A 71883-nucleotide genomic window follows, 5' to 3' on the forward strand; every position below is an offset into this window, starting at 1 on the left:
AGCACCAAGGGGACTGATACGGCGGGGCGGTTGAAGGAGGAGAGCAGGAGAAGGTCCGGTCATCGGACATGGCGGCGCTGGGATACAAGGTCCGATCATCGGACATGGCGGACGTCGCGCAAAAGCTGGAGCAGGCGGAGATGGCCATGGGAACCGACATCGTGGCCAGCGACTACGCTCTGCTTTCCCACCTTGCAGTTGACACCGTTCACTACAATCCTTCGGATATCTCGACTTGGGTGGACAACATCCTCTCCGAGCTTAACGCACCTCCTCCCCCACTCTCGCTGCCGCCGCGTTTCGACGATTCCTCTTCCCTCGACCGGCGGAATCGCTTCCTCGAGCTTCCCCTTGTCACGCGGTGCGCATCGGCGGAAGTTTATGAGCAGATGCCAGTCCCTGCTCCCCCCGCCGAGTGTGCAACAGGGTGATTCGCCTTTGGCTCTGATTCCCAATTGGATGTCGCGTCGTCGCCGAGGGATTCGAAAAGGATCAAGTTCTGCAGCTCGCCTCCCTCATCGTCGTCCTCGACGACGGATGCGGCGACCTCAGTTGCGCCCCCTCTGCCGGTGGTAGTAGTCGACACGCAGGAGGTTGGGATCCGCCTTGTCCACGCGTTGTTAGCCTGCGCGGAGGCGGTGCAGCAGGAAAATCGGAGAGGATATTGTCTAAACAGTAGATTGAAATTTGATAGATCTTTAGGGTTATTTTTGTCTCAAACAGTAAATAATGAAGGATAATTTTGTCTTAAAATTTTTATTAACCCCGGAATCAAGGAAAACCCCACTTTTCTTAGGTTTTGTGATTCCGGGTTATATGCCCAAATTGCTGATGTGTCAGGCATGCATCATGACTTAGGAATCATCAATTACTTAAACCAAACAAGGTTATCCTTGATAACCTTGGATGGATAACCAAGGTTATCAAGAATAACCCTGAACCAAACGCGCCCTCAAAGTTAAATTTCATGATGGTTGATGAGCTACAAATTAACTTATCCTCGCGACCCCTTCCTCACTACTATGCACCATGATAAAGATGGATAAAACTCTATGTTTGGTTAAAGGTAATTATTGATAATTAATAATTATCTATCTAAGATTATATTATTTAATTCCATTTGATTCAAATAATGAATGATTTTAAATAATAGAGTATGTCCGTCACATCAGTAAATAAGGATATAATCCAAAATATGATTATCTTAGAAGTATGAGATTTTATGTGATTTTAGGGTTAAAAATTTTTAAAAAAAATTGTTTCTCCAAAATAAGTATTCTACAAATAACATTAAATTTTATTTTATTCTTTGTAATTAAAGTGATGCATGATAATTTAAACCAAATTCATCTTCGGAGATGTTTGTTGATGTTGAGAGAAGTTAAAGCTTGAAATTTCGATGAAGTTCAAGGGCAAGGTTCTTCTGGTGTACAGAGCTACAAAAGGTAGAAGTGGAAGTCCAAGCCTAAATGTAAGGGACTGTTTGTTCGTCCATTCATTGGTGTCAAAAGAAGAAACTCAAGACACCTAAAGCCAAGGAAGGTTTGATGTCATGCTTTCCATTGCGGGAAGCAAGGCACTAGAGATGCAATCATGCAATTATAAAGAATACCTTGCAGAGGTGAAGAAGAAAAAATCTCTAATGTTTCTATTTTAAATCTTAATGTGATAGAAGTGAATCTCACTCTCTCTAAATCTATATCATAGGTATTCGATGCTAAATGTGGTGCTCGTATATGTACAGTTATGCAGAGGCTTGAGGGATCAAGGAAACTCGTTGCACGAGAGGCATACTACTTGTGGGCAACAACACAGGTTGTGAATATTATTGTAGAATCATATATTTTTTCTTTGCCCTCTGGGCTGTTATTGGAACTAGGAAACTTGTATTTGATTCTTAGGGTAACTACAAACATAATTTAAGTAAGAAGCCTAGCTTAAGATTTGGGGTTTCAACACTTATGTCAAAACATTTACCGAGAGAAATTTTTTGACTCTAATAAACCAAGTGCTTATTTATGGGATACTGATGAAAATCCAAGCACTACTTTTATCACTCGCAAAAGAGCAAAGTGTTTATTTCTTTCCATATGGTATGCCTTGAGAAGGAATTCATAAATGAGATGGTTAGGAGAACCATAGAGTCTGAAAAAAAAAAAATTCAAGAGGAACCACAAACAGAAGCCTCTGTCGAGAGATTGGAAAAACGAACACAGAGTTGTGACAGCTCCCATTATTCGGAAACAGAACGACCAAATAGGCCCAACAAGATTCATAGGGAGCCTGAGAGAAGGAATTGAAGTCTCCTCGTGCTAATATGCTCCTCTCTGAGGATGACGATCCTGCAACCTACAAGAAAGCAATATTTGATATCAAATCTGAGAAATAACTTGAGGCCATGAAATCCAAGAAGAAATGGAAATCCCACATTCTTAAAGTCAACTAAATCATGTGTGTTTTCCATACAATTCTAGTTCCCAATAGTCCCAGACATCATCACCATGTTCCGATGAATACTTTCTAACAAGCTGAAATGTGAACTAAATGTACAACTTAAAATCACTATTTAAGGTTTTCTCAAGGCAGATGCTGCCCCCATAACCACAGCCATTACAAGACCAAGACCAGCTCCAACTGATGCACCAATTGCAGCAGCTGTGGCACCGGTTTCCTTTCCCTGAAAGCCTTTCTTTGCATGGATAGCCTTTTGCTCCCTTGCCAACTCCAATGACAACCTCTCCTTTGTAAGTTCCTGCGTCCCAATCAAGCATAGAAATTCAACTATTCACACAATACGAGTAGTTAATCAGTAATCAAACTGGTAAACGCTGCAAATCAGTTAACACAATTCTTATTCTACCCAGTTTTCTGAAATCATTCCCAGAGGGCTGAATCTGTCAAAAATCCAACCCAACTGGAAGTATTCCAGAACTGGATTTGCTTCTGTTTCCTAGGTTGATCAATGAAACCGTACTATCCCTCATGCATTTATAACAGTTGCATGATAAGGTAAAATGAATACTGACCTGGAATGCCATCTCTTCATTGCTCGCAAGAACATGGTGTATGAGTTGGCGAAATTCAGATATACCTTCAACAGGCATTACTGCACTTCTCTTTTGGAATGATATCCGAGCAAGCTTAACAGGAATCCATTTGACCTTTCGGTTAGACTCCATATTCAAGTCATCATCTATAGAACGCAGAGACTGCAGCCCACTATAAGTTGGTGTTATGAAAGGACAGGAATTCACAACTACAGTCATGTCACGAGGTGCTTGATATGCCTCAATTGCTGAATTGATTAGCGTATTCTGCTGATGGGCACTGACAGAGAATTTGTTAGTGAGGGCTAGAACCCAAGGGATACCACAAACCTTAACCTCGTTCAAAAGAAGCGACAAGGCTGGAAGTGAAGCTTCTGTATCATGCCATCTTGGTAGTGTACTTGATAAATTATGCACAAGGACAACCAGATCTGTTTTTCTACTGAGGTCACAAACACCTTCCAATTCTTTTCTAAAACTAGAAACTTCCTTTTGCAGTGCCTACAGCCATAATTGATTCAGATTTCAGAGTTTGAAAATCATCCCATTTCAGTCATGAAAAAACAAGCTAAATGCTTAATGTGAAGGTTGCAGAATAAAGGTGGTAAATGGATGTTGTCAGCTATCATTTTATTGGTACGATTCACATAACTAGAATACCAGGGATTTATATCTGATACAGAAAGGTGCTACAAAAGCATGCAAATTTGAAGATTTACAAATCCTTGGATAAGTATTCACTATAATTGCTAGACCATAAGTACTCACTATCATAGCTCTTGACGTCAGGCTAATATAGACAAACTATTTTTCTGTTTATTGTAGGAAATGTTGAGAAACAGAGTTAGTGCAGGCTGATATTCGAGCAGAAAATCCAAAACAGATCAAGTAGGCATCAGTGTAGTAGAGTACACTTTTGCAGTGCCTACCGCCCAGCTTTTCTTAGAAAACTCCAGTTTGTCTTCTAGCCTTCTTTTTTGCCTTTAAAACACTGAATATAATTTTAAAAACTAGAAAACACGGATTCTGCTGGCTCTTCCTCTGATGCAACTTCAAGTATCTTAGAAATTCCATACAATTATTTCACCAAAAGATTTGTTGATCTGTGCAAGTATTTTGCCATTGGTGTTGATTCATGCAACTAGTTTGCTATGCAAAAAAAAAAAACGTTGATTGCTAATTAACAACTTCTGACTTAAAAGAGGATCTTAGTTGGTCCAGAACTACAATCACCCAGTATTAATTGATTATTTATAATAACTGCTTACAGAAAAAGTTCATTTCTAAAATTTAGAAAGGTTCCTAGAGAGTAATATTTAGAAAGGTACCTGCAGGTTTACTCCAACAGAATCCAAGTAGCATACTCCACCTTCTACGACTTTATGAGCATCCATATCTGAGTAAACAATATCAAGATTTGCTCTGTTCCTCTGTCTACTCAGATCCAGCAATGCTCTAAATAAACTAGTCTTTCCAGCCCCCTACAAGCATTCAGTGATCAGTTCCAAACCATATAAACTGTAATAGAATAAAAAATATCTAGCATGCAAAATATAATACCTCTAACCCAAGTAATCTCACTCTTCGTGTTCTGACATGTACCTCTTTGGAGACTGTAAAGAAGTCGCTAGTACAGTATAAAACAAAGTTGTTCAAGCCATCACTACATATATTTCTGTCTTCAAACAGAGAGCCAATTTCATAGTCTGAATCTGAGCTGGTATGATCTGCAATTGAGTTGAAACACACAGAATGATTTACAACTGGAAATTTTGGTGGATGTTTTAGAGGACGACCAATTAAGATCCGCATTTCATGTGTCTGTGGATGAATTCCATCATTTGTCGAGTATGGTGGCACTGAAGGTAAGGTTTCCACTGTTGTTGAATACCTGTTACCAAATACAATTGTGTTGCCAAGAAAGAAAAATAATAATAAAACATAGGTTACCTCAGTAATAGAATTGGAAATCATAACGTGACACCAAAAAGAACCAACTAGAATTTTCCACCACAAAGGTGTTGGTATTTTTTTTTCTCTTTTGCAATGAAACATGAAGAAAGACATACAAAACTCATTGAACATGCGGGATAAACTACAAAGCCCGCCCAAGAAAAAGAAAATAATAAAGAGGTGGAAATACTAAAATGTAAGGAAACAAAAGCCGTAGGAAAAAAAGCTAGCTAAGAGCCTAAGAGGAGTCTTGTTTCTTATATATTACACTTAACTTTCATTCTGCTTATAGTGGACGTCCACAAGCACTGCATGAAACAAAATCAAATGCATTATATATATTCAACTAGAGCCTGACCATTGACAATTTGCTTAAACTATATGTTCTACTCTTCCACCATTCTATTACCTGAATGATCTTCTTTCACCTTGTGGGCCTGCCAAATAAAATGGAAAAAAAGGATACGAAAACTTGTAGCATGTAATTACTTTGTATAAGGGTGGGGATCTTTAACAGTCGAAATAAGTCAAACTGGAGTGTCAAATAGCTCAATTAAAAAAATAATAATAAACTCAGTTAGTCTCATTAACTAATCTTAGATGACCGACCCGGCCCCACAGAATTTTTCCACTGGCGACACGGTAAATCGGGAAGCGCTCGCAGCGACGGCCAAGAAGCCCAGCATCCTTTGGTTGCGCTCCCCATTTGGAGGAAAAATTCATGCAAATTCGTCATAGGTGGGGATCGAACCGCGGATGCCTGGGTGACAATCTGCCGCTGCACCACAGCCCCGAGGGCGTTAAATAGCCCAATTAAGAATCAACTTTGGTTAGGAATTAGGATACCAATTGATAAGCAAATATGATCAAAACAGCCAAGGAACAAACAATTTTAGTTGGTTCCTCAAACATAATGATCATGTTATATGAATATAAAAAAAAAATCAAAATTTGCTTGGTGACAACCTTATCAGTCAAAAACCAAAAAAGAACCAGCCAAGGGAAGACCAACTTTAGTTGATGCCTCAAACATAAGCTATTAATAAAAATGTTATATGGATTTATGTATATTTTATCAAATGATTACTTTTATATATGAGATAGCCCTTAACACACATATTAACCTACAAAGTAATTGCTTTTGAAACCAAAAAGTTTGAAATAGAAGTCAAGATAATACCAGCTTCCATTTACTTGAGCTTGTACAAGTGTGCAAAGGTGAAGCCCGTGTCCCACAATATTTACTTTCATTGGCTGTGTATGTTTATCACCAGGAATTCCAGTCCAACCAAGAGGAAGAATAGAAGTTGCAATTTGGATAAGAGGAGGCTCCACAATATGACCAAACTCTACAGAGCCAGGAGCTGCCAAGCCAAGCAATTGGTGTGGATGCGGAAAATGTGGTAACTGCTCCATCCCTAGAAAGGGAGGAGCATCTACACACATACACATGTCATATAACCTGCCAAAGAAAACAAATTAAGGTATTCATTTATTGCTCAAATTTACAATGATACACTTGACAAACTAAACTATGATAAGCGTCTCCCACTGCATACACCCAAGACTAGAGCAACCATCCAAAAAAAAAGACATGATGAACCACAGTCAGTTCATTATTAAGAATATATGCCTGAAACAATACTTCCAACTTCCTTTAAAGGATGATTATAACAGCTTCTGGTTTTGTGAATTGTGGATCAAGGTGTAGATGTTTATTGAACCAGAACCATCCATGAAAAGGAACATGTGATTGTGCAGACCATGATATTGGTTCACTCATTGGATGCAGACCTTACCACGATTCGGAACCGTCAGTTCGACGGTTCAGAACCGCCTATTCGACGGTCCTTGCAGGTCAACCCTTAACCTTAACTGCCCAAGACGGTTATGGTTCACGGTTCACCACAGTTCGTCATGGTTCAAGATTATTATATTAGAAAATTAAAATTTAAAATTTATTTAAAAAAAAAGGCTTGCACTCATTTAAATTGTCTACGTATCCCGTATAGGAGAATCAAAGTCCACGTAGTTTTTTAACATTTTTACCCTTTTATATTTGAAAGTGGTGTTGTCACTCACTTCCATTTCCTGTTCCTATTGTATTCGTTCCTTCGGTATCAAAATCTTCAACTTCGTCATCTAAAAGTTGCATTCCTTGGATTCTTTTCTCAGCTCTGGTCCAATCATCGAGTAATGCTTAGGCTTCCAATGAGTCCGGAGACAAAGTTGATCGTCGTTCATCAAATATATTGTTGTCGGCACTGAACGTCTGCTCTACAGCAACAGTTGACACTGGACAAGCTAAAATTTCTTTGGCGATCACGGAAGCTAAAATTTCTTTGGCAATCATGGAGAGGACGAGAAAGCTTTGAACCTTCTCTGACCACCACTTAAAAGTATCAAAATTTTCGCTATCTGCTTCATTAAAATCAAAAGAAGTCATAAAATAATTCTCAAGTTCCTGTGTGAAACTTAAGGACCCACGTGGATGTTTCGTCCGTTCTTTTAATAAAAGTTATGTTTTTATAAGTTTTAAATTACTACTAGTAGTTTGTTGTATTTCAGAAATATTAGTTTGTGTTCTATATTTTGCATAATATTGATTATAAATATCATATAAATAAATTCTAACATTATATATAATAATAATTGGATCAGGAGAAGAAAAATCTTTAATTGGAATTAAAGCGTCATAATATAAAGTTAACATTTCTTGTAAAACTTCTAATTTAAATCTAGGATCGAAAGCAAATGCAATTAAATAAATTCCAAGAATAAAATAAAAATATTTTTCCCATTTAGTTTTCATAGCTAATATGCAAGAAGATAAAAATTCATTATTAATATGTTCATTTAAAACTAATACTATATTAGAAAAATTTCTAAAACTAATAGAGTAGTGGGATAATAAACGCCAGAAAGTTGTTCGATTGCATCATTAAATACTTTTAGAATTTCACAAATACTATTACAAATATTCTATTACTGTGAAAATAAATATATATTAGTATTAGTATTTTGTGCAAAAAATGAACATAATAATTCTTTATATTGAAATGAATATTGTAATAATTACAAAACCTACCTTATTGTTTCATTATAGTTGGATGCGAACATAAATAAGAAATTGCAATTCTAATTGATTTAATATAATTTTCTAAAATTTTTAATCCATCTTGAACACATAATTTAAAACATGGCATACACAACGAATATGAAAAAATAAACTACCAATTGACAAATAAATTTTAGATCATTTATACAAGCGATATTGAAACTAGTATTATCTAATGATATTGAAAATATTTTATGAGTTAATTCATATTCTTCTAAAATTAAATATAGTAATTGTGCGATGTTATGAGCATTATGTGATTCATCAAAACTCTTTTGAGGTTCCAAAAATTATCAATCCAATGACAAGTCACACCATTATACGAATGTGTTTGCCAATAATCACTCCAAATATCGGAACATAAAGAAACTTTATTATCTAATTTATTAAATTCATCAATTAAATTCTTTTTTCCTTGTATTACTAATTTTTTAATTGTACGAGTAAGTGTAATCCTAGAACACGTTTAGCATATGAATTAAGAGATTCTTTACAAAAATCTTTAAATGTGCATTTAAATTCAAAACTAAAAGAAAAATGTTTTACGGAAACAAATTTAACTAATGATTCTCTTAATTTATTATCCGAATATAAAAATAAACCGAAATCAGTACTACCGCTAGTTGAAGAAAATCTAGATAATTGTGTTTGAGAACGATTGAGTCCATATTCTGTCGGGTGCTTCATTTCTACATGTCGTTTTAACGACCCATAGCCACCGCCGGCTTGGAATTTGTAGGAAGTATTGCAGTGCTTATATTTTGCACGTAATTCTCCCAAATGTTTAGTGAAAATAGAAGACTTTAGAACCTTAGAAGTAATTGCATCAGTATTCCTTGTGTTTCGGGTGTTTGGATTCGAAAGGTGCTCGATCTCATCATCGGTGGATTGAATGATGGGGTCCTCGCACGGATTCACTATTTCCTTTCTCTTCCGAGCTCGAGATGATGAACCTTAACGATCTCCTTCCATTATAATTGAAAATTAGAAATGGAAGTGCATAGAAATGAAGACGAAAACGTATAGAGAATACAAAATTGAGACTAAGAGTAGAGAAGATGTGTGTGAAAATGATAAAATGAATTCTCTATTTATAGAGTTTGGATAATAACAGACACTAAATCATAGTCATTGATAAAAAAATGTCAAATGATCTTAACCATTGAAAAAAATATCCAAAAAAATCCCAGCCCTCCCTCAACAACTAGGAAGGTTCCAACGAGCAAAAAAAAAAACAAAAAAATTGGGTGAATATGCAGGCCGAACCGACGGTTAACCAGCGGTCCGTCGATTTTTGACTTATGAAGCTGAAACCGATCCGGCAACCTGCCGGGCCAGTTCCGGTACAGTCCGGCGAACCAGGTCTGGTTCAGCCTAGCGAACCGGGTCAACAGGCAACCGACCAGTTGACCCGGTTACGAGCCCGGGCCGGTCAGGGTCGGGTCTAATTGGATGGCATAATACAACACTTTAGTAGCAATCTAGAGTCTCCTTTACCTCATCTAAAGCCATTTCCTATTCTAGGATTGTTGTGCTGTTAAATTGTATAATTGTGCTGCAAACAAATCTCTAGAAACATCCTCAACATGTAGAAGTGAATTTATACAAGAAAAATGTTTACACTAGGAAGAAATATCAGAACCACCTAAATTAATTATTAAGATTGACAAAAAAACTAAAGAATACCAAGAAAAATTCCTAGTGGTTTGATTCAACAACACATTAGGAAGCCCTTTATAGTATGTGCAGAACAACATGGACAAAAAAAAAATCTTACAGATAAGCAATTCTTACTTCTGGAAACGAGACCTATATGACTTCATAGAATGTGATTGTAAGCGCTCCCTCAATTCTGCTATGACAGACCTAACCTGCAAATGCCTTTCCCGGGGCAAAGTAATCAGAATGAGTAGCTAGAGTTTGCTATTGTCAAGTTAGATGAAAGCCAAAACAATACTAGAACAAGAATACTATCTGACAATCACACAAACTCATGGATAATGTGTACGCTCGTACCGATGTCAATTTTGAGTATTCTGCATCAGAAAGTGACTCGACTGATGAACTTCTTAACAAGTAGAGCTGGTAGAAAACACCAAGGTGGTTATTTGAGTTAGAAGGTGGTTATTTGTAACAGTCTGCTGGACTAAAAGTAAAAAAGGAAGAACAATTAAATGAATATACCAGAGCATAGTAGTACATAACATGGAAACAAGTGATTACTGACTAAAACATAAAGATAAAGCAAAATATCTAAAATATTGAAAGTTAGGTCTGAAAAAAGAAAGAAAAAAAAATCCCCCTTTTAGTGTGTTCTTTGAGAGACAGCTGAATGAAATAATATACTAAAGTCTCCAGAAGTCATCAATTTTAAATAGTATCTTCAGAAACATCTCAAATAATGGAAGACTTCTGCAATATATATTGTTATATACAAGTGTTCAGATACCAGTTTCCCTCTCAATGAAGAGATGCTGGTGTTCCGCCAGGCATGACTCCCAAACTACAACAATGTAGCATCCAATTTGATAATGGAGGAAATAAGTAGTAAAAGTATCAAGACATAATTGATTGGCACAATCAAGCTAATCGATGTCAAGGAAGAAGTCTGTATAACCAACCAAAGAGCTTGTCAAAAACTATTATGGTGGTTTATGGATGAACTGATGCATTGATCCACCTGTACCATCTTCTTATATCTGAATCTGGCTTTTAATGCCCACTTTATGCCTGGTGACTACTGGTTTGCTCAATTCAGAATAGTGGGCAGTGTCTGAATAAAATAAGATTTATTCAGACTTCAGTATATGATGAGTAAAACCCTAGAAGACAACCTTCTTCAAGATCAGATCTTCAAATTATGACCTATGAAACTCTGGCATGCATATGAAGTTCTTGTTGGTTATCATGGTTTATTGCAGATATGCACCCTGAAGGTCAGAGCATAAAATATTACACACCTGCCTCATTCCATGGCCTGTAGGTTAAACATATCTGACACATACTAAAAAGTAAAAAAAGGCAGTGCCTACCTAACACTAAAATAAGATGGCATAAAGTATATTCCAAATATTATAGCGCAACTCAATATCCTCATACCAACTCTAGACCAACAAATCACAACAGAAACATTTTCCCCATGGTTGGTCCATATATTTTACTGAGAACATGGTAACCATAGTACAACAAATCATCAACTAGATCATGTAGCGTAATTGTTTTTTGTACCACTACAACCATAGTAAAATTCAGCTTTGTCCACTCCATGAGCACAAGGAAAAACAACTCATGACTAATTCTGACACTAGCATCCCTCAACCAATTGATCTCTATCATGCAGATGCTTATTGTTCTGTACAAAAATTAAAAAGTGTGTGATACATTACTAGTTTTGGTCGTAGATTAAGGATTAGAAATTGCATCTTATAATGAACTCTTTTTTCCATTTCACCTTTTTGCAACCTCCATCTTGTAAATATTACCATTTTTTGAATGTGATATATATATATATATATATATATATATATATATATATATATATATGAATGCTTGTATGTATATGTATTACCATGTTGGTCAACAATCAAAACTCAAAAGAAGCCCATAGTTTAAGAACAATGCAGCAGAGGTAACCCCATCAAAAATTATGGATGGGTGAGTAAAATTTTATAGAAAAAAGTAACAAAAGAGGCAAAAGTTGACAGAACAACCTATAAATATCTGTTTGGCCAAGAAGAGTTTTTTTTTTTTTTTTGTTTATTGCAGCCATGTGGGAAAAAAAATCCAGTCTACCCCAGAAGTTCACTTTTTTGAACCATTAGTTAGAAAAGCACATAACTAAAGCCGCTGTTGCTTTTTTCATGTGCTCTTGTTACCAAAAGAATGATTCACAAAAAAATTTCATATACACGTCAGTTATCTGAAAATTTCAAACACACAAGTAAACTTGCAAAGTAGTGGTATTAAATATAGTCTGCATAACATATGTCAGTCTACATCCTACTTCGAGCAATGTGCAGAAAATGGAGTAATGACTACGCAACTTTGTCAAATATGGTCACAGATAGTGAATGACAAATAAACCCCTTTAATAACTTCCAAAAAAAATTGAAAGTTATCTAAAACAGCCATAGGGACAAGATAGAAATAACTCCATAAAAACTGATAATAATGTAAAAAAAAATGGAATCGGGCAAAAACATAATTGGCTATATCTACATAACTCATTTGAAAGGTCAGATTATGTATTCAAGGTATCTTCTAGATATGAGCATACAAGATAAACTTGAATGCAAACTCATGAATCTAATATTAACAATCTTCGACCCGAACAGCATATGAAGATGAACTTATGCAACTGGGTCAGGTCCCATTCAAACAATATCGCAACATCTTTTAGTGATACGAGCAAGCAAATTATGTCTTCAAAACTCAATAACATAGCATCCTACAGAAAGGAATATGCCTGCAAAATTGACTTATACTCTCATATGAGCTAGCAAATTCTGTTTTCTTGCACCATATCCAGAACTCCAAGTAATATATGATGCTACCAGAGGTGACAATTTAAGACTAACTGACAAAACCTTCTTATATATTTAATTATAAGGTTAGGTTAAAGAAGAAAAAGGACAGAGATGAATGTGGATACCTGTCCAAAAGGTACATAAGAAGGCAAAGAAGGAACTCTATGCCACCGCCTTGACTCCCCGATTCTGGTGCTGGTCTTCCTAGTTACATGGCTTTCATTTGCAACAGTCCTATCCGGATCAAGAGGAGTCAAAGAAATCCCATCAGAATCCTCCTGGATTTCCAAAGACTCAGGTTCCAGATTAGTTATGCCAAATGCAGGCGGGGAGCTACAATTTTCAAGTGATGACACAGATTCATTCTCATTTCCTACTTTCTTGAATACATTTAAATGTTTATGAACAGCCTCTAAGGGAACAAGATTTTTGAGTCTCCATATTGAAGTCTGAACAGGGCCAACTCCAAGGACTAATTCATCCCCATCATTTATTTTGCCCCTTTGAAAGGTTGACCTACTTGCCTCTTCTTCAAAGTTTGAACCATCAGAACCTTCATGTAAAGATGGTTGCTGAACTTGTGTGTTATAATGATGAAAATATGCAGGAGACAAGATCCGTGGAACCAAATCTTCAGGAATGCAGTATGTTTTGAAATAGCCTTGCCATCCTTTCTGATGAACATAACTAGAATCATGTAAAAAGGACATCATGAATGTGTTGTAGTCACGTAGTGAGGATAGCATAGTTGCAAATAACTTAGCCAAATAAGTAACTACCACGAAAGCTCCCCCAATCTATATGATCAAAATTCAAACCAAAGATATAAGGACTATTCTACACAGTTGAATGAAAGAACATACTCTCTCAAAGCAGCATTACCAACAGGTGGTTGAGAGAAAGTGATACATTTCACAGGAACCTTCTCGTGCTCTTTAGCTAGCGAAGATGTTGCGAGAATTCTCAAAATTGCAAGTGTAGACAGTACAGCTACCTAACATTATAAAGAGAGCCCTCAGAAGACAAGAAAGAAGGATGATATTAGTAAATGAAGAGGCAATATAAGTAGAGGACAATAAACATCACTTACAGCTCCACCAAGTGAATGCCCGCAAAGGACGAGCTTACAATTTTTTTTCTGAGCAAGTTTATACAACTCCAATGCTGGAATCCCTTTAGCACGCCCCAAGAACCCCTGTAAGAAAAATAGGGGCAAACTGTTACCTAACAGTGAGTTTCAGACAAAAAATTTAATTTGGATCAATTGAAGGGATTACAATCTATGCTAACAATATTCTAAAGTAAAATTAATCAGAAACTCACCCTATGTGCAGCAGGCTTTGGACGTTCTCTCAGTGGCTTCCATTTTTCTTGAATTGGCTTTCCAAGGTTTACATCAATCTTCTTTTCCCTGTCAGCTTGTTCAGATTCAATATCACTCAAATCATCCACCACATTATCCTCGTTGAATATGGCTCCCTGAAGTATATTTGCATCAGCTATGACATCTCTAAAAGAGTGATGAAAGATCAGTGACTTTTGAGTTTATCTTCGAATATTCAGGAACTTTAGAATCTTATGTATTTGCTTACTTGTATTGTTTTGTCCCGATGAATGAAGCATAAATGGTATCCCCTGCCTCAGCTAATAGGTATCTAACAGACAAAAGGAGATACACAAACAATGAAATAAAACACAAATGTATTTTATTAAACTTGATTGGACAGTCACTTATCCAAAAGCTTAAGCTATTAGGAAGGGACAAATTTAAATGTTTACAATAATAATACTCCCCCCACTAGTGTGGGAGGTGAACTTGATTAAACTAACCCAAACCTCAACAAGAGCATTCAAACATTTTCTAAATTGTTGTCACCAGAAAGATTCAAAAACAAGACTTTCCGTTATACTATCTTAAATTCAACTGAATGACCACTATCCAAAAGCAAAGAATTAAGATGTCAGAAAGGAATAAGTCTACATATTCACATTCTTAATATGACAACACTAATACAATACCACCTTAGAGAATCAGAATTATCAGAGAATTTTATTGGGCAAAAATCAAAAGGGCGCCCCATTTTTTCGGAATCATCAAAGGGGCACCACTTTTTGACTATTAATCAAAAGGACGCCCCACCCCACCAGCAATCTATGTAAAATGATAGGGTTACCCTCAAATAGTGTTCAGTATTATTATCTCCCGCCATACTTGTCTTATTCAACAACATTCAAATTATAGCAGCTACAAACTCTAATTGACTAATGGAACTAGATGGTAGGAGATAATAATGTGATAACATTGTATTAGAGGGCAGTTGGATAACCGTACATGGGTTGTTTGTGGGATGGGGTGCCCTTTTGATTAAAAATCAAAAAGGGGTATCCCTTTGATGATTCCAAAAAAATAGGGGGCCTTTTGATTTTTGCCCAATTTTATTTGTCAAAAGATGATTTAACATTGGCGAATTAGACTCCTTTTAAAGGCTCCAACCTAAAGAAAGTAGGAAATAATCAAACCACAAAATAAGAAACAAAGTAATCTAAATTAAACTTCTACAAAAACAATCATAAATCAAAATATAACATAAAATAATTATTTAACATGCTAAAATAAAACAATTTGCTAATTTAGAAACTTAAAAAATTATTCTCCTAATGAGGAGGGCCTACAAAAATAAGTTTTTACAAATCATAACTTAAAATAAAACCAAAATCCTATTTTGCATCATGTTGTTGGTAATGCAAAACCACTCAAGCTCATTCATAATACAGAAAATACACTCAAGGTTTAAAATCTCGACCCATGCCGAAATTTCGATAAAAATCGGAATAATACATTTTCGGTATCATATCGTGTCGTGTCGATACAGTTTCGATATATATATAATAATTATTAAATAAATATATTTATTGTGTATACTTTAAAAATAAATGGTACGTTGTTTTTATATAAGTTCTCAATTATTGAACAATTTAATATTGTTAGACCAAAACAAACTATAATAAATATAAAAATTAAAACAAAGATGCTACTTTATATATAATAATTATACAAATTAACTATTTATTTAATTATTACTTTAATTAATATATATTTAAAATAGTAAAAAAAATATAGAATATCAATTAATAAAACAGTAAAAAAATATATATAATAATAAAAAAAATTATCAGAATAGAAATCTGATTTATTAGAATTTTAAAATAAAATTTAAAACAATAAAAAAAATTCAGAATATCAATTAATAAGATTTATTAATTTTTTAAAATTTTAAATATATTTTTAATATATTTTATTAGGATAATTTAATTAGTATTTATAAAAGCTTGTTCGAATTATCACATTTAAATTGAAAATTGTTTGAATTAACTAAATCCCAGACCTAAGTTTCAATTTTTCGATCGTCCCCTAACCACAGGCATCGCGCAGGTCCGACGGCACCGGAGGCATCATAGGGCGCTTCTGGCGACACCAAAGGCACCTAGACACTTCTGGCGGCACCGGAGGCGTCCCGCGACACCTTTGGGACACCTCCCATGCTTCCTCACCACAGCCTCCCCGCTCTTTATTGCCTTCAACACTGCCTCCCCTCTCTGTTGCATGACACACGCAAAGACGCATGTGAAATTGTCACACGTACTGTGTCGGTTTTGCTTCCATGGTGGAACGGTAAAAACCGTCTGTGCTGTTCGATACTGAGTGGTATTTCAATCACTACACATCCTACTTTACAATTTATTAAAAAAAAAATTGTTTGTAAACTTCCTGAAGCAACTTTTAGCCATATGTGCATATATGATATGGTATGTGATTATGCTAGTTAATCTTGTCCGAGTGCTGAGTCGATGGTCGCGGGGGGCATGGCGCTCTCGTTGACTCCGCGTGGCCCTCTGAGTGGCGTAAACCTCCGGCGAGAACCTGCAAGCACAAAACCGAGCCGGGAAGGGGTTCCCGGCGACAGCCCTCCGACGCTCAAGTCAGCTCCCGACGGCAAGAAATCGAAAGAGAACGATGAGAATTGTAGCTATAGTAATGAATAGCGCATACCTCCGTTGAGGTCTGGGGGTCCCTTTATAGGGCTCCCTGAAGGCGCGTGCACGCTTACCGAGACATACACGCTTCTCAAAGCATACCTGTAATGAGTGTGTCAGAAAAGCGTGTCTGACGCCATACCTCAATAGTGCGAGCATATCCCTGAAGTGACAGTGAAAACTTCCGTCGTACGATTCTCTGTCCGATCCGGCCGCCGACCATGCAATCTGTCGGCGACGCTTGTCTCGAGAAAGATGGAGTTACCTACTTTTGTCTTGTACCAAGCCGGACGGAAGAACCATTCGACCAACGTCACGGTCGGCCGAGCGGGACATCTGCTCAGCCAATCATACGGCGACCCCGGCGTTGTCCGGACGAGCAGGAGAACCTCGATGGCCATGATTCCCGCTCGGCCGAGGCGAAAACCGCTCAGCCCTCGTCCCCTGTTGTAAGCCATGCTAGTCACCCGCCGGGCGTCGGGAGCTCGGACCCGAGCCGAGCCGAGCTAAGGTGATGACCGTTGATTCTTATCTTGACTGCTAACCTTGACGTCACCCGTGGCCTAAGATCCTCTACCGGGCGGGGGACCTATCTTACCGCCGGATCACCTACCTCCCCCTCAAGTCTAGTCGAAGGAGGCTGGAAGTCCGACTGACTGAACAAGTAGCCCGGTGTCCAGGTGGTCGATTGGCAAGGACGCTGAAAGATGCTCCGATCGGCTCATTCAAAAGTGGCGAACATCCCGGACCGTGCTCCCACATGCCGAGCGGCGATTCACCCGCTGGCACTTGCTACTTTTGCTGCTTCGCGTCCTGGTCCGCCGATGATCAAAGCTGACGTCATCCAAATCGCCTCGTAATTCATGCAAATCCTTGCCATTAAGGTCGAGCATGAGGGTTATGGCGTTCATTAAATGCGCCCAATGGGCGGATGCCACGTATCGCCGCCGCCTTTTCCCTGCGATCGAAGGGTCTGTGATGACGCGACAAGCGACCGTTCAAAATCAACGGTCGGATGCGCGCGTTGGTCTCCGCAACCTAGATCGGACGGTTCTGCTTAGTCGCGCTCGCCCTTTATAAAGTCGCCTCGCCGACTTCTGTTTCACAGTTGCTTCTCGCGAGCTCGTGTGCTCCAGTGGTGGCTAGCGTTCAGTGTTCCGACGACCCCCGACTTTCTTCTCCGACGTCCCATTTGCCTGTAAGCTTCGCTCCTTGTTTCTTTGTCTTCCTGTCTCACCTTCTACCGTTTTCTAGCGTCCCGTTGTCTTGCCTAGTGAACTTCCGCGGCTTTTCCGACAATCTTCTAAGCGAACTCCTTTGTTTCTCCGTTTCTCGCCCATGGCCAGTTCTTCCCAACCGGTCGACCTCGTCCAAGGTCCCTGGTATGGAGACCAAGTTTGACGCGAGCGACGCAGCGCATCTTATAAATGCCTTTGACCTCCCGTCCGACCACGAGCTTGTCCTGGCCGGACCAACCGATCAGCCACACAATCCGTCGACCGACGCTATTTGTTTCTTTCGAGACAAGTTCGTGGTCGGTCTCCGGTTCCCTATCCATCCATTTATAACTGAAGTTTGTAATTTTTTCCGAATCCCGCTCGCCCAGCTCGTCCCTAATTCTTTCCGCCTGCTGTGCGGCGTGGTGGTGTTGTTCCGAGTGCACGACATCCCACTGACCCCTCAGGTCTTCCACTACTTTTACTATCCCAAACAATCCGAGCTGGGCATGTATCTCTTCAATCCCGGATCGGCTTAGTGTTTTTCGATAGGATGTCTTCCTCCAACAAGCACTGGAAGGAGTATTTCTTCTACATCAGATTCCCCGAGCGGCCATACTTTTGCACCCAATGACAGACTGCTCTGCCACCTCCGCCCGAACTGAAGAGGTACAAGACCCAGCCAGATTACCTCCACACCGCTAACATGTTGGCCGGTCTGAAGTTCAATATCCACAAATTGCTTCCCGAGGGAGTAATATACATCTTCGGGTTGAGTCCGAACCGAGTGAAGCTTCCAAGCAGCTTAGGTAAAAAATTTCTTAAACCTTCTTCCTTTGAGTCTAACTGATTCTGTTTTTCTTTTGCAGCTGACATTATGATGCGACCCCCCGAGCTGCCGGTATAATGAAGGCTAAGCAGGCCGAGATCGAGGCAGCTGCAGCCAAGGAGATGGAACGGCTTGGCTTGACCCCGGTCGGCTCGTAGGAGGGCACGACTGGAGAAACTGCAACCGCGGGCGATGGGACCACCGAACAGACGCCAAGCGTGGGTGTGGCAACCGAGCCAGGCTCGGTTGGCGATGCGTCGCCCGTCATTCCCACTGAGGGATCGGGATCCTCGGGCGATGTAGTTTCGCTCTCCCGCAAAAGGCGACGAGCCGACATGCCCTCCCAGTCCGCCACGTCCGTTGTGCAAACTTCTGCGGGAGGCGTCCCATCTACAACCCCCACAATAGTGGAGGCTACCTCCTCTGATCGGACCCCATCTATGGCCGAGCTGCAGGAACCACTTCCCGTGCAGCCTCTTACCTCCCTTCCTTCGGTTAGGAGGAGGATAACTCACTCAGCCATTCATCCCGTTCGTCCTGCCCAGTCCTCCGGTCCGTCTGTCTCTGCCCAATCAGCACCGGGCGGGAGATGATTCGTCACCACCACCCTTCGTCTGCCGACCGAGGATCTTCGCTCACCAGGCGTTCATGCCGAATCTCCCCAACATCAAGTCTACATCCGGGGTCGGCTTGGTCGCGTATGGGAGGAGGCGAGGGCTCGAGCGACCATGAAACTCTTGAGCGCGTTGGCCGACAGTCATCTGGAGATGTCCACTGGGGTTAGTACTTTTGGTTATCACTTCATAACTTACCTCTAATTGGCACTAATATTCGTTTTGCAGTACCGGGTGGAAAGCATCGCCATGTGCCAGCGGCTGGCACAGATGGAGGATGAGCTGAAGAAGCTCAAACTTTCGGGAGAAGGCTCTTCCTCCCGGAGGCCGTCACCCGCTCGGCTGAAGGTAGAGCTGAAGAAGGCCTAACAACTTTTGACGAAGGAGCAGCAGAAGTCGACCGAACAGAGTCAGATCGAGGCTCAATTGAAGACCTACGATAGAAAGCTAGAGTTGGCCTCCACGAGGAAGCAACGGGCCGTCGCCGACCTAGAAGAAAAGAACAAAGAAGCCAGGCGACTAGCCGAGAAGCTGAAGGCAGCAGAGAACTCCCTGGTTGCCAAGTGGGAGGGTCGCTCGGCCAAGGAGACCGAACTACAAGGCCACGTGAAGCGCCTTGAAGATGAGATGCAGGCGTCGCGTGCTGCTTTGACGACCTACCGGAGGCTGAGCCGGTTCGCTTTGCCGCCATGAAGCATCAATACCTCCGCTCAGAGCCCTTTCTGGAGAAGGCGACAGACCGTATCGTCCATTCGTTCGAGCTGGCCATTACCGCCACGCTCGCCCAACTGAAGACGAACGACCACCTCTCTGAAGGTTTTTCCGACCGGGATGTCAACCGAGTCCAGCTCCTGGAGGGTATCCCTAACGAGGCCTTTGAATATATCGAGTGAGCAAGGAGCCGTTATTTTGTAAAAGCCTTGTTTTTTGTAAGCCTTAATGGCCTTCCTACCGTTCGGCGATGTCTATGAATGAAATCTTGTCTCTTTCATATGTTGCCAGTTTGCTGTGTATGTGGTCGCGTAGTCTCGATCGGCAGGGACGCCCAGGATATTACTGAAAGATTCTCTTAAGATTATACCTCTGGGGTTTAGAATCGCTGCCTGACTTCAGCTTTAGTGTCTATGTTAAACGATTTTTCAAGGCCGGAGTTTAACGTTGTCGTTCGACGGTCTTCTAGGCGGAGTATTTATAGTCGCCACGTCGACTCTAGGGTTTAACGTCGTCGCTCGACGGTCTTCAAGGCGGAGTATTTATGGTCGCCGCTCCGACCCTGGGGTTTAACGTCGCCGCTCGACGGTCTTCAAGGCGGAGTATTTATGGTCGCCGCTCCGACCCTGGGGTTTAACGTCGCCGCTCGACGGTCTTTAAGGCGGAGTATTTATGGTCACCGCTCCGACCCTGGGGTTTATAGTCGCCGCTCGATTTTTGGATTTAACATCGCCGCTCGACGATCTTTAAGGCGGAGTATTTATTGTCGCCGCTCCGATCCTGGGATTTATAGTCGCCGCTCGACTCTTGGGTTTAACGTCGCCACTCGACGGTCTTCAAGGCGGAGTATTTATGGTCGCCGCTCTGGCCCTGAGGTTTATAGTCGTCGCTCGACGGTCTTCCAAGCGGAGTATTTATGGTCGCCGCACCGACCCTGGGGTTTATAGTAGCAGCTCGACTCTTGGGTTTAACGTCGCCGCTCGACGGTCTTCCAGGCGGAGTAGACCCTGGGGTTTATAGTCGCCACTCAACTCTTGGGTTTAACATCGCCGCTCAACGGTCTGGTGAGGTCTTGAGGACTGGCCGTTCGACGATAAATTCAGCGAACATTGCGCTTTTGGTTTTCAACCTGTAATGAAAAGGCGAAGGAGAATGCAAAGGTATAGGATATTAGTTACATTATCTCACCTTTCATCCAGCTCGGTATGGCCGCAAGTGTTTAGCACTCCACGGGCGCTCTAATTGCCGCCGGTTCTCGTCTTCCAGATAATATACCCCCGAGCAGAGCTTTTCCACAACCCTGAATAACCCAGCCCATGGGGCCTCCAACTTGGTGACGTCGCCGACCGGCTTGACTTTCTTCCAAACGAAGTCGCCGACCTGAAATGATCTAGGTACCACTCGCCTGTTGTAGTTCTGTTTCATTCTTTGTCGATACGCCATCAGCCGGGCGGCTGCCTTAGCTCGCGTCTCGTCTACCAGGTCTAGCTCCAATTGCCTCCGTTCGGCGTTGTCCTCGCTGTAGGGTCGAATCCGGTCGGACTCTATTCCGACTTCGACCGGAACGACGGCTTCTCCTCCGTATACCAAGTGGAATGGGGTGACCCCCGTCCCTTCCTTAGGTGTTGTGTGGATCGCCCACAATACACCAAGCAGCTTGTCCACCCAGCTTCCCCCTTCATAATTGAGCCCAGCTTGAAAAATCCGTAAGATTTCCCGATTCGCTACCTCGGCTTGCCCGTTACTCTGCGGGTATGCCACAAAGGTGAAGGCTTATTGGATGTCGTACCCCTCGCACCATTCCTTCAGTTGTTGACTTGAGAACTGCCTCCTGTTGTCCGAAATGAGCCAATGGGGAATGTCAAACCGACAGATGATATACTGCCAAATGAACTTCATGACCATCTGCTCAGTTATCTTCGCTAACGGCTCGGCCTCGACCCACTTGGAGAAATAGTCAACCGCCACCGGTAAGAATTTTCACTGCCCGGGTGCCATAGGAAACGACCCTACGATGTCCATGCCCCATTGGTCGAACGAGCAGGACACGGTGGAGGACTTCATCTCTTTTGTCGGTCGATGCGAGAAGCTATGGTATTTTTGGCAGGACAGGCACATGCTGACTATCCGAGCGGCGTCTTCTTGGAGTGTCGGCCAAAAATACTCGGCTAAAAGGACCTTTCTTGCTAATGAGCAGCCGCCCAAATGTCCTCCACAGGACCTTGATGCACCTCTTGTAGTATATAGTCAACGTCTTCCAGACCGACGCACTTAAGTAAAGGCCTGGAGAATGCTTTCTTATAAAGTTGTTCCCCGATCAGGACGAAACGACCAGCCCTTCTTCGAAGCAGATGCGCTTCCTCCCGATCAGAGGGTGTGGCCCCAAACTTCAAGAACTCCGTTATGACCGTCCGCCAGTCATGGGGAAAGTTGAGCCCTTCCATCCTGTCTACGTTAGCTACTAGGGCTACCTGTTCGACTGGTTGCTGAATGACGACCGGTGATATGGAACTGGCGAGCTTGACTAAATCATCAGCAGCTTGATTTTCTGATCGGGGAATCTTCTGTATGATCACCTCCTCGAAATTGCCCTTTAGCCTCTCAAATGCCTCGGCGTAGAGTCTGAGCCTAGGGTTGTTTATCTCAAAGTTTCCGGCAAGTTGCTGAGCAGCTAGCTGATAATCTGAGTGGATCAAAACCTTGATGGCTCCCACATGCCGAGCGGCCTGTAAGCCGGCTATGAGGGTCTCATACTCGGCCTCATTATTAGTTGTCCGATAGTCTAGCCGGACGGCCAGATGAATCCATTTGTCCCGAGGAGAAACTAGCAGTATACCAATTCCACCTCCTCGCTGAGTGCACAACCCGTCCACATATATCCGCCACGTGGCCTCAGGTTCGGGATTTTGCACTTCGGTGACGAAATCTGCCAAAGACTGCGCCTTAATAGCAGTTCAGGGTTGATATTGGATGTCGAATTCGGTGAGCTCTGTTGTCCACTTGATCAACCGTCCGGATGCCTCCGAGTTGAGGAGGACTCGTCCCAGGGGACTGTTGGTCCTCACAATGATAGTGTGCGCGAGGAAGTATGGGCGAAGCCTCCGAGCGACCAGTATTAACGCGAATGCGAGCTTTTCGAGGCCGGTGTAGCGAGACTTGTCTTTCAATATATGGCTCAAGAAGTATACAGGTTGCTCCTCGCCATTCGGCCTTACAAGAGCCGAGCCGACCGCATGCTCGATCGAGGATAGGTAAATCCTTAGGGGTTCAGTTGCGGCTTGGCGAGCACAAACAAAGAATTGAGATAAGACTTGAGTTCTTCGAACACCCGATCACATTCTTCATTTGCGCAGGATTTTGAAAAAGGGCAAGCTCCGGTCGGCAGATTTTGAGATGAACCTCGATAAAGCTGTTATCCGTCCGATAAGATGTTGGGCTTCTTTCAGATTTCTCGGAGGCAGCATATCTTGGAGTGCCTTTACTTTGCTGGGGTTGGCCTCAATCCCCCACTCTGTGACTATATATCCCAAGAAACGCCCGCTCTTTACGCCGAACAGACACTTCTGGGGATTCAGCTTGATTCCATACGTTCGGAGGGTTTGACAGGTCTCCTTGATATTTGCGCAAAGATCAGCAGCTCGGAGGAATTTAATTAGGATATCGTCAACGTATACCTCCATATTGCGGCCGATCTGCCTCCTAAACACCTTGTTCATGAGCCGCTGGTAGGTAGCTCCCGCATTTTTCAGTCCAAACGGCATAACGTTATAACAATACATGGATCCGGTGTTATGAAACTGACCTTCTCTTGATCTTCTCTGGCGAGTGGCACCTGGTGATACTCTTGATATGCGTCCAGCATGCATATTAATTCACATCCAGCCGTGGAGTCCACCATTTGGTCGATCCGTGGGAGAGGGTAAAAGTCCTTCGGGCACGCCTTATTGAGATCTCTGAAGTCGATACAAACCCGCCACTTGTTGCCCGGTTTAGAAACGAGCACCACATTGGCGAGCCAGCTCGGGAACTGCACTTCCCTTATATAGCCGGCCTCCAAGAGCTTTTCCACCTCCGCGCGAATTATCTGGTTCTGTTCAGCACTGAAGTCCCTCTTCCGCTGCTTTACTGGACGGACGTCCGGTTAGACATGAAGCTTATGTTGCGCGACGCTTGGCGAGATTCCTGGTAGTTTGTGCGTCGACTATGCGAATACGTTGTTGTTTTGCTGAAGGCACTCGATCAGTTCGACCTTCCAAGTGGCTTCCAGGTCGGATGCTATAAATGTGGTTGCCTCCGCCCGGCATGGGTGTATCTGTACTGCCTCTTTTTCTTCATAAACAAAAGAAGGGGGCTTCTCAGTTATGGCGTTTACCTCGATTCGCGGGGTCTTCCGGGCAGACCTAGCCTCCGTCCTGACCATCTCGACGTAGCATCGCCGAGCCGTCAACTAGTCCCCCTTCACTTCTACTCGATCCTCGACCGGGAATTTGATCTTCTGGCAAAAAGTTGAGACGACCGTACAGAACTCATTGAGGGTCGGCCGGCCCAGAATGACGTTATATGCTGAGAGGACCTCCACTACGATGAAGTTAGTTATTCTTGTCCTCCAAAGGGGCTCCTCTCCGAGCGACACGGCCAATTTGATCTGGCCGAGCGACTGGACCTCGTTGCCCGTGAACCCGTACAGGGGGTTGTCATTGGCAGCAGCCCGGTGCAGTCGATCTAGAGTTGGTCGAACGCCTTCTTGAAGATGATGTTGACTGAACTCCCTGTGTCAATGAAGATGCGATGAATAGTGTAATTCGCTATTACTGCTCCGATGATAAGGACTTCGTCGTGCGGCACTTCGACTCCCTCGAGATCCCTGGGGCCGAAACTGATCTCGGGCCCGCTCGCCTTCTCCTTGCTGCAACCGATAGCATGGATCTCCAGCCGCCGGGCGTGTGTCTTGCGGGCTCGATTGGAGTCCCCGCCGGTCGGCCCTCCCGCTATGATGTTGATCTCCCCTCGAGCGGCGTTGCTTCTGTTTTCTTCTTCCCGAGCGAAGGGCCTAGCTCGCTCGTGCGAGGCACGGGGTCGATCGCCACACCTGGGCAAACGATGATGCTTCCGATCGAGCGACCGTCTAACCGATCGCCGCCCGGTATCTGGGTACCGCTGCTCGGGTGAGGGCGATCGGCGACAATAGTTCCTCAGGGCTGGCTGGACGCCCGAGGCGAACCCCCGACAGTCTCGTGTGTTGTGGCTGACAGACTGGTGGAAAGAACAAAACATGGGAACTCATACCTTTCCCCTCGGCTTTGGTCGCTCAGAAGCCACATGCTGAACGGCGTGTGGCCTGGCTTCTTGATGGGGCCTTATCCCTTCAGTTCAGGGTCCTCTGGTTGGTTGATGATTAACCGGCGGCCTTCGCTCGATCGGCGCAGCAGGCTCGGTCGGAGCCTCCTTCCTTCGAGCCGCCTGGGCCTCCTCCACATTGATATACTCGCTCGCCTTCTTCAGCATATGATCATAAACACGAGGTGGTTTCCGGATGAGCGAGCGGAAGAAGTCACCATCGGTAAGCCCTTGGGTGAAGGCATGCATCATGGTTTCGGAGGAGACCATGGGGATATCCATTGCAGCCTGGTTGAAGCGTTGAATGTCGGCTCGAAGGGTCTCTCTCGGCCCTTGCTTCATAGAAAACAGGCTGACACTTGTCTTCTGATAACGTCGGCTGCTAGCGAAGTGGTGGAGGAAGACCGTTCGGAAATCCTTGAAGCTTTTGATCGATCCGTCCGGTAGCCTCCGGAACCAGCGTTGTGCCGAGCCTGATAACGTTGTGAGAAAGACCCTGCATTTGACTCCATCCGTGTATTGGTGCAGAGTTGCTGCATTATCGAACTTGCCCAAGTGGTCGTCCGGGTCCGTTGATCCATTATACTCCCCAATCGCCAAAGGAGCATAATGCCTGGGTAGCGGATCCTGCAAAATTGCTTCAGAGAATTGGCGATTGATCCGCTCGGGCGACAAATCGGCTCGGGGAGCTTTCCCCTTCCTTGCATCCCGAGCTGGAGCTTCATCTGACGAAGATCCTTGGTCTTGATGAGCTTGTGCAATCTTTGAGGGCGTCTGGAACAAAGCCCTATGGAACGGTATCGGGGCGGGCGGTGCTTCTGCCTGAGTGTCAGTCGGGCCTTTGTTTTGTCCCCATATGGAGAGTTGCTCTGGCCGGTCCTCGTGCGCCGCTCGGCCTCCCGACGCCGAAGTCGCTTGCTGCGCCATTCGTTCGGCTAATGCCTTTTGCTGCTGCTGCTCCACGATTTTTGTCGCCCGTGCCTAAATGAGCGCATCAAGCTCTTCTTGAGAGAGCATCACGGTGTGAGGTCTTCCAGCTTCCTCCATCTTCTACTAGACTCGGATTCAGGTGCGTTCCCAGACGGCGCCAATTTGATCCTGTCCGAGCGCTGAGTCGATGGTCGCTGGGGCGTGGCGCTCTTGTTGACTCCGCGTGACCATCTGAGTGGCGTAGACCTCCGGCGAGAACCTGCAAACACAAAACCGAGGCGGGAAGGGGTTCCCGGCGGCGGCCCTCCGACGCTCAAGTCAGCTCCCGACAGCAAGAAATCGAAAGAGAATGATGAGAACTGCAGCTACAGTAATGAATAGCGCATACCTCCGTTGAGGTCTGGGGTCCCTTTATAGGGCTCCCTGAAGGCACGTGCATGCTTACCGAGACATGCACGCTTCTCAAAGCATACTTGTAATGAGTGTGTCAGAAAAGCGTATCTGAGGTTATATCTCAATAGTGCGAGCATATCCCTGACATGACAGTGAAAACTTTCGTCGTACGATTCTCTGTCTGATCCGGCCGCCAACCATGCAGTCTGTCGGCGACGCTTGTCTCGAGGAAGATGGAGTTACCTGCTCCTTTTGTCTTGTACCAAGCCGGACGGAAGAACCGTTCGGCCAACGTTGCGGTCGGCCGAGCGGGACATCTGCTCAGCCAATCATACGGCGACCCCGGCGCTGTCCAAACGAACGGGAGAACCATGATTCCCGCTCGGCCGAGGTGAAAACCGCTCAACCCTCGTCCCCTGCTGTTAAGCCGTGCTAGTCGCCCGCCGGGCGTCGGGAGCTCGAAGCCGAGCCGAGCCGAGGTGATGACCGTTGATTCTTATCTTGACTGCTGACCTTGACGTCACCCATGGCCTAAGATCCTCTGCCGGGCGAGGGCCCTATCTTACCGCCGGATCACTAGTTAATACACATAATTGTGAAATATTCTTTACTGCTGTCATTCACACCACTTAAAATTAAAAGATAGAAAGAACATTTTAGCAAGCAAATTGCATCACAGATGTGTTATGACAAATTTGCCCCCAAAAAGTAAAGTGGGTGAATTTTAAAATAATATGATGAATTGTTTCAAGAATGGCCTTGCTTGTTTCCTTTTATTGATACATCAAAACTTGATTGATTCATGTACAAATCTGATATCGACATGGATTCAATAGATTGTATCAAATAATGTGATGAAGGTATCAACGTAGATTCAACAGACACACAATCAATTTTTTATAAAATAATTTATTTTAAAAAAAACTAAGAGAATAGGATATAAGCAAAATCAACAGGATGATGGTTTCTTTTACAACCTGAAGTGTGCAAACTCATTGCATATAAAGCAAACTAATGTATATTTTTAAAACTTGTATAGCTCACAAAATACAAGTCTACGGAAATAGTCCATAAAAATACCACATATTAACAAAAGTGGCATATGATCCATTCAATTTGGTTACTTTGATTAAGTAACAAGCTAAGAAATTGAAACTAGATATAGAAATTTTTTGGTATGTGATAAATGAAAACGCACCTATGGGGCACATGGTCCAAAGAGGATTGAACTCGCTCGAGAGATACAACCTGTCCTCCAAAATCAGACTTAAATTTGTTTATGTACCAAAGCATATCAGAAGCAGGACTCTGCCAGTTTAAAAGTGTCACCAGAATGATCAGAGTAGAATAATAAATTGAAATTAAGCATGATAGCTCATTAGTCATTACAACCATCTATGCGAAAGAAACCTAGCTCTAACTCTCTAAGATAGTTATACTTTTTTCAATATGGTGTCACATGTATGGTGAGCTCTACTATGTCTCGTTCTTTTAGTCTTTTTCTCTAACAACAAACTATTATCATCTTATGATTCATTGATGAGTGTAAAGTCCTATATTAAAACAAAAGGCAAATTCAGATGAATCACTTGCCACTTTATCTAGTGATACTTTATCAACTTCATACCCATTTGATTGTCAAAGCCGCTTGAACAAATTCATCATGTAAGAGGTAGAATTATCTCATACCACCAGACATAGTTAACTATCACATTTCCGCTCAAATTGCAGTTCAATTGATCGTCCAAGTAATACATAACACTTTCCAATAGCTAATCCACTGTTTATGTCTATTTCCTGGTTGCAACTACTAGCGTGTGAGTCATTGTCGCCTCTACAATACAAGCATGAAGAAAAACAGATTAACGCAGGAAACAGGAATTATGATCTTCTTTCCTTTCCCTAAACCCTTGTGATACAGACACCGGCATTGCAGAACCTTCTAAAGAACCCAATTTGTCTATTAAGAACAGAAATAAGCAAAGTAGAGAAGGCAAATAGCAGAAGTAGATATAATTAACCTTGTATACGCACTCTGAGAGGACCATGGAACATAGGATTTCTTGAAGATCGCCGATCGATTCTGCCTTGACAGCGCGACAGAGGTCGTTGAGCTGCCGCCGCTGCCGCTCGAGTGCTTCTCGGAGGGCCTTCTCCTGATCCTTCCGGTCACGCTGGCCCTTCCACGGCGGCCACCGCCACTGTTGCGGCATGGGGGGCGGCCACGAAATCCCCACCCTCACGGTCTGCTCTTTGATCCAAGATTCCACCCGCGTGCGCAGCGATCCCATTAGGGCGAGAGAGGATGAGCGCGGCGGTGGCGTGATGGCGAGGTGAGATGGTGCGGAAGGGCGAGCGTAATGGCCAGGGACTGGGAGGGAGGCATATGCCCTGGAATCGGCATCCCTTTTTCAGATCGGATTCGAGAATAATGAAGGAAGAAACTGACAGCTTTGCCTTTATTGTGGTTCCACGACCGACGAATGCGTGCACGATTATAGTTGTTATGCTAATTTGGTTTACGGAACGGGGAATTGGGAGATTATTATTCTCACCAGAATAGACAAATAACGATTTCACAGCCATATATTTTATGAAGCATTTAATTGGCATATTCGTGGATTTTATATAAATTAATTTTAAAAAAAAATTGAATAGAAAAGAATAAAGTTGAATAAATAGATGATGAAATCAATATTAATATAAAAACAAATATGAGTGCGTGTTAATAAAAAAAAATATTAATATAAGGAGTATATGATATGGTATTCGAAACCCTAAAAAATTGAGAAGTTAAATTGTAGCGGCATTTTTGCCCCGGAACATTAGACATAGCTTTCACAGCTTAAACAGAGAATTGCTAGATGACAGCGATGGAGTTTATGAGCGAATTGACGGACTGGACGGAGTTTCCGGAGTGGCATCATCAAACTTCGCACGGCGACGGCATCGTTGCTAGCGGCGCAGCGATACACGGGGAAAGAGAATTGCGGCAGCACTTAAGCAACTGAGGGCCTGAGGCCATAGAGCAGCCGCGCTTCGCCAGGGAGCGGCGCCGCTTTAGACCGTCTGGTACGGAGGCTAAGTGATCCCCGATGGATGTTGGTAGCCCACATAATAATGGGCTGGATCAGGCCTATATATATAATGTTTTTTATAAAAATGTTTAATAGGACTATAAAATAAAATTACATTAAAAACAGTATTATAAGTTTATTCAATAAGTAATTTGCTTCTCCCACTCCACATTCACCTCCTTGGCCCCATCAAAAATTTAATGATATTCACATTTATACCCTTTTATACTTTATTTGTTATTTGTTATTTTTTTAATTGGTTTTATTTTTTTTTGTTAATAATAAAAAAGCAAACAATTTTTTTATTTTCGCACTCCCAATGCACAAATTTTTTTTTGACCGGCCCCAATATTTTTTTTATTAGTTTTGTTTTTTTTGTTAAAACAATAAACAAAACTAAAATAAATTTTTTATGTTAACAATATTATTTTTTAATTGGTTTTATTTTTTTTGTTAACAATAAAAAAACATTTTTTTTATTTTCACACCCCTAATATACAATTTTTTTTGCCACCCCCAATATTTTTTTTATTAGTTTTGTTTTTTTTTGTTAAAAAACTAAAATTAATAAAAAAAACAAAGCTAAAATAAATTTTTACCGCCCCAACATTTTTATTATTAATTTTGTTTTTTAAAAAATCAATAAAAAAATAAATAAAACTAAAAAAATTTTGGCCGGGCCCAGTAATTTTTTTTTATTAATTTTGTTTGTTTATTTGTTAATAAACAAATAAAATTAAAAAAAATGACAAAGGGTATAAATGTAATTTTTGGAGTGGAGGTTGGGAAGAGATGTGTCAGAAGGGGTGAGAAAAGCCGCTCTTTTCAATAATTATGGCATATGACTATTAACTTAATATATCAGTATAATGTTGTACTAATTATTGGATAAATCAGTATGAGTGAGAGGATAGATGTACAATCAGTCGATCACTAAAGAGGAAAAAAAGAGTGCGAAATATTGACGAGAAAAGGAAAAAAATACAAGATGACCTGTGAGGGCATATATTCTTGAAAGATCTAAAAAAATTGATTATGTTTTAAAAAAAAATAAAACACATTATTAAAAATAATAATTACAAAATAATCCGAAATAAATAAAATTAAAATAATTTAGGATTAAAAGTGGACATTTTCTTTAAAAAAAAATAATAAAACTAATCTTAAATTATTAAGAATCATGGGCCCATTAAAATTGGGGCCCTAGAGCCGGATTGAGTGCATAAGTAAATTTTAATATTATTTAAATTAAGTACCTAATTTTTATGATACCTAAATCATATATTATATTTTTGAAATATTCATCCTCTTTCTCCTTCATTGGTTCATTAGTTAGTTTCATCTAAAATTGACTAATACATCTAAAAAATTCTGGATCATTTCAAATCAAAATCAATATACTTCCTAGCATAAGCACATCTTTAAATTTTCATTCTACCATTGCTCCCTCATAATTTACACTATCAAATTTAGATTTGAGAGTATAAATATATTAAAGAGGTGTTTAGAAGTACATTAATTTTAATTTGAAGCGATTCAAAATTTTCTAGGTCTATCAACTAGTTTCGGACGAAATGATAGATCTTGTTCATTTGAAAATTGGAAAGTTTAATATTTTTGTAATCAGTAGATTTTTAAGAATTCATTGGTGATGTTAATTAGTAAATATTTCTATCTTGTCTCATAATAAAATTATGATAAATTACATCAAATTTTTTACAAATTTAAGAATTCATGATTCTCAATTTACCCTATAAAATTTAAATTCGAAAAAATAAATATACTAAGAAAGTTTATATTTAAAATAATTTAAAATTCTTTAGATATATCTATCAATTTCATATGAATGACTAATAGATGTACAGTTAATTCATCCAACATTAATTAATATATAAAAGATGATTCATTTATCCCTAGTGTCTTTGTCAATACGTCCCTAGGTCAAGGTGAATAAAATAAATTATAAATGACTATTAACATTAGACAGTTAAATAACGCATAAGAACGAACAAACATATAACTACTAATAAGAATTTGACCATCAAATTTCATAATGATAATATTACCCTATACTAGTTAACTGTTTATTAATGGACCCACAGATGGATGAAAAGGACTGATGGACACGTATAGAAAAAAAAAAGTGAAATATTTGGTATGTGATTCGGATAATATCAAAATTCCTTAAGCGGTTTAGTAAAATGGCGGAGGAAATAAAAAATCTGACCACGACGGAGCTACGACGAGGACGGCTTCCGAATTCGAGCGGAGGCAGTTAAGCTCCACCGTTGGGGACCACAAGCAAATAGCAGTGCACTGCGCACCCCGGCGGGGGCACGGAGTTGCCATGTGCCCGCGGCAGGGCATTGACCGCGCTAGAAGACAGCGCCCAAAAGGACAAAACAACCAATTGCCGACTTCGCTCCCCGATGCAGAAGCCTGGCACATGGCAGTCTGAGGGAGGAGGAGGGCGTGGACACCGCTCGATCCACTGCATCGGCGCGATGATTCCCGAGTGGAATCAAAACGCAGAAAAGAAGACAACGATGCCTGTCTGCATCGTCGTTGTCGTGGGTGTCCTCAGGCTTGTTGGAGATCGATTTCCGAACGAGAAATAGTTCATCGACGTCGCTCTCGCTCTGTCATTTTCCCCGAACAATTGCAGAATAGCACGATTCAATACGAAGTGAAGGTACAGTAATTCACTGATGTCGAAAACAAGACGAGATGCGGCATGAGCGTTCTTGTAAAACAAAGACAAAACTTGACGAGCAAATGTCGACGTTAATGGGTGATCGAATGGAAGGGAGGGCTAGCTGACGGCCAGGAACGATGCATCACTGTTAAGGCTGCTCTGTTTGCCGCAGCCGTCATGGCCGTTGATGGAGGAGATGATGTTGGTCGCCGCCGGACCAGTAGAAGCAGCGGCGTTGATGGTGTAGAGTGACCGGGATGAGGAAGAGTGAGGCCGGAAGGCTCTCATTGGGCTGGCTAAGGCCAAGCCCCAGGTCCGGGTTCGTCCGTGCGGCGCGACGCCTGTTCTGGCGGCAGGGGTTGAGGTCGATGCCCTGCTATGGATGTCGTAGTCGTCGTCGGCCGCAGCGGGAAGCCAATAGGCCGACATCATCCCGAGTCCCCCAAAGATACCTCCGCATTTGATCGTCTCCTTCATCGTATGTTGTCGGTCGCCGTCGTTGTTCTTGTTCTGGTCGAGTTGGATGGCGGTCTTGGGCTTGGCCTCGCGCTGAGACTCCACTCTCCGCAACGTGCAGTCACCAAAGCCAGTGGAGATGCGCTCGAGGAAGTCGCCCGAGAAGCTTCTGCTGCCGCATCCCACTGACCTGGATCTCGACACCTTCCTACCGAATAAGGACGACGCCTGGCTGCCGCTTGGGCTCTGGGCATCCTCCGCACTGCTGTTCTCCGCTAATTTCCTGCCGGTCTCTGCTTCCAAATCAATTGACGGTGGTTGCGGATGCTGCTTGCTGGCGTCTCCCTCGCGCCCTCCGCCCGAAGAGGATGAGGTGGATCTGCGACTGTGGCTGTTCCCGTTGACGGCAGAAGAAAAAGAGATGGCGGAAGAAACAGGAGAGTGGTAGAGGAAGGACCAGAAGCTCTTCTTCCGAGGGCTGTCTGCGACGGCGGCGTCTCCATTTCTGCGGCCAACACCAACCTGCGCGAGGAATGATCCGGTCGTCCTCGGAGTCGGCGCCACAGACTTGCTCCGTTTCAAAACCAGGCCACCGCCGTTAGCCACCGCGACAGAAGCGGTAGTGTGACTACTTCCACTGACTACGAACTTCCTTCCGCCGTTCGCGTAGCTACCTAAGTCGCCGCCGCCGCCTTTCTTCTTTTTGCTGCGGCCGACTGCTAGGTAAGAGAACTTGGTCCTGCGGCCGTCGTACGCAGGCGCGCCGTTGCGCGAATAGACAGAGGCGAGCCCGGTGGCAACGACGTCGGCGCGGAAGGAGGTGGGGGAGGAGGTGGAGGAGGAAGGCGAGGGCTGGAGGGGGAGGAAGGGGTTGGACTTGGACGAAGACACCAGCTTGCCCAGCTTCTCCTGCAAGCAGAAGGCGCACACCCCGCCCGGATTGCTACGATAAGGGTGGTCCACGCACTGCACGCTCTCCCCCATGTCGTCCGCCACGCCCACCGCTACTTTGTCGGCCATCCTACTCCTCCTCCCGAGTTAAACTGTGGTCGTCCTCCGTACGCGCGCGCCGACTCCAATTTTGCCTCTCCAGGTCCACCTGCAACCTCTCGTTAGTTGTTACAGAGAGAGAAGGCATGAGATGAGATCGGAAGGCGACGGGAATGACTGCCCGGCCCTGTTACAAGAACTCGTGCCGGGATATTTATCGGTATCATCTACGGCCGTCGATCTCGTCGTGCCGGGATAGCAGCAACACATAAGAAGCCAAAATTAATCCCCGTGATGTGACCGGCTCACCGCTCCTCCTTCCTTTAGCTGGCGTGGGATCGTCGTGGGCTGTCGATTTTTTATTTATATAAATTTAAAGCATAGTTTATGGAAGCTGACCTTTAAAATATTTATTTATTTTAAATTTAAATTTAAATTCTTATCGTAGGAGCTCGTGGGCTGGCCTGTTGATTTGCTAGGTTATCAAGGCGGCCTGCAAATAATCTCTTCCAAACCTCGCTTTTTTTATTCACGCCGTTCGATTGGCCCATCATTCAATAGACCGTGGTGCAGTTGGATCATGTCTCCTCCCTTCGAATGGATCTAATGACTACGCATGAGGTATTATCATCATAAAGTCTGGGATTCGAATTTTGATAAAATCAAAGTAAATGTCATCTTTATGTGTTAATCACTATTCCAAAAATTAATAGCTATCCATGATTTATCTTTTTCATGTTGATCTTAGGAGGAATTAACAAAAATACTAAGGACTAACGTATTACCTTGGGTGTAGTTGGACCATCATTCAATCATGCTTCTGTTATTTCGAAGGTGGGGCAAACGCCGTGGGCATGCTCAATCATGCGCGCCGTGGACCAATATAATACGACGACCCAGAGTTCGTGTTAGTTCCGCACACGTGTACGGCCAACCCTGCTCCGGCTAAGAACATCGACCTCCTTGGTTTAATAGTTACTGACAATGAAAACTTTGTTAGCTCTCCAAAAAATTTCTATGAAAATAAGGATAATGCATTATGAACCTGACTCCACGTCACTGGAAAACCACAGAGCTTCGAGAGCAAAGAAAGAAATATCTAACTGAACCAGCTTTATATGAAAGATTACTTGAGGCAACAAAAATTCCTACATATAAACAAACTGCGATCAACCAGAGGCAATTATCTGCTGTAGACAGTTTTGAAGGCCAGAATCATTTTAAAATTAGATGAATGAATCAGTGCATGTAATGCATTCAAGAATGCATGATGGCCAAAGGAAATGGCAGAAAGAGTAATAACTGAAATTATGGTCAAGGAATTAGCATCTCAAATGTGCTCCTCTTATTCTGCATACTTTTGAACACTAGATGCCATTTTTCCTTGTGTTGCTCCAAATACACAAAAGGAAGATACGATAATTCAAGCATTTGAGTAGAAGTTAGGTGCCACAATTTCAAGTAACCCTTTGGGGTTGTCGACATGCACCCAGTGGCCCGACTTAGGCAGCAGATGAAATGAAACCTTTCCTTCTTTGGGCACTCTTCGCTTTTGAGAGAGGTGATTGAGTCGGTTAACGACATGCTCAGGCCACCTGTCACTGTTCTCTGCTCGAACAATAGCAATCTCCAATTCATTTGGTGGAGATTCTAATAGAGACCAATAACTCTCTTCCCTGCAGTCATATTTTTATTCTTCAAAATATTACAAACAATTGAAAATGTAATATATGATGGAAAAAATAACAAGGATCAGGCGTCTAGTCTCTATACCTATAGGAATTAAACATATCTATGCAAGCCTGAAGATCAAAAGCCCACTCTACATGTTCACCGTCATTATTCAGGTTGCTCCCAATCCAATTGGAGAGCATTTTTGAAAATCCAAGACTCAGCATATGATCGATGACCCACCTAATATGGAAATGAAACATCTGATGATTAGTAATATATTTACAAATAATATGAGACAGTCCATCGTGTTTCTTAATTCAATAGACAAGAAAAAATGTGCAACCAGAAAAATTATTAAGGAGCCAGCATATGAAGTGCTTCTCTGGCCATGGCTGTAGTGGCTTCTGTAGCAGGCTCCTGACAGTGGCCGTTTTGTAAAAGCTTTTCAAGTTTAGAAGTGCTGGTAGCACCAGTAGTTCTTCCCTGGTGCCAGTTTCATCCAACCCTAGGGGTTGCCTCATTCTTGTTTTGGGTCTAGAGGTAGCAGTGGTCGTCATCATGGCTATGCTGAGGTTGCTGCATCTACTACCTTAATAGCTTTTTTTGAGTCTTCTAAGCATGATCATCACCAGTCGCATACTCAATGCCATTGCTTGGGTTGCCCTGCTGTTTAGTGCATGGGCATCTTGCATGCTCATGACATAATGAAATCATCTGATACAGAAGTCTTCAGTCCGATCATTGAATTAATCAATGAGGGGCTGCATTACAATCATCCTTTTGTCAGGGTCCAAACTTGCAATGCCATCTCACTTTCACTCCAGCCATGGGTATTTTCGTCACCAATCTTGGTTATTCATGCAATATGCCATATCTCAATTCGATACCTCCCTTTGCTATTCCTCAGTCTGAAAATCTGCTTTTGAGACATAACTTGCCAACTAACTTGCCAGTGGTGGATTGGCAATGGAACACAATGTATTCTGTTGATGTGTTTGCAGTCAAATCCCAATGAAGAACTAAATTTGGATGCCATTATGATTACCAAAAGTGTCTTCCCCATGTCCAAGTTGCCCCATCATTTCTTCTTGGTTCTGGTGGTTGCTAGAGCCACATAAATGACTGAAAGTAGTCCAGATGAGTCCAAGGATCCAAAAATTGACCCTGCCAATAACTAGACAAGATTGAGGCTACTGCTTGGCTTGGATGCTGCACCTCCACCAAAGCAAAGCACTAACAAACTTGGTGGGTCAAGGTTAGCGATGAGCACACTGGCTGCTTTCACATTATTGCCAATGGAAGAAAACACGGGAGCAAAATCACTAAGTGAACCATGGAATTGATATAGATCAATGGTGAGAATGATACCAAATTGGTACAACCTCACAACTCAGGAGCATCATGTAGCTCCACATACACTAGCCATGCAACTTTGTCCCTTCCACCTCCCTCCTGCAGGCATCTCACCAATGATTTAATCCTTCAAATTTATGAATAGAGATCCTCATCATTATCAAGGGCGACAGCCATGGACCCAATGGGTTTAACATGGTGTTTCTGCTTGTAGTAGGATTTGGTGAGAATCAATCTTGTGAAACTTTTCTAGGATTTTCACACTAGTGCTTCACACTTGCAAAGAATCAACTACTTTCATATTGCTCTTATTCATATAGATTCAGAGGGTGTGTCAAGCTTCATATTTTGACCAATTGTCCGAGAGCACCCCCATTGGCAAGCACACCTCAACACCACCACCACTATCACCAATTTTGCAATGCGTGGATTCCTTCTATATTTTAGACATTGTCTCTACTGCTTGTGGATCCATATTAGTGAATGGCAGGCTGGGTGTTTGGTTCAAATGTGGTAGAGCACTCAGCCAAGGTTCATTGCCTTTATTTCTCTTCACTCTAACAATTGATTGCCTTCACCATATGTTGAGAAGGGAACAGGAGCAAGGGCTTTTAAGTGGCCCAGCCAGGGAGTAGCATTAATCTGACTTTCGAATCTCGCAATATGCTAGAGATGGTGTTTAATCTCGGCATTGTTAAGGCAGCTTCCTTAACTTTTCATAGAATCCAGATCAATTATTAAAAAGTTTCTTTATCTTACATTGATCCTCACCGGGTTAGAGGTGCAACTCAAGGAAGAGTTTTCAATTGCTCACTAACTGTCTACCTATTTCTTATTTAGCTCTTCAGTTGAGGATAGGTAGGACCGACAAAGAATATTAGAGCAATTGATTTCTAGAGTTTCAGGCCATCTTGAACAATAGAAAGCCTTCTCTTTGCAATGGCATTCAGTAGCACCTTCTCCTCCCTAGTTGTTTGCCCATCTAAGGTGTACCTAATTCCCCTATGGGTCCTTAAAATAAAATTAATTATCTATGGCAAAGATTTTTTGGCATCACTGAATCAAGACCATCTCAACCGCGTGCAGTCTAGTTACTTGGTATTTGGTTGCCATATTTCATAATATCAGCATTATTGATTTAAAGACTTTCAACCTAGCCTTCCTCTATTGTTGGCGATTACTTCTAAACTTAAGAGGGATTATGGCCTGGATGAATGTGGTCGACTACAGCCATTTCCGAAACCTCCCTTGGCAACTAGCAAATTTTTAGAGGAACTGATCATTCTCCTTGAACTGCACTTAGCAAACTAGATATTTTAAATATTTGAGCTTGCTGCAGGTAAGGACTAGAACTCAAAACATTGCTTTCTGGCATGGGTACTAACACAAGGAAATTCTGATCAAGAATGCCTTCCCCAAACTATATAATTGGTATCCTTACGGAACTATCGTTTGAAAGCCTTCGACTGAGACTGACAAACAATCAGCCTGTATGTTAGTTAGCTTGATCTCACTGCTCTGGAGAGTTTAGCAAGCTCAATTCAGCCAGGGCTCTGCTCCTCTTCCTCCTTTTGAAGATGGTCGTACAATGATGAATTAATGTACACATGGCTTATCAGACCCTAATCACTCGTGATCAGGCAGAGGCTTTCTGAACTCTTGTTTGGCATTGCTGGTCTCCTCCAAAGATCAAGGTTTTTACATGGCTTCCTCTGTGACAGGGGCTCAACTCCAAAGACCTGCTTCTAAAGAAAAGGGCTCCGCTACTAATCCTTTTTTTTCGTTATGTGCTCATTGGATTCCAGCCACTGCAAGGAATCAAGTACACATCTATTTTTTTCATTGCTCTATGACCTTGTCAAGTTGGTTTATATTGTTGCAGCTGTTTGGCCTCCCAGTAGTTGGAACTTTTTCACCTGAATCATGGCTAATATGAGCTCAACAGTCCCAAGACGATTCATTTACTCATGATTGGATGTACAGAATTTCAACTTCCCAGTGTGATTGCATCTTCAATGATCATGAAGCCATGCTGCAGATTCTACTCCCCAGATGGATAGACTTCTCATCTTGCTGAAGAGTTTAGCCCCGAGTGACTTATTTGAGATTGCACCTTATATTGTGTGACAAGGTGCTCATTCACATTAAAAAAGGCAATTTTTGACAAATTGTTTGGATCTTCTGTCATTAGGCTGCAGGTGTTTGTAATGAGAAGCTACTTCATTCCAATGTCCTAAATGTAGTAGCAGGGAATTGCTTATAACTGTTGTTGTAAAATGCTATGCATGCCTATTCACCAATTTAATCTGAGTGAAGCTTGTTCATTCTTTTCATTTTCACCAAAAAAGGATAGATGCTTATGAAGTAGACTCTTTTGTTTAAGAAAACTCGAAAGGGGAACTTGGAGGACAATTTCAAATTTGCTGAAGCTAGTACCTAGTTTGAATCAACCAGCTCCTATTTGGTTGGCTAGGTATCTATACCATGAATAAACGGGTGGTATGCAATGAGGATTTGAATAGTCTTGTAGTTCTTTAATTGTATAAGCTAATAGTAGATTTCTTTAATTGTATACGCTAATAGTTGTTCTTTAATTGTTCAAAACTTTTCTATGATTGTACAGGTATGTTGATTTGTAGGGTGATGACTTATACCATGAGGATAGGCTTTAAATATGGAATCAAGACAAACAACAAAATTGCATTGCAAAGATGGTACAAATGGATCATATATGTATTTATGAGCTCTGCTGAAGCTATGTTAACATTTTGATCGGTTGCATCAAAAGCTTAGACTAATTATCTAATAACACATGATTCTTTACCATAAAGATCTAGCTCCAAATTGTAGGCAGCAAGAAAGACTAAGTGAACCTAACCTTTGCTTATAAAACACATTGATTCAGGCACTACTTCTATTGCTTATATCAAGCCATCACCCACAAAACAATTAACACAAGTTGATTAACATTAATCACTTGGTATAAGCGATAAACAATTTTGCTGGCTAGCATAGACTTATATAATCCAACATCATATGGAACGAAGTGTTTCTTAATAACAGAAAAGCATACTTGCGTGATGGCAGCGGCGAAGGCAAATCTTGAAGAGTCTGCAAAACTTTTTCTACCTCACCACTAGTCTCATTAGAGTTTACTTCACCTGGGACAGAATCCAACACCCAGAGCTGTTCTGTACAAGAAAATGATAATGAGGTAAAAATTCCTTTCCACTAAGCTGCATCATCATAAGGAAAAGAATGAATTCAAGGACTAAGTTCAGAAGTGAAGAATTTCATAAGTTAGCTGATTTTAAGGAATAGGTCAAAAGATCAACTTTGCAGGAGCAAATTATACAACTATAGGTTTTTCTAGCAAATGGAATTATTCAAGTTAGTAAGATGACAAATAACGCAGAAATATCATAGACTTTTCCCAATCACAAACATAAAAAAAGCATCATATTTGAGGAAGATATTGATATTTGATATCATTCTGAATCACAGAAGTGCACCCAACAAAGTAAGTACCTGCTTTGGCATGATAGCTGATTCACCATAGTCCCCATGCGCACAACTTGCTGCAAACTGTAATGCAACTTTTCCACCCATGGAGTGGCCTAAGACTACATCTGGCCAGGCCCAACCATGGAACTTCACCAAATTAGCCATATCTTTGGCTCCATTAAACATGTTGTGGGGAAGATCTAGCTCTTTCAGTCCAGCTGATCTCCCATGATTTCTTATGTCAACCAGTACCATTCTCCAAACTATATGAATCACAATAGTACATTAATTTTGATAAAAAAAGTCATTGGTATGAAAATATCACATCATCAAGGGAAATCAAATAAGCAGAGTATGGATTAGCATATCTACATAACACTTGCTTTTCAGAAGAAAACATATCTAGAAAAAATGCAAGCATACTAAAATAACCAAAAGCACAAAAGTCTCACCAAAAACACATAGCGAAAAAGAGAACCAACATTTTTTAGTAAAGTTGAAACCAGAAACAACACTAAACTGATTTTGGGAAACAATAGATAGGCATAGATGTATCTTTCATATGAGAAAGAAAAAGAGAATTCAATAAATTCCTTCCTGATCTGCTCGATACTTCCTAATTCACCTCTGCTTCCGTCTTGATTCACCTTCCACTCTGATTCATGATGATACATGTTTTTGTTAGCATATGTTGAATATGCACTTCCCTTTTGTATTTTGCTTATGTTATCTGTACACTATAGCTCCTATCAAATAGGCCTAATTTATCAATGTCATAGTTCGTATTGAAATAATATCATCCCACAAAATTTCTTACATGGTATAAAAACACGGTTCTTAATCCTCTTCTAATGTTCTTAGTTCAGAAGGGAGGCACAACATAGAGATTGTAGCCTTCCCTCCTGAGACTCCATCTCACTCGGTATTAGTTTCTCAATTTGTCATTAATTTCATCCTCTTCATTATTCCTCCCTGCAACACAAAGTTCAGCATCATTCATGAATTAGTGAGCACCCATAAACAAAGCCCCCAAATTTGTTTATTTCTCTAGATAATCTTATGTTGAAAGCAAGTAGTTGGGAACTTGGCATCCATCCTTGTCAAAACCTCCTCAATCATCTTAGCAGGCCAAAAGCCCACCCTCAGGAGTTGCTACCTCCCTTGTCATTGCAATGGTTGATGCAAATGTTATTGTATTTCTAGAGTAGCCAGTAGTACGTACCAACCATGACGCCAGACAACAACACAAAAATCTCCATTTCCAACTGTTCATGTTGATCAGATTTGTCACCAAAGTTGTCGAGCAACCATTGTTCATTGCAAAAACCCTTAAGAGAATGATGGAAATTGAGTTTCCTCTTCGCCATCTACATATCAGTCTTTGCTAGATCCTCCCTAGTTTCCGTCTAATCAAAAGAGGGGAAAGACGAAGTTTTACCAGAAGATAGTATCGTATTTTTTTTTCCCTACTCACCACGAGAGGGAGATGATTTTTGGAGCTGGGCGGCGAGATCTCGGGAGAACGATCTCCAATTCCTTCCGGATCCGAGCAGGCCGTGGAGGACGAAAGCGGTGGAATCGTAAGGCTTCTCAGATGTCTTTATCTCTTCAAAGGCGAGAGTCTCGAACGACCTTCCTCCTCCATAGAAAGGGGAGGGGGGAGATATCGTCAGACGAGGCCCCGAAGGAGAGGCCGTAACGAAGAGGAGACGCGATCGACGAAAAGCGTTGCCGAGAACTTTCGCCATTGTGTCGGAAAAAACATAGATCTGTTCGTTGATTCCAGGACGGAGTTATGGGAAAACTTCCTGCCCTAGGCTGGGAAGGCAAGTTCCGTCAAGCCTATTTCTTTCAATGCCGTGCCCGGTTCGAATCAGCTCTCAACGGGCCCGGCCGTATAGGTGTTCGGTCCAATAAAAGGGGTATACACCGCCTAGCATATGTGCTGGTTTTTTTATTGAGAAAAACCATGCCACATAGTTTTTTATTGAGAAAATTTAAAAATAGAAAAATATCAATACAAATTTTACTTATTTAAAATTTAAATTTTATCTTTTAAAATTAATTAAAAGATTCAAAATTTTAAAATTAAAACAATGACATTGAAAATGATACTTTTGGTAAATACTATTTAAAATATTTAATTTTATGAATAAAACATTAATGGTTTGATGTTTTCTCATAAATTTGCTCTTTAAAGTTAATTATATTTTCCTTAGCCACCTTAAAATAATAGGACAAAAATCAAAATGACGCTAATCATTTATATTTTCATCATCGCTGAGCACTCCATTTTTAAATAAAATCAAATGAATCTCATTTGACTTGAACTCTCCAAAATACTTTTACATTATTTGATCATGTACAAGTTTCATGTAACTTATATAATATGTAGAAGCTAGCTTCTACACAGTATTAAAACTACATGGTAGCTTCATTCAATATGTAAAAATTAATATGTAGCTTCTACAACGTGTAGAAGTTAGTTGTTAACTTCTCAATAGTGATTTTTATAGGTCTTAGTAGACCGATTAGAGAAGGGTGAACAATTTAAAATTAAAATTAGAAAAATATCTATTATTTTTTACTTAGCAAGGATGCATAATTTAATTAATCACAATAGTGATTGTTTTTTTACTTAGCTTCTCAATAGTGATTCTTGTGTCTTATAAAATAAAAAAGAGACGCAAGAATTACTTGGTTATAATCTAGACGATTATTAATCCAAGGCAGATGAAAAGTGCACTAAAATTTTCCTTCATTAAAGGTGGAAAAGCCTCTTACACACTTTGAAAGCTCATAAAAGACTAAGAAATGAATACAAGAGTTGTTATTCAAGTTGTTTATTTTTTAGCTCTAGAGGTTTTTTATAACCTTATAGGATCAGTTACCGTTGATGGGAGGCACCTCTAAGTGGGTCCAGAGCGTTTCTAAGTGGATAAGATTTTATCCCTTTGCAACGATCGCTCAAACGACTGTTCAAATCTGGAGGCGCAAGGGCGCCTTTAGCTGCTGGAGGTGCCTCCATTGAAAGCGCCTTCAAGTCTCCTTAAAAAGAGACACAAGAATTACTTGATTATAACCTAGGTGATTATTAATCCAAGGCAGATGAAAGTGCACTAAAATTTTCCTTCATTGAAAGTGGAGAAGCCTCTTACACACTTTGAAAGCTCAGAAAAGACTAAGAAATGAATACAAGAGTTGTCATTCAAGTTGTTTATTTTTTAGCTCCAGAGGTTTTTTATAGCCTTCTAGGATTAGTTACCATTGGTGGGAGGCACCTTCAAGTGGGTACAGGACATCTCTAAGTGGATAAGATTTTATCCCTTTACAACGATCGCTCAAACGACTGTTTTTCGGATCTGGAGGCGTAAGGGCGCCTTCTGCTGCTGGAGGTGCCTCCATTGAAAGCGCCTTCAAGTCTCCTTGAGGCGCCAGAGCGCCTCCATCAGGAGGTGCCAGGGTGCCTCCGACCCCTATGGAGGCACGTCCAAGAGGGTTTTTCATCTCTCTACTTGCTCTCCGTGGGTGATGGTCCGGCTTTCAGAATTGAGCTCATCTGAACCCAAATCTAACCTTCTCCTCGAGCAGGCTTCCTCCCTAGCTTCTCGCGCCCTCGGATTATGTTGTGTGCATCCTTCTTGTAAGTACTCCATGGTAGTTTTGATGTGGTCAACCAAGTTAAGTTATGTCCTGTTTGTTGGGATCTTGACACTCGCTAGAGGAGGGGTGAATAGCGTCTCACCCAAATCATCGCTTCCTATGCTTGTTAGTGCACGGCGGAAATACAAAACAAATCTAACAAATAGAAAGCTAAACCTAGAGGCAATAACCAAGACAATCAAACCTCTAACACGTTTATGTAACGTGGTTCAGAGATCACTTACTCCTACTCCATGGCTGTCTGTAAGGGGGACGATCCCGTCCGTCGGTGAATGACTCCCCGGAGAACTTCCGGCTAGCTCGCGTAACTCCTTGTGGGTGGAGAAACCTCGCACAACCTCGTACAAGCACGCTAGATCACTTGGGCACTTAGAGACTCTAATTAGGTATAACCACCACTAATTTCGTCAACCATGCTCAAGTACCCCGAGCTCTATTAAATAGAGCTCGAGAGGAAAACACTAAGTTGTTTTCCCGCTACCGTTACCCAAGCACCCCGACCAGTCGACTAGTGTATGCACTAGTCGATTGGTCCTTTAAGTGAAGCCGACCGTTACCCAACGATCGGCTACTAGTCGACTGCTATAGTGTACCAGTCGACTGCTATAGTAACTAGTCGACCGCTACAGCGCTGCTACAGTGTCGCTACAGTACTGCTGTAGTAAATCCTAAACTCATAGGATTTTGCCCTAAGTACAATCACTCAGCACTCGTCCTCGCCCGACCAACCTAGACCTAGCCTTCTAGCCTCCTCCATCAGCCTCGTGTCCCTCGGATGTCTCCCCATCCTTCACGTCTTGCCTTTTGGAGCTTCCTTCGGCCTTATCCATATTGTCGGGTCTTCCTTTGCCAGGAGACTTCTCACCTCCGGGACTTCATCCATTGCCAAGTTATGCTTGGACTAACATCGGCAAGACTACATGCTTAGACTTACATCGCTAAGACTCATCCTTGGACTTTCCTCCTTTGCCAAGATCACACTTGGACTTTCCTTGTTGTACCTGTATCCTGCACACTCACAATGCGTATCAAATACAACAATAAACATAACTTAAACCATTGCCCAAACATCAAAATCTAGGGCACATACATTGCTCCAACAATCTCCCCCTTTTTGATGTTTGGCAACCTGTTTAAGTTAGGAAAACATAAATGCAATAATAATGCAAATAAATATGTAAATCAACTCATGCATAAATAATGAAACCTAAATCCCTAGGCTCCCCCTTAACCTAAGATCCCCCTTGAGCTAGGATTTCCTGCAAAGATAAACTTCTCCCCCTTTGCTAATAAATGAGCAATCGCTCCCCCTTCACCTAAGCTCCCCCTTGAGCTAGGATTTCTTGCAAAGGTGTATAGGTTTCCCACTTAAACCTAAACTTCTCCCCTTTTATCATACATCAAAAAGAGCTCCAACAATCTCCTAATTATTAGACTCTTTGGCCTCTAATGACCATAAACATCATGTATTAATCCCTCATAAGATCACATACATGTTTATCATCCTTTTGGTCACTTTCTAATGCTAAAAAAACACTTCCAGCCTAGTATCAGTCGACTGCACTAGGTACCAGTCGACTGCCCCTTCGATTTCAACTCACAGAGCCCTCTGTGTTCAAATTACACTGTTACCAGTCGACTAGTATTGGCACCAGTAGACTGCCCTCATTAAAATGAGCTTACAGAGACATTCTGTGCTCAAAAATACTGTTACCAGTCGACTGGTATCTGCACCAGTCGACTGGTACCCTATTTCGGTAAAAATCAGTCTTTTCTGATCAACTTCAGAAATGCACCAGAAATTATACAAACCTCCAAAAATTCTCAAATTTTGTGGAGAAGTCTATTTTAACCTTATCTACTTGGAAAAAATATATACAAAAAAATATTTATCACAGATCCCAAGAATGACACAAAATTCAAAACTATCTAATTGGTTTAATTGAACCCTTGACCTAAAGTTCTAGTTTTGGCTTCCTCTTGATATATCTGCTCATACTAAACTACAATACTTCCCTAGCATGGGTTTATATGACATCTATACATCAAAAATTAATTTTCATACAATATGACCCCAATGTCATATTTTTGTTGGTTGGTCCTAGGAAGATCGTACCGGTTCCACTGTATAAAAATTTTGTACAAGTGTCGAACCTTTCCTAAATAACCTATTGTGTTCTTTAGAAGTTAAATTAAGAATCTTAAACGGAACTTAACATTATTGATTCCAAATTTAACTTATCTGTTCTTAATGGTTTAGATTTGGATCGCAAGTGGAACTTAACACTATTGATCCAAATCAACCTATGTTATAAATTCAATTAAATATTAATTTCCAAAATTGGTTTCCAGGATTGCATGGCGAGGCAAATGGCCTTCTTAGGTATGGGAGTATCCACCACCACCTAGACAAAGCCTTTTAAGGAAAGCTAATATTTAATTTCCTTATATAACTCTAGGTTTAACCAAAAAAACAATCGAATCACAAATTCGAAAAATAAAAAAACACAAACTCGAATAACAAATTCGGAAAACTATAATCTAATGTCTCTTGTGTTTGGAATTCATACAAAGAAAAATAACTAGTATGATGCGGAAAATAATTACTAGTTATACCTTCCTTTGTATGCAACGACCTCTTAATCTTCTACCGTATTCCTCTTCTTATCCCGGACGTTGTGTGGGCAACGATCTACCGAGATGAGAATCCACCTAAGCCACCTTCTTCTCCAAGCAAGATTCGGCCACCACAATAACTCCATGAAAGGATGAGGTTCGACCACCACCACCAAGGTCCAAGGGATGCAAGAAACAAAGTCTCCTTTCTCTCCTTCTTCTCCAAGCAATATCTGGCCACCTTCCAAGCTCCAATGGATCAAGAGTTTCGGCCAAGGAGAAGAAAGAAAAAGGAGAAGGGAAAACTAGAAGGGTCGGCCACACCACCAAGGAAGAGAGGGTGGAAAAATAGAATAGAGTTGTTAGCCATGAATGCACTTCTACCCCCTCTTTTATAATCCTTGGTCTTGACAAATAAAGAAATTTAAATAAAAACTTCCTTAATTCCTTTGTCATGAAAAGGAAAATTTATTTAATTAAAAAACAATTTCCTTTTCATTAAATCATATGGTCGGCCACCTCACAATCCCAAACAAGGAAAGTTTTAACAAGCATTAAAACTTCCTAATTTGTTTCCGGAAATTTTTAAAATAAAAATTTCTCTAATAATTTATCCCTTCATGGTTGGTTCTAAAAGGAAATATATAAATTAAAATTTCTCTATTAAAACATGTGGATGATTTCCAAAAAGGAAAGTTATCTTTAAAATTAAAATCTCCTTATAATCTACAAATAAGGAAAGATATCAAATCTTTTCTTAATCTTTTGTAGAAACTTATAAAAGGAAATATTTAATTATAAAACTCTCTTTTAAAATCATGAACATGGTTAAAAAAGGAAAGTTTTATCAAAATTAAAATCTTCCTTCCAATCTACAAATAAGGAAAGATATCAAATCTTTTCATAATCTTTTGTAGAAAGCTATAAAAGGAAAGATTTAAAATTTAACCTTTCTTTTAAAATCATGGAATCCACATAAGAAAAATTTTAAAATTTAAAATTCTTTTAAATTGATTAGGGTCGGCCACTTATGCTTGGGCTCCAAGCATTGGCCGGCCATAAACTTAGCTCATCTTATTGGTCTTGGCCGACCCTAGCTTGGGCTCCAAGCTAGCATGGCCGACCCCATTAGGATAGGTAGAAAGGTGAGCATAGGTGGGTATAATTCTCTATATACAAGAGGCTACGATAGGGACCGAGAGGAGGAATTGATTTTGGTCTCCCGATGAAATTAAGCTTCCCGTGTTCGCCTCGAACACACAACTTAATTTCATCAATAATAATTCATTCCACTAAAAAATTATTATTGAACTACCTCACCAATCCCAAATTACGTTTTGGGCTCCTTCTTATTATGAGTGTGTTAGTCTCCCTGTGTTTAAGATGTTGAATGCCCACTAATTAAATAAGTTACTGACAACTCACTTAATTAATATCTTAGTCCAAGAGTAGTACCACTCAACCTTATCGTCATGTCGGACTAAGTCCACCTGCAGGGTTTAACATTGTTAGGACCAAAAGTAGCTAGAGGGGGGGAGGGGGTGAATAGCTCATCACGTTCGCTCGGTGGTCGGCGTTGCTTGTTCCTTCAAAGATGTGCAGCGGAAATACAAAGAAACAATCACACAACGCTAACACGGTTGGTTTACTTGGTATCCACCTCACAAGAGGTGACTAATCCAAGGATCCACACCAACACACACACCCTCCACTATGAATAACACTCCTTTATGGTAACTACCAAAGGCGGAGAAGCCCTACAAGACTCAACACAAGTAGAAGAAAGGGTAGTAAAGAATAAGCAAAAGCTTACAAGAGATGCAGTAAAAACCCTAGCTTCTTCTTCTTCTCGTTGCAACTTGCCTCTTGACTTGGATGAACCTCCAAGAACCTTCAAGAACTGGCGGTGAGGAGCTTAGAGAGTGCTAGGGAGGAGCTGTGATGAATATGGAATGAATCGGTGAAGTTCTGCCGAAGGAAATGAACGCCTGCGGCTTAAATCGACACTAACGGTCAAATCCCGATCGATTGGAATGCTCCCAATCGATCGGGGAGGCTTTGGATCGATCCACAGATCGATCCAGAGCGCCTCTGTGCTCTGGAAAAACTTCTGGATCGATCCACCGATCGATCCAGCGCTTATCGCGCGAAGCAGCAGCGTCCCAATCGATCCACTGATCGATTGGGACCTCTGGATCGATCCACCGATCGATCCAGAGGGGTTCTGTTCGCGGGGACTCACCGGATCGATCGGTGGATCGATTCAGATCTTCTAGATCGATCCACTGATCGATCCAGATCTGCTGGATCGATTCACGGATCAATCCAAACCTGCTGGATCAATCCATGGATCAATCCAAACCTGCTGGATCAATCGGCTGATCAATCCAGATCTTGGTTTTTGCCCAAAACCAAGCCCAAAGTCCCCTAAACCAACATCTAGTCAACCAAGACTTGTTGGTACATAAGACCTAGCATCCGGTCACCCTTGACCAGCTAGGACTCTCTCACCAAGTATCTGGTCACTCCCTTGACCTACTTGGACTTCCATCAAATGTCTGGTCAATCCCTTTAACCTATCTGTATTTCCTCGTGCCAAGTATCCAGTCAATCCTTTGACCTACTTGGACTTCCCAACACCAGATGTCCGATCATCCTTGATCCATCTGGATTTTCCCTTGCCTGGCTTCACTCACCAGGACTTTCACCTAGCTTCACTCACTAGGGCTTTCACCTGGCTTCACTCACCAGGACTTTCACCTAGCTTCACTCACTAGGGTTTTCAATCTGCCTAGCTTCACTCACTAGGACTTTCCTTCTGCCTGGCTTCACTTACCAGGACTTCTCAGTCAAGTATCCGGTCAACCTTGACCTACTTGACTCTTCTTCAATCAATTTCTTATTGTCAAACATCTAAACTCAAACCAAGACTCAGCTTGGTCAACCAGGTCAACCTTGACCTGAGGGATGTTGCACCAACAATCTCCCCCTTTTTGATGTTTGACAATACCACAATAACACTTACAATACCACATGTAAGTTAGGCTAATCCTATAGCCTCAATCTTCATGCCACTAGGTAATGAACACATAAATTAAGCTCTTCATTCTCCCCCTAAGAGGGCACACTCCCTCTAGGTAATGAAAGCATAACTTACACCCAATCACAGGTCCTTTCATTCTCCCCCTATTGGCACACATCAACCCATCTTTGGGCACACATCAACCCATGCCCCAATTTTGGGTACACATCAACAAATCCATTTGTTGACGATTCTCCCCCTGAAGAGTTGCTCAACGTTGTTCACAACATCGCTCGTTGTGATCAACACGATAATGAAGGTCTCATACCCTTCATTTATCCTTAACTTCTCCCTCAATGTAGACAAATACCCAACCTTGAGCATTTTCTAACCACTTGAGTTCCCACTTGAAATAATGAGGATATCCACTCCCCATTTCAAGTTCAAAAGCTCATACATGAGCATTTTCTTTAAAGAACGTTAACCACCTTCCAAGGTTCATGAAAAATAAATTTTTCATGTCTTTAAAGAGTCCCTCCCCCTAAAGACATGGTGGTAACTTCTGTCATTGCACCAACAATGACTTAGAATCCCTAAACCTTTAGGAAACCCAGATTTAGAAGTTTTGAGGTTCAAATACTCAAAATTTGAAACAAACCTCAACCTAAACTTCAATGAAGCCTTCCTTAACCAATCCATCCTTGTTTTCACATGAAAACACCCTTTGTATGTATACAAATGTATTTTGGGGGTTTGGAATGGTTACCTAGACTCAAAGAGGTTCAAAGATGCTGAAATCAGGCCTTCCCAGCCAAAATCAGCAACTTGGATCGATTGAAGTTGGGTTCCAATCGATTGAACCTTTCTGAATCGATCCACTGATCGATTCAGACTACCTGGATCGATCGGCTGATCGATCCAGCGAGCTTCTGCTCGCGGGAGACTTGCCTTCTGAATCGATCCACGGATCGATTCAGGCACTCCAATCGATCCATGGATCGATCGAAGCTCTGATAGTTGCTGAAATTCCATTTCAGTCAACTTCAGAAACCCCTAGAAAATTCTACAAAAAATCCAAAAATCATAAAATTTCGTGTAGACATTATTTAGGGCATACTTAATCATGGAAAAATAGTTTTCTATGAAAACACATCATATTTTCAAAGATTGACACAAACTTGAGAACTTGCAAAAACTTTAGTGTTTTCTTCAAGTTTGTGTCTAACTCTTCAATGGTGATTACTATCAAAAGATAGCCTTCACCAAGGTTTTCCAAAATCATTTTAAAAATATTTTCAAAACCAATATCCCATCATGTTCCTTGGGCATAATGCACATGACTTGTACATTAGCTTTCCCAATGATGGGAAAACACATAACTATGTGTTTTGATGAACTTAAAACTCAAGGAAATGCACTAACTCAGCATGTTGAGTTTTGTTCGTCTTCCTAACATCTCACTTGTATCTATTGTGCACTAAAGCACATACAAGTCACCTTATAGTCTTTGTGAGATGTAGATTTTGGTTTTGCCCTAATCTAGGGATCATGCATATCTATCTAGGCATTTGAAAGATATTAGACATCCACCTAGGATGTCACTTGTTAATAAGTGTTGTTAAATGCCATTTGTCCTTAATTACTAGGGATTAAACTAATGCATGATAATGTTATGGCATACATCAAAATAAAATAACTTTCAAAAGAAAGATTCCTATAACTACATGATGTATGAATGTCATGACATGGTATTTTTGGATTTTGCATAATAAAACATGAATGCAAAAATAGACATGATGTCATGGCATATGATGGGCAAACAATCATGACAAGATTTAGCATAAATAAAATATACCTAGATTAACTATCTAAGTATCCTTAAAATCTTAGCTAAACTTACAACTTAAACCTAGATTGCCCTAAAGTGCTTCAAGAAAATGCCAAAGCCAAAATTGACATTTCTAATTCCCTTGATTAATGCATGCCAATTGAAAATAAGCATATCCTCAAATGTTGGCATATTTCATTTTTCCACAAGAGTAGCACCTTTAAATTAAGGCCCGGATCACCTTAAATTTCCTAAGAACATACCAAAATCCCAACTTGGTAGTTCTTATGAATTTCCCAATATGTGCCATTTAAGATTAAAATCAATTCTTCCATCATTAGGCACATTTTACTCTTTCAAGGAGTAAATAATAATTCCATTTCATTTTCAAAAGTTAACAAAACCTTGAAAATGCTCCTTGAGTGTCAATTTCCTCAAAGTTGGGTTAACTACCCTTCTAATCGGAGTTGACACTCTCTAACCCATTTATGGGGTAGAGAAAATGCTCCTAGGAACCCAACACTTATTGGTGCTCCTTGGATGCTCTAGGTACTCACTAGGAATAACTTCCCTAGATACCTTCCTAGTGACCTTGTTGGGCTTCTTAGAAGCCTTGGTCACATTTTCTAGGTCAACTCTAGGGATAGCCTCCCTTGTGACCTTGTTAGTGACTTTCTTAGACTTCTTAGAAGTCTTAGTCACTTTGGTTGCAAAGATACTTCTAGGGATATCTTCCCTTGTATCTTTGACTTGACCTCTAGACTTAGGGTTTGTTCCATAGCTATATGACACCCTATGATAACTAGGCACATCCTTTTTTGCTTTGGGTTTGTATCCCAAACCTCTATGGCCATTGGATGGCTTTTGTACCCCTAAACCTAGGTTATGCTCATTTTGCCCTTTTAGGATATGTTCCATCCTCTTTAGGGTCTTTTCCATTTTATCAAGTCTTGATCTCAAGACTTGATTTTCTATCATTAAATCCTTAGATTTTGATTTTTCATTACACCCATGAGCATTTTTGTTTTTGGGCTTGTATCTATTATCCTTAGTGTTCTTTCCCAAGTGTCCATCTACCTTCCTAACTTTAGGTTGGGTAGTTTTGGCATGTAGGGCCACATGCTTTTCCTTAAAGCCCTCATGCTTCCTATTCTTATGGTAAATCGCATTAAAATGATAAAAATTAGAACTATCATGCTTTTTACCATAATGTAAAGGAGTAGGCTCAATAAATGTTACCTTCTTCTTTGCCTTGGAGGCTCCCCCTTGACTAATGGTTCCTTGAGCTTTGACCATCTTCTTCCCCTTGAGGCATTGACTTCGATAATGCCCTTTTTGTTGACACAAGAAGCACACAATGTGCTCTTTGCTCTTCTTTGTCCCGGGGGTGGTCTCCTTGGGCTTCACCTTGCCCTTTTGTGCCACTTGGCCCTTCTTCTTGGCCAATTTAGGGCACTTGCTTTTGTAGTGCCCATGTTCCCTACACTCAAAGCATATAATATGATTTTTATTAATAATTGAAATATTTATACCTTTGCTTGTAGGGGTGGCATCTTTTCCTTTGGATCCGGAGGTAGAAGCTTCCTCTTGATCGGACCTTGATTCTCCTCCATTTGATTTTTCTTGACTTGTGGAGGTAGAATCTTCTTCCTCCTCTTCGTCTCTTGACCCGGATGTAGAAGCTTCTCCTTCTTCTTGATCCGGCGTCACCAAGGATTGCTCCCCCTCAATCCTAGAAGTGGAGGCTTCATCATCTTGAATATGAAACAAGGAGTATGCTCCCTCCTTGTTCCCTTCGTTGCATTCCCTTGAGGATGAAGCTTCTTGGATTTCCTCTTCTTCGGAGGTTGAGCATCTCTCAACCTCGGAGTCCTCCTCTTGGTCTTGCTCCAAAGAGTCACCCTCTCTGGATACTTCTTGCTCTCGTACAGTGGAGGGGATCTCTTCATGAAGCTTGGCCAATTTGCTCCATAATTCCTTTGCATCTTCAAATTCTCCAATTTTGCAAAGGATGGTGCTTGGCAATAAATTGACCAAAAGCTTGGTCACTTTGTCATTTGCCTTGCACCTTTGAATTTGCTCTGAGCTCCATTTGCTTTTCTTGAGAAGCTTGCCCTTGGAGTTTGTTGGAGCTTCAAATCCTTCCATTAGAGCAAACCATTGCTCTATCTCCATCATAAGAAAATTTTCGATTCTTGATTTCCAAGAATCGAAGCTCGTGGAAGTGTACGGTGGAGCCACCCTTGTGTCAAATCCAAGTCCATCTTGGAATTGCATCTTGAAGTTGAGCTTCTTGAAATCTTTGACTTTTGATGAATTTGCTTCAACTTCTCCACCCTCTAGCTTTTCTTGTTATGCTTGACCCTTCCGGCGGTGATTCCGGTGAAGAGCGACCTCGCTCTGATACCACTTGTTAGGACCAAAAGTAGCTAGAGGGGGGGGTTAATAGCTCGTCGCGTTCGCTCGGTGGTCGGCGTTGCTTGTTCCTTCAAAGATGTGCAGCGGAAATACAAAGAAACAATCACACAACGCTAACACGGTTGGTTTACTTGGTATCCACCTCACAAGAGGTGACTAATCCAAGGATCCACACCAACACACACACCCTCCACTATGAATAACACTCCTTTATGGTAACTACCAAAGGCGGAGAAGCCCTACAAGACTCAACACAAGTAGAAGAAAGGGTAGTAAAGAATAAGCAAAAGCTTACAAGAGATGCAGTAAAAACCCTAGCTTCTTCTTCTTCTCGTTGCAACTTGCCTCTTGACTTGGATGAACCTCCAAGAACCTTCAAGAACTGGCGGTGAGGAGCTTAGAGAGTGCTGGGGAGGAGCTGTGATGAATCTGGAATGAATCGATGAAGTTCTGCCGAAGGAAATGAACGCCTGCGGCTTAAATCGACGCTAACAGTCAAATCCTGATCGATTGGAATGCTCCCAATCGATCGGGGAGGCTTTGGATCGATCCACGGATCGATCCAGAGTGCCTCTGTGCTCTGGAAAAACTTCTGGATCGATCCACCGATCGATCCAGCGCTTATCGCGCAAAGCAGCAGCGTCCCAATCGATCCACTGATCGATTGGGACCTCTGGATCGATCCACCGATCGATCCAGAGGGGTTCTGTTCGCGGGGACTCACCGGATCGATCGGTGGATCGATCCAGATCTTCTAGATCGATCCACTGATCGATCCAGATCTGCTGGATCGATCCACGGATCAATCCAAACCTGCTGGATCAATCCACGGATCAATCCAAACCTGCTGGATCAATCGGCTGATCAATCCAGATCTTGGTTTTTGCCCAAAACCAAGCCCAAAGCCCCCTAAACCAACATCTAGCCAACCATGACTTGTTGGTACATAAGACCTAGCATCCGGTCACCCTTGACCAGCTAGGACTCTCTCACCAAGTATCTGGTCACTCCCTTGACCTACTTGGACTTCCATCAAATGTCTGGTCAATCCCTTTGACCTATCTGTATTTCCTCGTGCCAAGTATCCAGTCAATCCTTTGACCTACTTGGACTTCCCAACACCAGATGTCCGATCATCCTTGATCCATCTGGATTTTCCCTTGCTTGGCTTCACTCACCAGGACTTTCACCTAGCTTCACTCACTAGGGCTTTCACCTGACTTCACTCACCAGGACTTTCACCTAGCTTCATTCACTAGGGCTTTCACCTGGCTTCACTCACCAGGACTTTCACCTAGCTTCATTCACTAGGGCTTTCACCTGGCTTCACTCACCAGGACTTTCACCTAGCTTCACTCACTAGGGTTTTCAATCTGCCTAGCTTCACTCACTAGGACTTTCCTTCTGCCTGGCTTCACTTACCAGGACTTCCCAGTCAAGTATCCGGTCAACCTTGACCTACTTGACTCTTCTTCAATCAATTTCTTATTGTCAAACATCTAAACTCAAACCAAGACTCAGCTTGGTCAACCAGGTCAACCTTGACCTGAGGGATGTTGCACCAACAAACATGACAATCCTTATGAGCTCCTCTTGAGGACATTCTCAACCTAGATTACTAGGACACAGTTTCCTTCTATAATCAACAACACACACTATAAGTAATATCATTTCCCAACTTATCGGGCCTTTTGATTTATCGAGCTAAATCTCACATTTTGATAAGTTAAAAAAATAAATACTAAATATATGTGTTTGTTATTATATTAGGATTAAGAGCACACACTTCCATAATAACTAAGGTCTTGTTCTTTTATTAAGTCAGTATAAAAAGAACTTACCTTAAATGGTCTTACTCAATACACTTAGAGTGCACTAGTGTAATTTATTAGTCAAGATAAACTAATCCTTAATTACACTAAGACTTTACCGACGATTTGTTCCTTTCCATCTTAGTCGTGAGCAACTGTTTATAATTTATAAAGAACTGATAACATGATCTTCTGTGTGTGACACCACACACCATGTTATCTACGATATAAATTAATTGAACAACTACACTTAACATAAATGTAGATATTTTTGACCAATGTGATTCTTTATTTCAAAATAAATGTTTACAAAAGCTAGACTTTTAGTATACATTCTAACAATTTTCATGCATGAAACTCAACCCAATTGTGTCAACCAACTACAGTAGAAACTCAAATCCATCTCTAATCCCTTTGGCACATATTCGTTCACTTGAGATCATATATCATATGTCCCAAATACTCTTTGAGCTCCCCCTTGAGCTCTTAATCTTATCCATCTCCCTAGGTGACTCATCCATTATGGCTAGGCCACTTCGGTGCACCTCAGGTGACACTTGACTTATAAAACTCACCTTCTTAACCTTAGACATGTCTTTGGTTAGTTTCTTCTTGTCCTTCACCTTGGGCACCTCATCCTTGCCATAATTATATGTCACCCTAGTATATTTCTTTTTATTGGTCTTGAATGACTCTCCCTTGTCCTTGGTCACACCTCCCTTACCAATGTCATGTGCTAACTTAGCACTTGACCTTCTTTTAGTTTTGGAGGGACCTAATTTGATTTTTGGGTCTTTGACCACTGAAATACATATCAAGTCCTTTAGGTCCAATCATGAACCTCTCTAAGACTTTCTCCATTTCCTCAAGTTTTGCCTTCAAGGCTTGATTTTCTAATTCTAGGGTTCTAACCCTAGAGTCAACATGTCCACTTTGGACATCCCTAGACCTACCCACCTTCCTAGGCATATGTCTCCCTTTCTTGAGATTAATGCTTAGGTTTTCACCCACTTTCCTTCCCTTAAGAAAAGTGGTTTGAGTCTTATTAGGTCTACCCTTAATGTATGATTTCTTAGGGTTATCTATCCTGTTAACCCTATTCCTATCATTATACCTAAATCCATAATTATGCATGGGTACATAATTTTCAATATTCCTAACAAGCATAAAGGAATTTGAACTTGGATTGAACTTCAAAATAGGGATTCCCTTCCCTTTTACCTTTGAAGTTCCCCCTTGACTTGTGTTCCTCTTCTTTTCCCATTTCTTCAAGTGCGTCAATTTCTTGAGCTTTCCTCTCCTTGGGCACTTTGTGTAGTAGTGACCCCACTCACCACATATAAAGCACCTAATGTGCTTCTTCTCCTTCTTCTTCCTACAACTCACATTAGTTTCTAAATTAACTTTAGTAAGTTTAGGGTTTACCTTCTTGAGCGAAGGACACCTACTCTTGTAGTGCCCCATCTTACCACACTCAAAGCATTTGATGTGGTCCTTTGTGCTCTTCTTGGTAGTTGAGGTGGAGGGTTGAGCTTCCAAGATCTCCTCTTCCTTGGATTGCTCTTCTTCCTCTTCACTTGAAGATGTGGGCGGTTCCACTTCTTCCTCCCTTGATGATGTGGATGATACCTCCTCATCTTCCTTCTCCTCCTCGGATGTTGAACCCGTGCCAGCATCCGATTGGTTATTTCTTCTTGGACCAATGAGTTCTTCTCCTTGGGCTCCTTCTCTTCTTGGATTTGTGTAGGACTCTCATGAAGCGCAATTACCTTTTTCCAAAGGTCACTTGCATTCTCGTATTCACCTACATTCAATATCGCATTAGGAAGTAATAAATTAATTAAAATTCTAGTTACCTCCTTATCCGTCTCTGATTGCTCCCTTTGCTCCTTGGTCCAATATTGACGTCGGACATGCTTTCCCTTCTTGTCCGTTAGAGTTTTAAATGGTTCCTCCAACGCAATCCATTGGTTCCAATTCATTTGGAACCACATCTCCATGCGCTTCCTCCAATAGTCGAAGTCCTCGCGCTCGTATGGAGGTGAGATTCGGATGTCCCATCCGAGAGGTCCCTCCGACTCCATCTTCTTCCTCTAGCCGCTCTCTTGGCGATTAGTCCAACAAGAGCTCACCTAGCTCTGATACCACTTGTTGGGACCTTGACGCTCGCTAGAGGGGGGGTGAATAGCGTCTCACCCAAATCGTCACTTCCTATGCTTGTTAGTGCACAACAGAAATACAAAACAAATCTAACAAATAGAAAGCTAAACCTAGAGGCAATAACCAAGACAATCAAACATCTAACATATTTATGTAACGTGGTTCAGAGATCACTTACTCCTACTCCACGGCTATCCGTAAGGTGGACGATCCCGAACCGTCAGTGAATGACTCCCCAGAGAATTTCCGGCTAGCTCGCGTAGCTCCTTGTGGGTGGAGAAACCTCGCCACAACATCGTACAAGCACGCTAGATCACTTGGGCACTTGAAGACTTTAATTAGGGTTAACCACCACTAATTTCGTCAACCATGCTCAAGCACCCCGAGCTCTATTAAATAAAGCTCGAGAGGAAAATACTAAGTTGTTTTTACGCTACTAGTTGACTGGTGAAGTCAGTCGTTACCCAACGGTCGGCTACTAGTCGACTGCTACAGTAACCAGTCGACTGCTACAGTGCTGCTGCAGTAAATCATAAACCCATAGGATTTTGCTCTGAGTACAATCACTCAGCACTCGTCCTCGCCCGACCAACCTATACCTAGCCTTCTAGCCTCCTCCATCAACCTAGCGTCCCTCGGATGTCTCCTCATCCTTCACGTCTTGCCTCCTGGAGCTTCCTTTGGTCTTGTTCATATTGTCAGGTCTTCCTTTGCCAAGAGGCTCCTCACCTCCGGGACTTCATCCATTGCCAAGTCACACTTGGACTTACGTTGCCAAGACTAAAAGCTTGGACTTACATCACCAAGACTCATCCTTGGACTTTTCTCCTTTACCAAGGTCACACTTGGACTTTCCTTGTTGTACCTGTATCCTGCACACTCACAATGCATATCAAATACAACAATAAACCTAACTTAAACCTTTGCCCAAACATCAAAACCGAGGGCACCTAAATTGCTCCAACACTGTTTGTGTTTGATGCATTATGTCTAAGTGTGTAGGAACTTAGGAGCACAAGAAGTCGAGCAGAAGATATAGCGGATGAGAAGGATAGTACGGGAAAGGAGCCGACGAGCTTGATGCATCCGAGGGACGAAGAGGTACGGAAGAGTACACTAGTGGATGAGAACGATGTGTGCAATGTTCGAGGGAAGAGAAGCCGAGGAGGAAGCTTACTTGAGGAGAAGGTCAGAATTGGATTTAGATGAGTTCAACTTCAGATAACCGGAGTATCACCCACATGAAGAAGACTAGCTAGAGGTTGATCTGCCTTGTGGAAGCCGCCTTCCATAGCCTATGAAAGGAGCCTTCAATGTCTCATGGAATGTGCCTTCAAGCCTATGGAAGGCGTCTTCAATAGCGTTAACCGAAGATAAACTTTTATCTTTGGTAGATCAAACTTATCATGTTGGAGGCTCCTTGGATTTACTTGAAGGCGCATTCGAGCAACAGATAAGATTTTCCAGAGACTATAAAAAGACCCGAAGCTAGGAATTAAACAACAACTTTAGTATTCATTTCCTAGCTAATACCTAAACTTTTCAAAGAATATAAGAGACTTCTCCACCTTCAACGAAGGAGATATTTTTAGTGGAGCTTTATAACTATCTTGGATTAGCAACCACCTAGGTTGTAACCAAGTAAAAATCTCAGCCGTCTTACTAATTATTTTTATAAGTTGTTATTTCTTTTATGTTAATTGTTTTTGCTTAATTAAATTGTGCATCATTGCTAAGTAAAAACAAAAGATTATTTCTAACTCTTTTTTTAGGCTATTTACCTCCCCTTTAGCCGGCCGCACTGGGACCAACACTTCTCGTCCACTAGTGTACTCTTCCACAGCTTCTCATCTCTCAGATGTACCAAGCTCGTCGACTCCCTTCCCGTATCATCTTTTTCGTCCGCTGCATCTTTTGCTTGACTTCTTGTATTTCTAAGTGTTAGGATCTCTTCGTACTCGGCTAGAGAGGGGGGGGTGTGAATAGCCGACCCAAATCGCTCGTTTCTTCCTACAATTCGTTAGCGCAGCGGAAAAATAAACTAGAAACGAAAGGAAGAATATCAAACCTTAACACAGCGATGTACGAGGTTCGGAGATGATGCTCCTACTCCTCGGCGTGTCCGTAAGGTGGACGAACTCAATCAATCCGTCGGTGGATGAGTCCCCGAAAACCGGCTAATAAAAACTTCTTCTGGGTGGAGAAACCTCGCCACACTTGTTTGCAACAGCAAACAGGAGTACAAGTACAAAGAAGAAGTAAGAAATACAATAAGAATACACAAGCACTCTACCAATCTTGCTTTCTCGTCGACTGGAGTCCGGATGAAACAGCAGCTGTTCCAGTTGGGGAAGCTCACGCGAAGCTTTCGGAAGGAACTCAAACAGAGCTCTTATCACAGCCCACAAATCTTCAGCAGAAGAGAAGAAAAGAAGAGAGAGCTAGCACCGAAGATGCCCTCGATCCTTTATACCTGTGAAGAAGAAACAGCGAAGAAACTAGCCGTTGCGTCGCAACGGCTAGAACCCTGATCGGTCTGTGGACCGATCAGGGAAGAAGCCTTAGCTTCTGTTCCGTCCCTGATCGGTCCATGGACCGATCAGGGAACCTCCTGATCGGTCCACAGACCGATCAGGGAACTTCCTGATCGGTCTGGGGACCGATCAGCCCCTCTTGCGCCTCGCTCCTGTTCGGCTTCTGATCGACTCCTGATCGGTCATCAGACCGATCAGTTATCACACAGTATGCTACTGATGTGTTACTGATCGGTCACCAGACCGATCAGAATATTCGCGGTATCACTGGATCGATCACCAGATCGATCCAGCTCATGGTTTTCGCCCAAACCAAGTCCAAACCAACATCCGGTCAATCTTGACCTGTTGGTACATTGCGCCTAGCATCCGGTCACTCCCTTGACCTGCTAGGACTCCCCGCTAAGTGTCCGGTCAATCCCTTTGACCCACTTAGACTTTTCTCTCCGTACCAAGTATCCGGTCACTCCTATGACCTACTTGGACTTCCCATCACCAGATGTCCGATCACCCTTGATCCATCTGGATTTTCCCTTGCCCGGCTTCACTCACCAGGACTTTCACCTAGCTTCACTCACTAGGGTTTTCACACTGCCTAACATCCCAGTTAGGACTTTCCCACTGTCTGGCTTCACTCACCAGGACTTTCCACACTGCCTAACATCCCAGTTAGGACTTTCCCACTGCCTGGCTTCACTCACCAGGACTTTCCACACTGCCTAACATCCCAGTTAGGACTTTCCCACTTGCCAAGCTCCCTGCTTGGACTTTTCCCGTGCCAAGCTCCCTGCTTGGACTTTTCCAGTGCCAAGTCTCCATACTTGGACTTTTCCAGTGCCAAGTCTCCATACTTGGACTTTTCGCGTGCCAAGCTCCCTGCTTGGACTTTCCCAGTGCCAAGTCTCCATACTTGGACTTTTCAGGTCAACCAGGTCAATCCTTGACCTAGGGTTGGACCAATAAACTTCCAACCATCTATTCTTGTCTCACATCAAGAATAGAACTCTCTCACGAGTGTCAAACATCAACATGCAACTCAACTAGGTCAACCTTGACCTAAAGTTGCACCAACAATCTTCCTAAGTCAAACATCAAAATACAACTCGAGTCAGGTCAACTCGAGTAAGGTCAACCAGGTCAACCTTGACCTAAGGTTGCACCAACACTAAGTTCCTACATACTTAGACACAAGGGTCAAAACACAACAGGACCTATCTTAACTTGGTTGATCACATTAAAATCAACTTGGGGTACTTATAATCTTCCCCTTTTTGATGTGCATAAACCCAATTTAAGTTAGGGTTAAACAAACAAGTAATAAATAATTAATATTGCAACTAAATAGATATGCCATTTATTTGCAAATATTACAAGTGAACAAATTTACAACTACCTTCCTCTTAACTTATCACTTCTCCCCCTTTGATTACATCAAAAGAAAAACCATGAGTACTTAGTGAGAAAAAAATTGAAAATATATTGTAAGAGTGAATGAGCCAGTAAAGAAGTTATAAAACTCTTCATAGATTTAGTTTTCAAATATTTGAATTTTGAGGATTTAAAAACTTAATTTGGCAAAAATAAATTAAAAATTATTTTAAGTTTTAAAAATATTAAAAAAAAATTATCATAGTCAAATAGAAATAGATAGCTCTGTCTAACATTCCACACTTGGTCTTGTTGATCACCTAGCCTCAAAATTCTAGGGTCCTGCCTGCTCTGCTCTAAAGCATGACGTTCAGATAAGGCTGGCCAGGTACACACCCGATTGAGTATAAGGACTCTAGAGTTTCACTCTGAAACTAAAGAAATAATGCATTCGAGCAGTAAATAGCTGGCCAGGTTCAAAGGAACCCAGCTGGATGAAAGGTTGTCCGGACTCTAGGCACTTAAGTCTTATGAAGCTTTTAATATATGATCGACTAGATAAAGATTGATTGAACGTAAGGTCTCTGTGTACGCTCGGCCAGGTAAAGTCCGACGGGGCTTAAAGACACTTAGCCTCACAAAGATCTTAATATACGATCGACCGGATAAAGATCGGTCAAACGTAAAGCTCTCTATGTACGCCCGGTAGGACAAAGTTAGGCCGGGCTCAAAGACACTTAGCCTCACAAAGATCTTAATATACGATCGGCTGGATAAAGGTTAGTCAAACATAAGACTCTTTGTGTATACTCGGCCGGACAAAGTCTGGCAAGCTCAATGACACTTAACCTCACAAAGATCTTAATACATGATCAATTGGATAAAGGTCGATCGAACGTAAGACTCTTTATGTATGTCTGGTCAGATAAAGTCCAGCCAGGCTGAAAGACACTTAGCTTCACAAAGATCTTAATATATGATCGACTGGATAAAGGTTGGTCGAACGTAAGACTCTTTGTGTATGCCTGGGTGGGCAAAGTCTAATCGGGCTCAAAGACACTTAGCCTCACAAAAATCATAATATATGATTGGTCGGATAAAGGCCGGTTGAACGTAAGGCTCTCTATGTACGCTTGGCTGAGCAAGGTCGGACCGGGCTCAAAGACATTTTAGCCTCACAAAGATCTTAATATATAATCGATCGGATAAAGGTTGGTCGAACATAAGGCTCTCTGTGTATGCTCGGTCGGGTAAAGTCCGGTCGGGCTTAAAGACACTTAGCCTCACAAAAATCTTAATACACGATTGGTCAGATAAATGTCGGTTGAACATAAGACTCTCTATGTATACCCGACCGGGCAAAGTCCATCCACTCAATGACACTTAGCTTCATAAAGATCTTAATATACAATTAGCTGAATAAAGGCCAATGGAACGTAAGGCTCTCTATGTACGTCTGACTAGGCAAAGTCTGGCCGAGCTCAAAGACACTTAGCTTCGCAAAGATCTTAATATATGATCTATCGGATAAAGACCGGTCAAACGTAAGGCTCTCTTTGTACACTCGACCGAACAAAGTCCGGTCAGGCTCAAAGACACTTAGTCTCACAAAGATTTTAATTTACGATCGGTCGGATAAAGGTCGACCGGGTCTAAGTTACTTGATGTTATATTATCTCTAAAATAGACTCTAACATACATAACTTATCATATGTTTCCTTGAATAGATCTTTGACATATTATGGGTATCATATTTGTCTCTGAACAGGTCTTTGTAGTACTTAACACACGATAGAGCAGATTGATACCAATACAGATTAAAGGTGCTTCATTTCATAAAGGCTTATTGATGAGGACCATATTGCATGTCACGTGGCACTTCAAATTTAAATTGTCGAAAACCCATATTAGCTTAGACGTAAAGATGTAGTATAGGTCCTGAGTCAGATTTTTCTAGGGATAACTAATAAATGTGTGCTTATTCTAGATTTAGAGGGTGTTTGGCTAAACTTATTAAAAATAACTTATAAGCTCGTACAACTTATATGTTATTTTAGGAGCTTATAAGTTGTTAGGTCTTATTTTAAAAATAAGTTATTACAGTGTTTAGGTGAACTTATTACAATCAACTTAAAGATATTGATGTGTATGGTATTATAAGATCTTTTTATTAATAAAATTACCAACAAGGGTATAATACTATTAATAGAGGGTTTTGAGATTTTTATTAATAGAGAGTTTTGGGCGAATTTTTACACCGGGGGAGAGAAAATTAGAAAGGGGCGTTGGCGGAGAAGATGACACAATGTTGGAAAAAAAGTCGGTGGAGATAAAAAGATATTAGGCTTATAAAAATTTATGGAGGATAAGATAGGGATTTATGAAATTATATAAGGATTTAGAGAAACAAATTATTAAAATAAGATATTTTTTTTAAAAAGTAGGATCTTCCATACTTTTTTAAAAACAGTTTATTTTGACAGCTTATAAGCTGTTTGAAAAAAAATTTACCAAACAAATTTGAAGAGCTTATAAGCTCCAAAACAACTTATAAGCTATTTTAGAGAGCTTATAAGCTCAGCCAAACACCCTCTCAAAACTAATTTTGGGTTTCCTAATACAAATGGATGTTTAATTTTTGATTAACACAAAAGAAAGCAACCGAAAGTTAAACAAATAAGGCATATCTGATCACGCTAGCTCAATTAAAGAATAGAAATGGTCTTCAATTCAAATTAAGCAACTTAAATCACTTTTAGAAGATTGCATAGATTGACAAAGAAATACAAATTTAAACTCAACATGATCACTTATTTGACTAAAAACCTAACTGTAGTTTGCTTACACAATTCAAATTGCAACGAACCCTAGGTAAGATCAAGGGATTCAGATATAGTAAATAATGGATAAAATGCAACAATCAAATTGCAGAGATTCTAAACTAAAATGAAATTACAGATAAAATAAATTAGACCATCAGATCTAAGCAAATAAATGGAAAAAATCAAAGATAAAGAAAATATTCCTCAACTCAAATTGTTAATCGAGCTCCTTCTTCCTACCGTCAAACAGAAACGCTCTTGGAGAACACCCTTCAAGTAATCGACGAAGCAATTCCGAACTACCAGCTAATTCAGAAGATGCTCATAGCTCCTGGGAACCGCCCTTCAAGATCGCGATCAACTGAAATTCTCCACACTCGAAGAACAAAGGAAGTGGAATCCGGAATCGCTTGTTCTAATCGATTGATCAGATCGATCCAGAAGCTGCAAATGAATTTGAAGATGAAGTGGAATTTAAATGCCGAGAAAACACCGCCGGTACCTCCGTTGGATGATGTAAACACATATCAGGGAAACACCCTCTGATCTGTGCTCGATTAGGGAACACGGAAGCCAAAATCGCGGACAGGGAAAACACCGCCTGTCGTGCTCTGATTCTCGAACCTTGATCGCTAGTTGCTCAGGACTCTCCATTAACGAAGAAAACTGGATCTTAGATCTGAATCAGGGAACGGAGCTTGTGCCCACGCCTGGAGATGAAGATGACACAGTAAATAGTAGCACAAGCCACTGTTCACCATGCTGAAGTTGGGCTTATAAATCCTTGTTTGAACTCGATTCAACAGTGGATAATCAAATGGCTTGAGTCACATGGCTTAGGTTAGGTTTAGTTGGTTCGCTTGGTTTAAGCTATTCTTCTTGGTCACATGAACCCAATGTAGGTGCGGGAAGCATCCGATGATCGACCGTTATTTTGATAATGGCAAAGGAATTCAAAGTTAAGTTGTTTTGTAATCTAATGCACTTAATTGAGTGTTTCAGGAAAGTCCTAGTTGCAGTTAGGCAAATGGAAAACCCTAGGGGGTGGTAACCCTAGGTCATAGGGGGTAGTAACCCTATGCGGAAAGTCTTGGCGGGTCGAGAGCTTCAGACAAAAGTCCTAGGGGGGGTAACCCTAGGTGGAAAGTCCTGGTGTCGCGAACCAGGTGAAAGACTGGACCAGCCGGGAAGCGGAAGTCCAGCAGAAAGTCCAGAAGCTTCGAACGCTGAGCAAAAGTCCAGTCGATCTGGAGGATCGCACTAGCAGCAGGTAAATCTCCTGAGCGGAGTAGGTGAGGACGCGTTCCCCGCAGAGGGAACAGTAGGCATCGGGTCGACCTAGGATTTCCGGTTGGAAATCCGAAGTCAGACTCCGATGACTGTCGACAATTTCATTTATCATGTTATTTATGTGCTAACTTGGTTTTGCAGGATGTGTTTTGTATTTGTGAACTAACATGTTTTGCAGGGCCAAAATTCAGAACTCAGCCTCAGATGAACAATGTCCGAGGTGCCTCCATGGGGCTTAGAGGCGCCTCGGGTGCTAGTCGAAGACAGCTGTCCAGAGATGCTGGAGGCGCCTTGATAACCATGATTTTGGCTATATTATCTTGATTCATAATGCACATTTTTAATGGTCTTTTCATAGCTTAATCTCACATATACATTATATTTCATAATTGCATGTGATCTTGGACTTAATTACAATTTAGCCAATTATCATGGTATTTGATGCTAATCTTTGATTATTATTTTGTAGGCATCAAAAGGGTCATGGACCCGATCAAATCAGACCACATTTGGGCTCAAATCAAGGGCTTAATGAGGCGATCAAATCTTGGAGCATTATGAACCGTCCGTTGAATATCAGAGAGATCTGAGCCATCCGTTGAGAATCTAGTCAATCCGACCTAATGAGGAGCAGATCTGAGCCATTGATGAAGATCCGAGAGTTTTGAACCAGATCTGAAGACATCACAGCCGTTGATCAAGCCCAAGCAATCTGGACCGTCCGATTTAATCTGAGGAGTATTTAAACCCGAGAGAAGCTACAGTGATGCCGGGCTCGGCTTCCTCGCGACATTCCACTGTAGCTTCTTCTTCTCCATCGCGACGCCGAAGTCCCCGTTCCAAATTCCAAATCAGTGAGCAATTCTTCTTCATCGCCGGCGATTCCCGAGCTCCAGCGATCTTCGTCCGAGGCCACAGAGCGCGGTCGAGGGTGTTTCCCAGTCCGCAGTGTTGGTTCTGCTCCGCCGCAATCCAACTCGAGGGTGTTTCCTAGATTTGGATCTTCATTAGTCACCGGAGGACGAGGGCGGTTCCCAGTAGCTCCGGATTTCCTTTCATCACCATTTCATCAGCTGCATTTGACTGGATCTGATCAGCCAATCAAGTGTGCACAATTCCAGATCCAGCCTCTGTTTTCTCGTGCGTTGAGGATTCCAGCCGGTTGTGAGCCCGAAGGATGTTTTCCGGAGGCTATGAACATTCATCTGGATGAGTAGGAAACTCTAGATTCAAAGGTGGTTGCCCGAAGGATGTTTTCCAGAGGCATCTCTGTCTTTTCGGCAGAATGAAGAAGGTTTTGCTACGGATTTGGATGTGGAATGCTTAGGGTTTTAGTTTTATTATCTTTGTCTTTAAATTGTTCATCACATTGCTCAGATCTATGATCTGATTTACTTTCCTGCAATTCCATTTCTTATTCCTTGTTTGCAACTTTGATTCTCTTTAGATTTCTGCAATTTGAACCAAATTCAGCTACTAACTTAGCGTGCAATCTGAATTTTAAGTAGCTATCTAATTGTAGCTAGCTAATCAGTTTGTAATCTAGATTTTGTTTTGAATTCTCTAGATCGGCTCATGTAAGCTAGTGTTAGTTTCAATTCAAGGAATTAGAAAACTTTTGATCTATTCATTGAACTTGTTTTGATTGTGATTATGCTTGGAAATTGAATGTTTAACTTGAGCTTGTGATTTGTTATCTCTGTTCAAGTTTAATTATTTGAGCTTAAGAAATTGATTGAAATTGTGATTGTGAATTGGAGAGATGGTTATTGATTTATTTAATTCAATGATGCTTAATTGTTAACAACTTGAATTGAAAGAAGTTTAATCGTGTTTAGATGAGGATGAATTATCTTTAATTCTGTTCTTGAAGGCATTAGATGAAGACAAATTGAATTGTAAGTCAAATGGTGTACTTAATTGACCTTATTGATGTAAGAATTTAATTGGCATCAATTCTAGGATTTACACACATTTACTAGTTAACCTTGGAAAATACGATTTGGGACTCCTTACTACACGTGTTTCATTTAGTTTATGTGAGTTTCAATCTTTATTAATTTGATGTGCCTCGTGACATACAAAAAGGGCGACACCACGCCTCAGAAGGGCTTGAAGGCGCCTTGGAGCTGGGGTTCAAGGCGCCTTGGACTTGCTTGAAGGCACCTTGAGGAGGATAAGCGTAGAAGGAGTTTACGTTGATTCGTGCGGCTGACTCGCTGAGTTTGAGGCGCCTCGGAGGGGTTTCAAGGTGCCTTGAGCACTGTTTAAAAGGGTGTTTCGAGCAGCTGCTTAATACAATAATTTACAACCTTTCTTTCTTCATCGTGCTGCTCCAAAAGACGCCCGAAAGTGCTGCTACAAGACCCCGACGACCCGAAGCTTCGAGATACTGTTCTTGTCGTCAGTATAATTAGTCTTATTATTTGCTTTCACTTCAATTGTATTTCAAAGCTGTAATTCTTCTTGAGATACTATAGTTGTTGCTCATTGAAAGCGGTCAACGACTACGGGCCTTCGAGTAGGAGTTGAGATAGGCTTTAAACGAAGTAACTTCTCGCATCTTCTGTGTGTTTGTGCATTTTACTATTTCCGCTACGTTATTACTCGTGTTTTACAAAATCGAAAAGTGTGAAAGCCACGAGCGCTATTCACCCCCCCTCTAGCGTTTTCGATCCAACAATTGGTATCAAAGTGGGGCCGTTTTGAATTGGTGCAACCACCATTCAAAGCAATTTTACGTGGTCGTTTTAATCTTTTCGGAGTCAATTAGAATTAGCTTTGTAGCTACATTCTAATTCTTTTTAACGAATCAATTTTGCTCAAGACTGGTGCAACACCACTCGAGTTCACAAATTCTTAATTTTATTTCCCGCACTACTAATCAAAGACCTAATCTTGGGATATTTTTATTTTTTGTTGTTGCATATCACAAATGGCCCAACAAGAAGGTTTCAGCACCGTTCGCCCCCCACTTTTCTCCGGAGAAGACTTCGGATATTGGAAGGGGCGAATAGAAACCTTCCTCAAGATATAGTTCGACACGTGGATGATTATCAAGACTGGACTACAACTGCCATCCGATGAAGAGGGCAAGCCGACACCCTGCGAAAAATGGGAACCGACCATAATCAAGAAGGTGGAAGCTGATGCCAGAGCAACCTGCACCCTCCAGTATGGACTGACCAAGGAGGAACTCAATAGAGTTGGACCATTCTCCAGCGCAAAAGAGCTTTGGGAGAAGCTGATCGAACTCCACGAGGGCACCTCCGACACTAAGGTAAGCAAGAGAGATCTCTTGTTCAATAAATTATATAATTTGAAAATGCAGGAAGACGAGACGGTAAACCAACTTCACGCTTGTATACAAGACATACTAAACTCCCTCCACGCGATCGGGCAAAAGGTCGAGAACAGGGACATCATAAGGTATGCACTTAGTGCTTTTCCGAGGAGCACATTGTGGGCATCAATGGTAGATGCCTACAAAGTCTCCAAGGATTTATCTTCCATTAGATTAGATGAGTTATTTTGTGAATTTGACCTTTATGAGCAGTCTAATACACAACCACCCGAGAAAGGTGTAGCTTTGCTTGCAGGTACCAGTAGAACACGCGAACCAAGATCACGACGAAGAACCGAGCCAAAGTCAGAACCAGAACTAGACTCAGACGATGAAGATGACGAACTAACAACCGAACTCGTGAACTTGGTAAAAAAGCTCTACAAGAAGAAGAAGGGCTTCAACAAGAAAGACCTAAAGAAGGCAGTATAATCAAAGGAGGGTCAACCGAGCTCGAAGGTCAAATTTGAGGTGATCTGCTACGGATGCAACCAGAAGGGGCACATCAAGGCCAACTGCCCAAAGCAAAAGGATGCAAAGAAGCAGAGGAAAAGGAAGGTACTCAAAGCGACTTGGGAAGAATCGTCAGAAGAAGACACCGACGATGAACTCGATCAGACGAGTCTACTTGCGCTGATGGTCCGAGACCAGATTGAACTGTCTGAGAGCGAGAGCGAGTCAGAAGCCGAGTCCGAGCGAAGCCACGGATCCGTATCCGTTTCCGAAGGGCTTGATTCCTCTGTAAGTATCCCTCGACTAAACAATCTAGTCATTATTTATTACGAAAATTAGCTAACTCTAATCTTAGAATTAAGTCACTTCTAAAAGAAGTAGTTGTCCTTAAAGAAATGACTAACTCCGAACCTTTGCCTGAACCAGTTCAGACTGGAAACTCGACTCAAGTCCAAAAACTTGAGGAAGAGAATTCCAGCCTGAAAACTCAGGTCAAGGATCTGGAGAAAACATTAGAATGATTCTCTTTGGGTTCCAAGAACCTTGACCTACTTCTTAAAACCCAAAGGGTAATTTACAATAGAACTGGACTAGGATTCAAATCAAAAAGGAAATACAAATCATATTTATCACTTATACAAAGAAGAAATAGAAAAATGGTTCAAGCATGGGTCCCCAAGTCCAACCTGATCAATCAAGTTGGACTTGGACAATATTGGGTCCCTAAGGATCAAATACATTACCTCGATAAACCATATCGAGGCTATGATCCAAGGGGAGCTAAAAGGAAAATAATAAAAATAACACTAGATTCAAATTAAACTAAGAATAAAATTAAATTTAAATTATAAGTAAATTCAAATAAAATCAAATTAAATTCAAACAAAATAAAAATCCAAAGGAAGTCTCCAGAATAGTTGGCACCTCCGAAATTAATCCACCCGATAAGGGTAAACAAGAGTAGATTACCCGACCGGGTAATTAAGGTTAGATTGAAAATGAGCTAGGTTTAACATGACCCACGGTACTGGTGAAATATTGGATGATAGTACGTTGGGGAAACTTAGTCATCACATGTCTAGGAAGATACAGCTTCGACCTGGTTCATTTGGCTAAGTGGAACTGACTGAAGCTACCCTTTATGGATCCTAACCAGTTAGACCAAGGTTTTGTATTAAGTTCAATGGGTAGGAGGACTATTTGGAAAACATTGAAGGCATGGTTACTTTAATGATGTCCTTGTGACTCACCATAACCCAGAAGTTTATCCAAAGAACGTCTACTTGTTGAACCCAAAGTTAAACCTGAATCTAACACAAAGTTAAACCAAACCCTAAAATTGAACTTAATTCATCTCACATATATTGTAGGATTACCTGATTGAAAATTTAGATCGGATGAGATGACTAAGCATATTTAATTAAATTCGTAATTAAAATTAAATTCGTAATTAATATTTTTCAAAATTAATTAACTTTAAATTATTTTCAAAATTAAGTAACTTAAATTATTTTTCAAAATTAATTAACTTAAATTATTTTTCAAATTAATTAACTTAAATTATTTTTCAAAAATTAATTAACTTTAAATTATTTTTCAAAAATTAATTAACTTAAATTATTTTCAAAATTAATTAACTTAAAATTATTTTTCAAAAATTAATTAACTTTAAATTATTTTTCAAAATTAATTAACTTAAAATTATTTTTAAAAAATTTAATTAACTTAAATTATTTCTAAAATTAACTAACTTAAATTATTTTTCAAAATTAATTAACTTAATTTTTTTTTTCAAAATTAATTAACTTAAATTATTTTTAAAAAATTAATTAACTTTAAATTATTTTTCAAAATTAATTAACTTAAATTATTTTCAAAATTAACTAACTTAAATTATTTTTCAAAATTAATTAACTTTAAATTATTTTTCAAAATTAATTAACTTAAATTATTTTCAAAATTAAGTAACTTAAATTATGTTTCAAAATTAATTAACTTAAATTATTTTCAAAATTAATTAACTTAAATTATTTTTATTAATTATTTTTAAAATTAATTAACTTAAATTATTATCCTAAATTATTGTTTTTAATTAA

The 71883-nt window shown here is 41.2% G+C and overlaps 3 protein-coding genes and 1 long non-coding RNA gene across 8 annotated transcripts; 1 reads left to right on the forward strand and 3 right to left on the reverse strand.

Moving 5' to 3' along the window:
• Nucleotides 1-2030: 2030 nt before the first annotated feature.
• On the reverse strand, nucleotides 2031-29212 carry LOC122024090. 3 transcript variants are annotated; one of them, XR_006123335.1, is made up of 15 exons: nucleotides 28732-29212; nucleotides 27909-28018; nucleotides 14237-14299; nucleotides 13968-14154; nucleotides 13735-13839; nucleotides 13508-13638; nucleotides 12770-13331; nucleotides 10135-10200; nucleotides 9913-9989; nucleotides 6181-6462; nucleotides 4608-4938; nucleotides 4376-4528; nucleotides 3027-3548; nucleotides 2429-2752; nucleotides 2031-2349 (listed from the first exon to the last, which is right to left on the reverse strand). XR_006123335.1 is itself a non-coding variant. In XM_042582634.1 (14 exons), the coding sequence occupies exons 1-14, from the start codon at nucleotides 28999-29001 to the stop codon at nucleotides 2567-2569; spliced, it is 3045 nt and encodes a 1014-aa protein (XP_042438568.1). In that variant the 5' UTR covers nucleotides 29002-29212; the 3' UTR covers nucleotides 2405-2566. The 3 variants fall into 3 exon arrangements, 2 of the variants coding, with proteins under 2 accessions (XP_042438568.1, XP_042438569.1); XM_042582634.1 differs by lacking the exon at nucleotides 2031-2349 and having other exon boundaries at nucleotides 2405-2752; XM_042582635.1 differs by lacking the exon at nucleotides 2031-2349 and having other exon boundaries at nucleotides 2405-2752; nucleotides 28745-28905.
• A 3234-nt stretch (nucleotides 29213-32446) lies between these two features.
• On the reverse strand, nucleotides 32447-33958 carry LOC122025442. 2 transcript variants are annotated; one of them, XM_042584247.1, is made up of 2 exons: nucleotides 33396-33958; nucleotides 32447-33323 (listed from the first exon to the last, which is right to left on the reverse strand). In XM_042584247.1, the coding sequence occupies exons 1-2, from the start codon at nucleotides 33956-33958 to the stop codon at nucleotides 32600-32602; spliced, it is 1287 nt and encodes a 428-aa protein (XP_042440181.1). In that variant the 3' UTR covers nucleotides 32447-32599. The 2 variants fall into 2 exon arrangements, with proteins under 2 accessions (XP_042440181.1, XP_042440180.1); XM_042584246.1 differs by having other exon boundaries at nucleotides 32447-33958.
• Nucleotides 33959-34445: 487 nt separating this feature from the next.
• On the forward strand, nucleotides 34446-34968 carry LOC122025444. Its single transcript, XR_006123713.1, has 2 exons — nucleotides 34446-34549; nucleotides 34725-34968. It is a non-coding gene; the product is annotated as an uncharacterized LOC122025444 (long non-coding RNA).
• Nucleotides 34969-35127: 159 nt separating this feature from the next.
• On the reverse strand, nucleotides 35128-42317 carry LOC122025443 (protein ABHD11-like). Of its 2 annotated transcripts, none has more exons than XM_042584248.1 (5): nucleotides 41934-42317; nucleotides 40484-40722; nucleotides 40029-40141; nucleotides 35702-35842; nucleotides 35128-35604 (listed from the first exon to the last, which is right to left on the reverse strand). In XM_042584248.1, exons 1-5 carry the CDS (start codon nucleotides 42205-42207, stop codon nucleotides 35352-35354), a joined length of 1020 nt encoding a protein of 339 aa, XP_042440182.1. In that variant the 5' UTR covers nucleotides 42208-42317; the 3' UTR covers nucleotides 35128-35351. The 2 variants fall into 2 exon arrangements, with proteins under 2 accessions (XP_042440182.1, XP_042440184.1); XM_042584250.1 differs by lacking the exon at nucleotides 41934-42317 and adding an exon at nucleotides 41682-41925.
• Between the last annotated feature and the right edge of the window lie 29566 nt (nucleotides 42318-71883).

The sequence above is a fragment of the Zingiber officinale genome, chromosome 9B (genome assembly GCF_018446385.1).
Source record: "Zingiber officinale cultivar Zhangliang chromosome 9B, Zo_v1.1, whole genome shotgun sequence".
In the NCBI taxonomy this organism is placed as follows: domain Eukaryota; kingdom Viridiplantae; phylum Streptophyta; class Magnoliopsida; order Zingiberales; family Zingiberaceae; genus Zingiber; species Zingiber officinale.

What these genes read in the sequence shown, in the direction of transcription:
- LOC122024090 (XM_042582634.1), bottom strand. Translation starts at nt 29,001, where the DNA reads ATGGGATCGCTGCGCACGCGGGTGGAATCTTGGATCAAAGAGCAGACC. An exon ending in GGTAATGCTGCTTTGAGAGA is followed by an intron (nt 13,332 to 13,507) that starts GTATGTTCTTTC and finishes ACATGATTCTAG; the next exon opens with TTATGTTCATCAGAAAGGAT. An exon ending in CTGTTGGAGTAAACCTGCAG is followed by an intron (nt 3,549 to 4,375) that starts GTACCTTTCTAA and finishes TTATGGCTGTAG; the next exon opens with GCACTGCAAAAGGAAGTTTC.
- LOC122025443 (XM_042584248.1), bottom strand. Translation starts at nt 42,207, where the DNA reads ATGGCGAAAGTTCTCGGCAACGCTTTTCGTCGATCGCGTCTCCTCTTC. An exon ending in AAAATCATCTCCCTCTCGTG is followed by an intron (nt 40,723 to 41,933) that starts GTGAGTAGGGAA and finishes TGATTCATATAG; the next exon opens with TTTGGAGAATGGTACTGGTT. An exon ending in GATATGTTTAATTCCTATAG is followed by an intron (nt 35,605 to 35,701) that starts GTATAGAGACTA and finishes ATATGACTGCAG; the next exon opens with GGAAGAGAGTTATTGGTCTC.
- LOC122025442 (XM_042584246.1), bottom strand. Translation starts at nt 33,958, where the DNA reads ATGGCCGACAAAGTAGCGGTGGGCGTGGCGGACGACATGGGGGAGAGC.